At 33.0% G+C, this 68,134-nt stretch overlaps 3 protein-coding genes and 2 long non-coding RNA genes across 6 annotated transcripts; 2 read left to right on the top strand and 3 right to left on the bottom strand.

Annotated features, from left to right (window-relative positions):
* The first annotated feature begins 6,602 nt into the window (after positions 1-6,602).
* On the top strand, positions 6,603-14,675 carry LOC143063640 (uncharacterized). Its single transcript, XR_012975068.1, has 5 exons — positions 6,603-6,851; positions 8,617-8,760; positions 11,569-11,723; positions 13,777-13,931; positions 14,506-14,675. It is a non-coding gene; the product is annotated as an uncharacterized LOC143063640 (long non-coding RNA).
* A 5,170-nt stretch (positions 14,676-19,845) lies between these two features.
* Positions 19,846-25,024, top strand: LOC143063627 (uncharacterized). The gene is made up of 4 exons (XM_076235861.1): positions 19,846-20,076; positions 21,484-21,776; positions 22,598-22,746; positions 24,851-25,024. The coding sequence occupies exons 1-4, from the start codon at positions 19,892-19,894 to the stop codon at positions 24,992-24,994; spliced, it is 771 nt and encodes a 256-aa protein (XP_076091976.1). The 5' UTR covers positions 19,846-19,891; the 3' UTR covers positions 24,995-25,024.
* Positions 25,025-29,340: 4,316 nt separating this feature from the next.
* On the bottom strand, positions 29,341-34,666 carry LOC143063628 (uncharacterized). Its single transcript, XR_012975065.1, has 3 exons — positions 34,441-34,666; positions 33,453-33,509; positions 29,341-29,776 (listed from the first exon to the last, which is right to left on the bottom strand). It is a non-coding gene; the product is annotated as an uncharacterized LOC143063628 (long non-coding RNA).
* Positions 34,667-45,487: 10,821 nt separating this feature from the next.
* Positions 45,488-50,506, bottom strand: LOC143063579 (uncharacterized). Of its 2 annotated transcripts, none has more exons than XM_076235801.1 (2): positions 48,850-50,506; positions 45,488-45,967 (listed from the first exon to the last, which is right to left on the bottom strand). In XM_076235801.1, the coding sequence occupies exon 1, from the start codon at positions 50,291-50,293 to the stop codon at positions 48,854-48,856; it is 1,440 nt and encodes a 479-aa protein (XP_076091916.1). In that variant the 5' UTR covers positions 50,294-50,506; the 3' UTR covers positions 45,488-45,967; positions 48,850-48,853. The 2 variants fall into 2 exon arrangements, with proteins under 2 accessions (XP_076091916.1, XP_076091920.1); XM_076235805.1 differs by having other exon boundaries at positions 50,104-50,506.
* A 1,227-nt stretch (positions 50,507-51,733) lies between these two features.
* Positions 51,734-66,830, bottom strand: LOC143063596 (GDP-fucose transporter 1-like). The gene is made up of 6 exons (XM_076235817.1): positions 66,580-66,830; positions 57,952-58,012; positions 56,358-56,498; positions 55,085-55,201; positions 53,929-54,037; positions 51,734-52,725 (listed from the first exon to the last, which is right to left on the bottom strand). The coding sequence occupies exons 1-6, from the start codon at positions 66,672-66,674 to the stop codon at positions 52,196-52,198; spliced, it is 1,053 nt and encodes a 350-aa protein (XP_076091932.1). The 5' UTR covers positions 66,675-66,830; the 3' UTR covers positions 51,734-52,195.
* Between the last annotated feature and the right edge of the window lie 1,304 nt (positions 66,831-68,134).

The raw sequence follows: 68,134 nt of genomic DNA, 5'->3' as shown, positions 1-68,134 counted from the left end.
TTGTATCTTTTGTAGAGTATAGTGGAAAGTTTTGCTCCTTGTCTTACCCCTTGTCTCTGAATAAATTGATCTGACAAAGTATTATCCCATTTCACTTTAACTGCAACATTTTTGTACATATTTCTAAGTAAAATCCAAATGTTGCCAGTTATGCCGTCATGGTACAGTTTATTGAAGAGAATCTCATGGTCTAATTTGTCAAATGCTTTCTGAGCATCTAATGTCAGGAGAACAAGTTGTACAAGTATTTCTTTGTAAAAATCTGCACTTTGGGTTACAATGAAGGCTGCATTGAGCGACGATAAATTTTCAGTAAATCCACGCTGAAGTTTACTTTGTTGTGGTAGAAGCTTGGGTTCTATTCTGTCCTTAAGTATACTTTCGATCAATGTGGAGAAGCAGTTAGTCACTGTTATGCCTCTGTAGTTTTCAGGATATATCTTATCTTTTCCACTCTTCAGTACAGGCGTAACGACCCCTTCTTTCACTTTTGAAGGTACATCCTTTTCTTTGAATATAAGGTTAATAATGTTAATGATATATTGTAGAAGTTCAGTTGGCATATTCGTAAGGTGTTCAGCTGAGATTCCATCTGCACCTGGACTCTTTCCAGTTTTAAGCTTTTGGATAGATAATGTAACTTCCTCTTCGTTAGCTTGTTTTATCTCTTCATTCCTATTGGTTTCTATTTGTTCAATAATCTCATTTTGCATAGTGGCGAGAATAAGCCTCTCGGTGTTGTATTTTGATTCGTTGTCAGTTTTGTGGCTTCTGTACAGATCTTCAAAGTAGTTTTTCCAACCTTCAAGTATATCTTCAGGTTCTGCCTGTTCTTTTGCATTGAAAATCATAACGTCTGTATTCACTTTCTTGACACCCCTTTGATTTTGTATTAGCTGATGAAATAGCTTGTTGTCGTTTTGGGAAGCCATCATAATCTGCTCTATGTAGGTGTTTTTCCTAGATGCATTAGCCCTTTGTTGTGCACTTCTTAATAGACGTTTGGCTTTTATCATTTCCTGCTTTTTCTCATGGTTTTATCCATCCAATTTCCATTCATAAAATACATTTTTAGAGTGTTTTGAAGCCTGACTTATTTCTTCATTCCAAATACCATTTCCGATTGCTTTTGAGGTTACTTGTTTCCTGTAATTTGGTATGGAATCTTTTCCTGCCATATGCAATATGTTTGTTAATTTTTCTATTTCTTCAGCTGATGAACTAAGATTTTGAATGTTAATTTCATCGAGGTTTTTTAGAATAGAGGCCTGATAACTGTTCTTGTCACACCTTTTCCAGTTTGGCCTTTTAATCACTTTTGTTGTTTTTCTCTTTGTTCTTACTACTTCTGCTTGTATAGTTGCATATACGATTGTATGGTCTGAGACATTAAGCGGTTCCATATCTAAGATTTCCACTTTATAATCTAGCATTCCGAAGCTGCTCTTGTGCAGAAAATAGTCTATCTGTGATTTGTACAGACCATTATGATGGTAGAAAGTGTTTTTGTTTGGAAAATTTTCTACTAATAGTAATTGGTTCTCATCTTTAAATTTTCTGAAGGTTGAATCTCTTGCTCCATTATTCCTAACAAGAGAAGCATTCATATCTCCACATATTAAAATATCATAGTCTTTCTGGTATTTGTCTATTATTTCTTCAAGTTGACATAAGTTTTCTTTATATTGTTCATCACTATTTTTGTTCTCTGACGGCATATAGTTATTGATTATACATAAGGGTCTCTCTTTAGTATTAAAAAGTAAAACTGTTGTCCTTTCATTTCCATCTGGCATAAATTTAATAGCATGATCCAGATCATTTCTCCAAAACACTGCGACTCCACCATAACCTCTATTTTTGATAAAAATTTCTGTGTGTGCTCTGTCGTCGACAGACTTTGCCTCTACGTTATGAAAAGATGAGAAATCATTTAATTTATCCTTTTCGAAAGTATATAGCCAGTGCTCCTGTATGCATAAAATGTCACATCTTTTTAACACTTGATTCACGTAAAGCTGATTTGAGATTGCATTTTGTACGTTAAGTGTTCCTATAACGATCTCCTTTTCGTCCCTTTGTTTGTGGAGGCTCGGCCGTGTTCTAAAAAATGCTCCTTGTTATTTTGACTGTTTCCTGCATTTGATTTATTGTTTTCAGGAGATTCCTTGGTCTCTACATGTTTACTTTGAGTTGTGTTTTTGTCTATCCTAGCTGAGGGTGTTTGCCTGGTTTCGCTGTGTACTTCACTAGTTGGTGCTCTCAGTTTGCTATTTTTGTTAGCCTTTTCTCTAGGAACCTTCTGGTTGATCTCATTAGACAACCTATTGTGGTCAACACTTTTATTTTGTTGATTGCTCTTGTATGGTTGAAGTACTTTGTCATTAGTGCTATTTCTTGCTATTTGAGTGGGTGCCCTAGTTGGTTTACATGATGGTTACCCTTTGCTAGGGATGCAGGATTTTGTACCTGTTGTCTGGTATAGTAGGCATATTGTTGTTCGTTGTTCTTCTCATGCATTAGTCGGTTTATATTTTGTTGGGGTAACACAGGTGTGATGGTCTGATGTGTTGTTATAGGAGCCGCTGGTCTGATGAATCCAGGCTGTACGTATGGAGGAGGCCTTATGATTTGGTTATACAATGTTTGTGGTAGTATGTTGGAATATCCTGGTGTCCTCAGATTTTGATAATAGCCATGCATATTTTGCATAGTAGGTGGTATATTTGCATAGTTCAGTGTTTGTTGTACTGGAGGTGCCCAGAGGGCATTTGTATAGTTCGGTGTTTGTTGAACTGGAGGATGTTGTCCATATCCTTGAGAAAGTGTATTAATTTTTGTTTTAAGTTCATTTATCTCTATAAGGTGTTTCATTATTACGTTTTACTACTATTACGTAACCTATCGATTTTAAGGGTTTAATGACAACATACGTCTCCATTTAAAATTAATAGGGGACGGAACAAGATATGCGTACATTTTAGAGAGGAATTTCATAAATCATTTTGTTTTAGATTTTAATCTTCCCAATGATTTACCAAATTTGGATGCATGCTCTATGATGATTAAGGCAACAGTATTGTATCGCTGTTCAATAGTCATAAATCGATTAAGCGAAAACAAATCCGGGTTCCAAACAAAAACAGAGAGAAACACATCATCTTTACGAGAAAAAAAACCACGGAACAACAGAAACGATGGACTGCAACTAAAAACAAACGCCAACATAAAATAGGACTATTTGATAACAACTGCCATATTCCTGACTTGGTACAGGACCTGATCAGAAAAAAAATGGTCAGTGGAACCTGGTTTTATGGCTAGCCAACCCTCTAGATATGAATCAGTTACCTCAAGACTGTAAATGAAATGATCTAGCTAACTGCTGTTTGATAATCACATGGTATCTTTAATACGTATCAATTTTCATCTCTGCCCCAGGCGACAGTTTTTTTGGGAAAATTCCCAAAATGGGTATTATTTGCATCGTAAAGAGAAAGTCGAGCGCACCTTTTCATGTTCGGGCGTGTTTGAGTTGACTATACTGTCTTGAAAACGTATAAAGCCAATATAATTGATACATTATCTCGCTTCAGATTCTAATATTTTTATATATTAGGGCTGTTGATTAAAGAACACTGCCAATTCACATTTGTAAAAAATGTATGGGTCAAGTGAAATACCTTTCTAATGAGTCATTAAATCACAGTAGGTGTGTACGAAAATAACAGATTTTTACTAAAAGTAACTGACGACGGACATTTCAACTGGAAATGAATAACTAAAAAAAAATCATATTTTGTGTGGTTCTTTTTAGGTTTATTAGTCTTCAACTTCTGAAAACTTTTCGTCTGCCCCGCAAAATTTAATTGGTAATTTTTTAGTGTTTTTGCACTTTCAAAAACTGATCAAACAATAGTTTTATGTTGACTGAATGCAGAAAATACATAAATAAAGGCAACAGTAGTATACCGCTGTTCAAACTCATAAATCCATGGACAAAAAAACAAAATCGGGGTAACAAACTAAAACTGAGGAAAACGTATTAAATATAAGAGGAGAACAACGACACAACACTACAATGTAACACACACAGAAACGGACCATAAAATGATGCTTAATAGGTAGTAGATACATTTGTCTTTTAAATACAACTGGCATACAAGGATCGTAATGGTGCTATGTGGATAAATTTATCGGTTTTCAAGGGCTGACTGGCAGCGCGTCATCCCTACAATGCACCTTATCGCTATTTGTCCGCCATTGCTGGATATCACACCGATTCCCGTAAAATGTTGACGTCATAAAACAAAATATCTGACGCCACAATGGAAAAGTGATTGTTGTTGACGTCAAAAGTTCAAGCGGCCGGGTCAGCCGGGATAAGCGATAAGGTGTATGGCTTCTATTTTTACGATTGTGAAATTGACTGGCGTATGAGGCGATCATTTTGATGAAGTAATATCCTGAATGATTGAAGGAGGAAGGCGGAGAGAACCAAATACACTACCGTTCCAAAAGTGAAGATAATGTAACGACGTCATGTCGAATGCGGGTTGGAAGTGACAACTTCTAAAGCCGTTTTCTCTGTAAATAAGTTGGAGTTATCTCTCTTTTTGCACAATATGAAAGTTTTGAGGAAGGTCATTGACCTGATACGTCACCGGAAGTTTGGAATCGTCTGCTTTGTTTACATTTCGTATAGTTTTGAGAATGGCCCCAAAACGCAAGGAATTGTCATTGTTTGAGAAAAATGCCATTGCAGCATTACATAAGGCTGGTATAAAAGGACCTGACATCGCACGACGAACAAGACATCCACTTCCAACAATTTATGGGATTTTAAACCGTTTCAAAGGTCGGGGGAGTTTAGAAAACAAAGAGAGAACGGGAAGGCCAAATCTGCTAACACTGCGGGATACTCGCAAACTTTGCACCACTGTCAAGTCGGACAGAAAACGTCCACTGCATGAGATTACTGCTGTTTTTAATGAATCTAGGGAAGAACCAGTCACTAAGCGTACTGTTCAGAGAAAATTGTATGAGGAAGGGTTCAAAAAACGTGTTGTAAAAAAATCCATCCGAATTCGTGCTGCAAATGTCAAAAAAAAGGCTGGCATGGTGTAAATTGGCCCGGCACAAAACTGTGGAAGATTATTGGAGAAGGGTCATATATAATGAATGTAAGGTGGAAATCGGAATGGATAATCGTGTTTAGTCTGGAGACGGCCTGGTGAGGAGTGGACTCCTCCTTGTTTAAATCCTGGTCGTGGGTCACGACTGAGTTTGATGATCTGGGGTTGCATTACCTATGAAGGTGTTTGCACTATTACTGTTGTATCTGGTAATATAAATGCTTTAAAGTATATTGAGATTGTTGACAATTTTGTTTGGCCTGTTATTGCTCGTCATTTCCCTGCTGACAATTACAATACCAAGATGACAATGCCCCGATTCATAGGGCCAAAATTTTGAAGGATTACATGGAACAAGACCAACTTCATGGTATGGAATGGCCAGCACAAAGTATAGACCTTAATATTATTGAAAATATGTGGCGTAAAATTAAAATTGAACTGCAAAAACAGGCACATAACATCACTACAAAGGTTCAAATGGAGACAGCAATTCGTGACATATGGACAAATATATCCTTAGAATTCATAAGAAAACTTTATAATTCAATTCCAAGACATTTGAGGCTAGTAAAAAGGGCAAAAGGAAACATCACAAAGTACTAGGTGAGTTCAGATCATTTTATTAAAAAAATTACAAAGGTTGAACTGTGACAAATAATTGACAACTGTATGTGGCACCTTCGAAAGATAAACTGACAATTCTAGTCAATGAAGATTGAAATCGAGCGCCCATGTCTCGTTCATGAGTTGAACTCACAACGCAAATTCAGTGTTGAAAGGCTAGTGAAAAGGTACTTCAACTACTTACACCAATCAGCCACCTAGTCCCCTCATTTGTAATAGAAAAGTCAAGTATATAAATCAATCTTCAAGGTTATTATGATAATCTGGATTAAGTTAAAATGTATAGGTGAGACCAAGATACAGCGTTTTTTTTATTTTTCTCCAAATCTGATGTTGAAAATCAGAATAAACAAACAAGTTGCCAAGAAGAGTAGAACATTTTACGTCCATATGGTTTCATTTTCGAGAGTTTTTCAAAATTAGCCCTAAAATTGTAACAAATATGACTATGGTCAATGGAAATCAGGTTTCTTGATAATGTCAGTTTCAGATACATTTTCGGCTGAATCAGAGTATTTATTTTGAAATTTGTAACTTCTGATCATATATATGTTTCCATCGGAAATTCTTCATTATAATACTGAGAGGGATCATTATTTAATAATAGTAAATGAGAAAAGTAATCTTATTCAATGATAATAGAACCCACTAACGTAACATATAAAAACGTTACACATATAACGTTGTAACAAATGACCGTTAAATTTGATAGCTTATTATAAATAAATTCGTCATAGATACAGACCGCCTGTAATACGTGTTTATCATTTAAACATCTTACTTAGACATACAAACGATATGTTAAATCACATAACGATACATTTATTCTGAAATCTCTATATAGAGGTCACGACTGATAAGAACATCGAACAAAGATACTTAACAGATCAATCCTTACTTAAACATGTCAACAACTTTGGTCATTTTTACTTTTTGTATTTCATTTGGACATGCATCGTGGTGGCACCCACATCCGCACATGGCTTGGAACTATGTGATCAGCGAACGTCACATCAACACTACTATCTATGGAAATATGTTTGTTGTTGATTTGTATGTGGATAAAAGAATTATTGAAAATTTCCACAGGTATTTTCTATTGATAATATCCACATCATCGGTACGTCATAAATATGATCTCCTCATATGTTTCATATTACTAGTCATCACAGGTATGTCATTCTGGTGATCTCCTCAGGTATACCACATTGATGACCTATTCATATTAATCACACTAGTCTTATGATCTCACATGGGTATGTTATTGGTGATATTACCAGGTTTGTCATATTCCTGATATCAACAGGTTTGTCAAACTGATAATCTCCTCACGTATGTCAAATTGATGATCGTCATCGGTATATCACACTGATACTCTCCTCATGTATGCCGAATTGATGATCTTCATATGTATGTCATATTAGTGATCTCCTCATATATGTCAAATTGATGATCTTCATCGGTATATCAAACGGATAATCTCCTCATGTATGTCAAATTGATGATCTTCATCAATATATATCAAACGGATAATCTCCTCATATATGTCAAATTGATGATCTTCATCGGTATATCAAACGGATAATCTCCTCATGTATGTCAAATTGATTATCTTCATCGGTATATCAAACGGATAATCTCCTCATGTATGTCAAATTGATGATCTTCATCGGTATATCAAACGGATAATCTCCTCATGTATGCCAAACTGATGATCTTCATCGGTATATCAAACGGATAATCTCCTCCTGTATGTCAAATTGATGATCTTCATCGGTATATCAAACGGATAATCTCCTCATATATGTCAAATTGATGATCTTCATCGGTATATCAAACGGATAATCTCCTCATGTATGCCGAATTGATGATCTTCATCGGTATATCAAACGGATAATCTCCTCATGTATGCCAAATTGATGATCTTCATCGGTATATCAAACGTATAATCTCCTCATGTAAGTCAAATTGATGATCTTCTCATGTATGTCATTTTGGTGATATCCTCAGGTATCTCATTTTACTGATTTTCTCTGTTCTGTTATATTGATGATCTCCGTATGTCTATCATATTGATGATCTCATCAAATGTCATATCATACTGTAAATCTCTTTATATGTCCTTACGCGCTTCATATGTTAATTTAAAATATTTTCGGCATGTTTGTACTTTATTGATTAATCATTACTGAGTAGATAATAGATTTAGAACCATAAATATTATGGCTGCTGCACATTAAGGGTATACGATACAGTTTTGATCCCGTATTTAAATTTTGATAAAAATTTGCATATAGGCTATTTTTTACCTGATTAAATCAAATATGTAATAAAAACTATACCTTTATGTGCTACTTTTTGAGTAAGCTGAGGTTCAAATTTCAGATATTTCCTCAAAATACGGATTTGTGGACATATTTTTCCTTTCGATAGAAATACATAACTTTTTAGTTTTAAAAGATAAACACGATCTGTTTTTGTTAAATTATTTGTAATTTATGTGTTATATAAATATTGCATAAATTTGTACATTTTTTTTTACAAATAACTCAAATTTATCAAATGATAATGAATGTAGGGAAAAAAACGTAATTTTTTGCTGTATATTAATCAAATTTTGCACTATTTACCTTTTTTGATGGAAATTGGTACACATAATCTTCGTACGTAATCAATTCAAATGTCATTTTAAAGAAGTGGGGTCCATGAACTCGTTTTCAAGTTAAATCAGTTTGAATGATAAAAATCAGCCAAAAACTGCATCCTTTCCTGATACGTCACCGTTTGGCGTCGCGAAAACCGTTTACAACTTTCATATTAATTCATTTCATGGATTTTTGTTCTCCAAAACCAGGGACGGGAAGAAGGTGATATGTCACTTTTCTGCTGGTACGATAGAAAGATGGAGAAAAGATGCAGGCCAGTTCCCACACGAAGGACTTGGAGCTCCTGTTAAAGGCTACCCAAGCGAGACATGGGTTGACATCATGAATATTAAGTGAGTATATATTATCAGTGTATCTCTTTTTACAAACATGTGGAATGCGACATATGGATTGCAGTCATTGTTGCGACGATGGCGGTGTTAACTAATTGTATATTGCTTTATGTGTGTTGCATTGTCGTTTGTTTTTTGTTCACATTTGTGTTTGTGTTGTTTTGTTGTCGAAATGTACTATATTGTATTGATTTTATGTGTAATTCTCTGTTCTTGCATTTATTTGTATTGTATTCTTGTCATATAATGGTGTCATATAGTGTTTTATTTAACATTGCCAAATAAGTGCGAGGTTTTGCTAGCCACAAAACCAGGTGCAACCCACCATTTTTGTCTTAAAATGTCCTGTACTAAGTCAGGCAAATGGCCATTGTTGAATATAATTGTTGTGTGTGTAACATTTTACTGTTGTGTTTCTGTTGTGTCGTAGGTTTCTTCTTATATTTGATGTGTTTCCCTAAGTGTTAGTTTGTAACCCGGATTTGTTTCGTTTTTTTTTTCTCAATCGATTTATGATTTTAGAACAGTGGTATACTACTGTTGCCTTTATTTATTTTCAGAGAGTCATAAACTTCCTACTTGGTTTACAAATCCTTTGTGTAACTTTCCATTGTTAAGCGCATCCAAAAAAAAAATACACTGTATTGGTCCTGTGGATTTCTGAATTCTGATATATAACATGATACTTAATGTTGTGTATGGCATGATTTTAAATCGTACATACTTTTATGACAGGGTTCGTCTTACCTTGACCTCATTTACGTTTTTCATTGGTCATTTTAAGTTTGTACAGTTTTGTGTGTTTCTTGGTTACGATAAGCCATTCGTCAACTTTTGATTCTGGAATGATTTATTATGTAAATATACAAGTGAGACGATTTGATATGGTGACAATTAGACCCCGTGTACACTTACAAAAAAGATCGATCTTTACTAAGATCTATCTTCAATCGGACCTAAAAAGTCTTCCTCTAGAGATGTTTTTAAAAAGATCGATGAATAAAGAAAAGTCCCCATTGAATAAATTGTTTTGTTTTATTTTTTTTATTTTTCGCATGTAAAGTTGTCTGGTAATATATCGATCGAGCCACTCAAGCTTGATAGAGGAAAACATGTCATCATTGTCGGAGAACACACTATTCGACAGACATTTGCTAGATAGTGAAGTAATGAATATGTTTTTAATTTGATAGATGATTTTGTGCTTTTTTGTAAAATTGTTTCTTTTAATATTGTAACACGGTGATGACCGCTGTACCCATATTTTAACTTTTATTTATTATGTCTGTTTAGTTCACGCTTCGTTGTAAATATTACGGAATTTGATGAGACTGTCGTACAAAGTGAGAGGTTTAGCGCTATAAAACCAGGTTCAATCCACCATTTTCTACATTTGAAAATGCCTGTACAAAGACAAGAATATGGCAGTTGTTGTCCATTCGTTTTTTATGTGTTTTGTCATTTGATTTTGACATGTAATTAGGGACTTTCCAATTTAATTTTCCTCGGAGTTCAGTATTTTTTTTATTTTACTTTTTGATACCTTTTCAAAACTGTAATCAGCGCAAATTGTTTTGCCTGGTACAACTCTCCACCAGAGATCACATGACGTTGAAATTAACAAATTTAAGTCCCCGTATGGCCTTCAACATGACAAAGGTTAAACAATTTAAATGAGAAAAAGCAATAAACGAAAGACATATGTGATTAACATTAACAAACGAGAACCACTGAAATAGAAGCTCCTGACTTCGAACGGGAACATTGTTGAAAACAAACCTTTACAAACGAGATGATTTCAGCTTCCTTATTGTGAACTTTCCATTTCTATGTAAGAGCATTCCAGCAGCGCTTGCATACGAATTATATATCTCACAATTCCCACGCTTGTATTTCCTATCATGATGTCCTTGATAGAGGGTTGCTGCTCACAAGGAAGCTATTAAAGCAAGATTTCCAAATGGTGAAGTTAAAATCATCCCTTCGTAAAATTTACGGACTCTACACGAGTTGGTTGACCGTTATGGAATAACTGTTTCACAGATGATATCAGATATGTTGCTTACGTCGTAACTACAATCCCCTTCCCTTGTCATGAATGTGACCTACCGAATTAAAGTATTTACTGCGTTTGTTATAACATGAGCAACACGACGGGTGCCACATGTGGAGCTGAATCTGCTTACCTTACGGAGCACCTGAGATCACCCCAAGTGGGGTTCGTGTTGCTCAGTCTTTAGTTTTTTATGTTTCGTGTGTACTTTTATTTTTCTGTTTGTCTTTTTAATTTTTAGCCATGGCATTGTCAGTTATTTTTCGATTTATGAGTTTGACTATTCCTCTGGTATCTTTCGCACCTCTTGTGGTGTAGCAGTATAACATAACAATAAATAAAAAATCAGTTGAAAAGGGTTTTATTAATCAGATCTATACAAAGTTCCAACATACTAACAAAATCACAAGACACAAAGATCTCCGAGTGATAATAAATACACAAAACTCATTCTGAGGACTAAAATATCAATCAGTAATGATCTACTAGTAGTTATGCAAACTAACACATATTGACGTCGTTACATTTTTGACGTCAACCTCGCGACTAAAAACGCAAAAATTATTTTCTTCTAGTTTGACTGATCTGGACAAGACGCCCCGTAAAAATATGGCAAATTAACAAAGTACAATAAAAATTTATTTTATTTTTAAAAAGACGTCTCCTGGTGTACTAGGGTACTCAATGGGGTTAAAATATCAATATCTACTGATGTGATCGTAGATAAATTGTACTATCTTTCTGTTTGTTTACAGAGTTAGACGTATAATGAGAGCTCGAATTGAACTTGCAATTTCCCGCCATTGTGATGGTATAGATCCGGATAATTTATTTGGATGGGAAGGGAACGTAGCAGGACTTCATTTGACACCAGAAAATCAATTGGACTATAACAGATATTTAGCGAACGGTAATACATATAGAATAATACATGGCAAAAATCCGTATCGCATGCTGTATCACCACGAGAAACCAATATCAGTCCCGAGGGCCGAAGGTCCCGAGAGCTGATATTGATCGAGTGGTGATACAGCATGCGATACGGATTTTGCCATGTATTATTCTGTTTATCATATATTTTAATAGAATCAGATTAATGGAATATCCATTTTTTGTCTTAAATCGTCTGAAACTATAAGCTAGCAAAGACTCATTGGTGGACATCAGCTGTTGCCTGCTCTATGGTTGTTGTCTCTTTGACACATTCCCCATTACCATTCTCAATTGTTATTCTATTATGATTTTCTTGTATTTTTCCAGCTGACTTTTTTTTATAGACATCCTTATTTGCTTAATATCTACATCGTAATGCCCCCTATAATCTTATTACATTCTCAATATATGTAAAAGACCATGTATTAAAATGCATCCACTAACGATACTGTCCTATTATTTCAACTAAAATTAACATTTATCAAATAATTATAAAATGTAGAAATGTTTAAAGTTTTATTGTGTATTTGGCGATGATATCATTCATGATCATTTTACAAATTTGCATTTGTGATTAATCCATCATGTAATGAAAACAAACTTCACGAAAATTATGACCAAATAAACAATAAAAGTTCATATAGTTCTTCATCTTATTGTGTTTATATATATATATATATACAACTCGTCTAAACATCAACCCAACAATGTTAGATCTGTAAATTTGCTTTCGCAAATTTTTGATTCTTCCCTCGCCGGGATTCGAACCCATGCTACTGTGATATCGTGACACCAAATCGCCTGCACTGCAGCCGTCCCGCTAGACCACACGACCACCTGGGCTCTTAAAAATAGAGCTTTCGCTGGCCGTGTGTTACCTTTCCACGTCAGTTTTAATCTAGCGGCGTACTGCAGTACATGATATATAAGGCATGAAGATGTTATTGTTACAGATCAGCTAAATTATCTATAGTAAAGGATCCTACAAATTAATGTAAGATACAGTCACAGAAAATAATTATATTTATAAGTACGTCTGAGACAGTGACAACCCTACAACAGATGTATCATATATATATATAAATCGCTCGTAAAGTTACTGGGTAATAATTTTACGAAAAAATATCGATTTTAGTTGAAATGATAGGACACGTTTTTAGGGGGAACTCATTTTTTTCCTATGCCAGGATACAGCAACTGAACGTCATAGGTCAAACGTTGACGTCATTCGAATTGTGAACTCATGCCAGGTATGCGATACGGGGTATGCGATACAGGGTAGGTGATACAGACTGGAAAAAAGAACTTTTATTAGATGTACAAAATTGCTGTATTTTGTACTAAACATATGATAAATGCATATACGTTGACATTTATCCTTGTCAACTTTGTAATTACGTTACAATATACTAGTCAACTAAATTCTATACGTTATTTACACTTCAGAATTTCCCCCACAATAACCCAACGTTGACTCATAAATTAAATTTCATAAAATATATATGAACTGTTGATATCACATGAACGAAGGTGTTACAAATATGCCTGTATCATGAAAGACAGTGGTTGTGTTTCAATTGAAATGGTTTCAATGTTGTTCTCATCTTCGATTGTGACATCACTTTGTGAGACTTTTCACATAACGTGTATTTACCATGAGAAACAGACGAATACCTCTAAAACAGCAGGGTGACCGTATCCTTCGGAACACATGAGAACACGAACAAATTTTGATGGGATTCGTGTTGCTTATTCTTTTAGTTTTATATGTCGTGTTTGGTTGCCTTGTTTGTCTTTTTGTTGTCTTCGTGGTTTGCAATAACGAGCGGGGTTCGAACTCACTACCTCAGTGTTGACTGGATAGTGATTACAGTAGTAACCACTCGGCCACCGATAGCCAGTTTGATAAAGAAGAAGTCATTACATTTGAACAGGATTCCCTGTCCAGGAAGAAGTTTAATTTTGTGTTATATATATGTATTCCTTCTTATAAATTCTATTTCTTAAGACTTTGGAAAATAAATTTGCAGTGGCACATGAAAACGGGTTAGCTATAGGGCTGTCAGATGATAGAGAACAACTTAGTGACCTGGTAGGCGACTTTGACTTCGCAATAATCAACTTGTCCTGTGTGGATTTTAGCCTCGAGTGTCATAAGTACAAACCTTTTTTTGATGCTAGAAAGGTGTGTGGAAAATATAATACATGTATAATTGCTCGTTAAGATTGATAGCTTTACATCTCAAACCAATAACGGAAAATGCACAATATAATAAAACCGTTTGAAGTATATCATCGATATGCATAGCTTTAAAAAGTAAAAAAAATTATATAAAAAAAAATCTTTTCTTTAATGCATTCTTTCACTTGACTTGTCATTTTACTTTTCCTTGAAAAGATTATATCGGTTTTTATTAAGTTCGTAATAAAGCTTCCTTTTACCATGTTTAGATCTGTATAGAATGTGTAAAAATGAAATACCACAGAAATTGCCTGACATTTTACAAAATATATTTGAATAGGGACTTCAATTGTCATACTTTCCTTTTCGATAAAAATTTAACGACCTTGACTTCGTACCAACGAAAACCTTCATAGCAAGATTATTGTAAGCAGTATACACAATAAAAGATGAGGGGTAAAAGTCAATAAGACAACAAATCTCATAACATAATAAATCGTAAATAATTATTGTATCATTTATCAAATTGTCATTAGGAACCGTTTTTCTTTCATATATTCAATTTATTTGTTTTTAGCCGGTTTTTAACATCCACAGTGTAAGTTCTATCGCAGAGGGTCACCAAAAGCAAGATGAGATATGTTCATCGTCAAAACGACCTCATGACATGAATACCATAATCAAGCATGACGCTACAAACTGGAAACTTGCTTGTTGATTTTTTTTTATTAAAGAACATCCTCGTAGCATGTTTGTTTTTATTGAAATCGTCTGATCATTAGACCATATTTGTCATGTAATTCGAAACATGTCATCATGATACACTTTTTCCTGGTTTTAATTTTGATAAATCTCTTAGTGTATTGCACTCACTATAATGCATATGATCCAATAACGCTCAAAATATCGGTGTTCAACATCCAAAGTGTGAATTCTATCGCAGTCACCAGAAACATAAAGAAATATGATTATAGTCGAAACGACCTCATAATTTCATGCCTTTGTTTGATTTTACACGAAGCAAATCTATTAATTCAACGGTTGTAAATGGGGTCATATCCGTATGTCACTTTACAAATCTGCCATTTACTACCGCATGATTGGAGGCTGGTATGTACGGCATACCAAACATTATGAAAATATACTTTTGATCATAGTGTTTGCATCAATAATCCAACATTTCTCTCGCAAATGTGTCAATATTGAATTCTTTTCTAGATGACCAATTTTTCTATGTATAGACAAGAGATTTTAATTTTAATTTCAATTTCAAAAATTCATCTTTATAATGCTGATGATTATCAAGATGAATTTATGCATTTTCACACATTTGTACATCTTTTGACTCATTGAGATTCTAAAAAAAAATACTTGATTTGTCTTGCTGAGTGTGTCCTGTCTCTTTTGTTGTCATCATTTTATTTTATCTTTCTACACCATCTCTGTGTACGACCCTCAAATTCGGCGCTAATATCCTTTCCATTTCAAAATTTCACACCATCATGATATCATTCACTTTTAATTGTGGTTGCCTTCGGTATCATTTTCTACCATTTCTTAAATCTGTGATATTTGTGGATATTCATTATCTGGCAACCAAAGAAAGTGTGATTCTCTTAGCCATAGAGAACAGTGTTTTATCTTTGCGACATTCATTCCATAAGATGACAGATCAGTTGGGTCGCGTTTCGTATTTACTTGGTTCCAATTACATTGGACACTATCGGTCCCATATACTAATTGAATGTTGAATACCATTTCTAAGCATGAATCGCTTATAATTACATATGAACGTCTGAGAAACAATGAAGTTGTGCAAAAACAACATTTCCAAAATTCAGTCGCTTGCAAGTCATTCAACTGATATAACTAGTTGTTCATTTTATTCTGATCAGTAACTTCATTTTATCGTCCCTACCGATTTCATGTTTGCAAAATGGCCGTTCCAAATAGTAAGACTCAAGACATAATGTCTGTTAGGATGGTCACTGAACTGACTGTAGATAATATTCCTTGTTTCGTTATCAGTTGAAACCTGAGGGTCAGTGTGAAAGCCAAATGTGTAACCAACGATATACCCGAACACTCCTTGTATGCATGTACAGACAACATTGTTCAAATAAACAGTTTCCGACTTTATCTAAACAAAAATGTCACAGTTCATTGCATTTCCACATGTTAGCATATGCTCGTATATCTTATAATGGTATGAAACGCGCGTCTGGTGTACTAAATTATAATCCTGGTACCTTTGATAACTATTTACACCACTGGGTCGATGCCACTGCTGGTGGACGTTTCGTCCCCCCCCCCCCCGAGGGTATCACCAGCCCAGTAGTCAACACTTCGGTGTTGACATGAATATCAATAATGTGGTCATTTTTATAAATTTCCTATTTACAAAACTTTGAATTTTTCGAAAAACTAAGGATTTTCTTATCCCAGGCATAGATTACCTTAGTCGTATTTGGCACAACTTTTTGAAATTTTGGATCCTAAATGCTCTTCAACTTTGTACTAGTTTGGCTTTCTAAATATTTTGATATGAGCGTCACTGATGAGTCTTATGTAGACGAAACGCGCGTCTGGCGTACTAAATTATAATCCTGGTACCTTTGATAACTATGATACTTATACCCGAACGGGATTCGTCTATGTGTTATAATTTTTTACCAACATGAGCATATGTGCAAAAACGAGAATAAATTACAAACAAAATGAAAACACAAAAAATTATCATTAAGATAGGATCTACAAAATATTAAACAGAAACAAAAAAAAATCAAATTCTTAATACATTCATATTTTGCTTCAATTTTGAATTTCGTCTATAGGTCAGAGGACATTAAACTTGCATTTCTTGTATGTAGATGTTTGGCGTTTTGTTTTGATTATTTTTAAAAGAATTCCTGTTGACACATAGAATTGATTCAATCCAAGAATTCAGCCAAAAAATAACCAGGAGAAATTACCAGCAAAAGTACTGTAACAGATAATCTAGAAAGGCAGCATCCTCTCTTTGCTATATTAATACAAATGTTGCTGTGTTACCTCGATTTTGTTTTTTCTCTATCGATCTATGACTTTGAACACCGGTATACTACTATTGACTTTTTTACAATACCAGTATCAGCCTGAATTTTGTTATTGCTTATACATATTTCATCCTATTAAAACAGTGGTCCTGGCAATACAAATTACTATCTAAACATTTTTCTATTTTCAACTGTCCTATACCATCTATGATCGTTTTCAAAGTATTTGTGGTGTTGTCACAAACCTAATGTTGTATATACACGGTCTGATCAACGTTGGAGACGATTCAATGGTGTAATATTCTACAAAATCTTCAAACAACTGTAATTCTAGAACTGTTTGATCTAGCAGTATATCTATCATGGATAGTTGTCATATAAATATCTAGATTGTATCCAACATTTCATCAAGAATAGATTTTTGCTTTTAAAACGAGTCACGTTTTCTTTGAAATCAGTTGATTAAAAAGGAATAGATCTCATTATTGCCTCATGGTTTGGTACTTCTCTTCATTTTCATGGCTGGTTTGTCAGTCACTCCCTCTTCGTGTGTTTCCTTGAATAGCTTTTGTATGAGCTTTACCATTATCTTTTTTGTAAAGGTTTGCATATATGTGAAATAATGTATGCAATGTATGCCCATATTGATGCCATACTTTGGAAAGTCTAATTTACCTGGAAAAGAAGGAACACAAAATTCAGGTAAAAACTTACTTATTTAACTGCATTTGCTTGTGAAACTTTTGCAAGAAGCCGCTTACTGGTTCAGAGCGCATGGGCTTGCCGATAGGCATTTTTAAACTTTTCATGTTGCCCATCTACTTAACATTTTGATGTTGTTATTACAGTCGGTGTCTTAGTCATGCTACTTTGGATCCTGCTCGTTTTCGGATACTTCACATCTTACATAAGTGTCAGAAAAGGTGGTTGATAAAGGCAACAGTAGTGTAATAATGTCCCAAAGTAATAAATCGGTTAAGCGAAAACAAATCCGGGTCACAAACAAACACTGAGGGGAAAGGCAACTATAAGAGGAAAACAACGGAAAAACAGAAACACAGAACTTCTGCAAAAACAATTAAATAAAACGCCAACATATAAAGAAACGGGCTATTTGATAACAACTGACATATTCCTAATTTGGTACATAAAGGCAGCAGTAGTATACCGCTGTTCAAAACTCATAAATCCATGGACAAATAACAAAATAGGGGTAACAAACTAAAACTGAGGGAAACGCATTAAATATAAGAGAACAACGGCACAACATTAAAATGTAACACACAACACAGAAACAGACTAAGTATTAGACAAAATCCTTTGAGAATAACAAATATGACATTTCAAGCAAATATATTGGGTCAAACCTGTTTTTTAAGGCTTGTCAAACCTCCAACTTATATGACAATGATAAACAGTACCACTGAAATGACAGCTTTACAGGACAGGAATACAATATAAAAAAAAAACGTATAAAAAGTCAGGACAGAGAAATGAATAGATAAATAATAAAGTAATAGTACATTGTAACATTAAACATTTTATCAACCTTCACAAGAATAGCAGACTAAATGTGTGCAGTACCATGTCCCTGCATCTCTTTCCTTAAGTCACAAGTCATAGTTTAAAACTTGACCATTAGGTTGGGCACCTCTTAAAATCAATGCATCCCATAAATATATAACCAATTTGACGTCTATCTGTTACTTGGTTGCGTTGCAGTCCATTCCCTTATGTAACAAACATTATTATAACTATAGTTATCATTCCTGACAAGTGGAATTCAGCAGTTGATCCAGGTATATAAAAGAAGTATTGTCAATCATGTCAAATGCATTTGTTTGAAGTATTCAGGGTGATACACGTATGTTCATAAACAGAGCAAAGATCTGATTTTCAGTAACAATTTTATAATTTTTCCTCATTATAATGAGTAATGTTTTTTTAACTCTCCACCTTCCCAACGCCATAAATGCGTGTTAATTAACTTAACTGTTCTTCCAGATTCCACAGTATATGGTGAGTTTTTTTTACCCAAAACAAAAGTGTTCCCATTGCTGCTCTTTCCAAGCTATTAGTATCTTACATTCTCTTTGGGCTAAATTAAAACTTTTTATTTGAATGAACATTAGGCTCATCTGTGGGATACTTGGGATACTTGCATGCGTCTTCTTTTATTGTGAGGATCGCTTTTAAATTGTACTGGATAAAAGTCTGGATTATGTGTTTCTATTTCATAACCACTGTCTGATATTGACCTATCGCATACATTTCAATTATACTTTTCCTCACCTTTGTTTTCCTTTACAGTCTTTACACACTACAGGGCATCACTGATGTATTGTGGTCTAATATATTAGTAATAAACTCATGTAAAGTAATGTCTTTGTGTGATAGCTTTACACAACATTTCTATAGCCCATTCCAAATATATCTTATAATTTGGCGCGATTCCTTCTTCCTAGTTTTATCTTTAGCATGATCGTGTCTATATCGTTTTATATTCTTGAATCTCTAGATGCACATTTTATTTTTTACCCTTTGTATGATTATTGAGAATTTATTTTGATTTCTTGTATCTCTATATTCTTTAATCATCATGTAACATATCGAAATGTTTTTAGTTAATAACTTTTTACTTGCATGACGTACAAGAATTATTGATTATCCACACCCACTCAGATTTCATACCTTCCTTCAAAAGACTATTAAAGGTACATCCGTGTTCATAAAGTTAACCACATATCAAATCTGTTTTGTTTCAATCAAATTTAACTTGATTAACATTATTAAATGTTTGCTAGAACAACCTGGAAAAGATAGCCCCACTAGAAAGAGACTATAGGTTACAGAACAGATAACCCTGTTCTTATAAAGCCGTCAGACGGAAGATAAGAACCATAAGCGAAGTCCCACCACGTAGAAGTCATGCTTATTGCACTTTTAATGTTGGTTTGCTCAAGTTCAGTGTATGCAGCCATATGGAGACCCAGTGCTACCACTACATTTCAATGGCAGCTCGATAGTGGCCACATAAACACACATGTCGATGCAAATGTTTATGATGTGGATCTGTTTGATGTGTCTACCAGCACAATACATTCGCTTCAAAGGTACAGAGTTTTATTCTTCCCAGATGTTTGTTTTGAATGTTGAACTTATATTATTTTTAGATATTAGCAGTAATGTTGGCATATATAAGAACAACATATGAAAAGAACCACATAATGCATGTCAATAATTCCTAAGATTTATAATCAAATTGACTAAAATATTGAAGAAATATAAAATGCAGAATAAAAACATTTAAAGGAAAAAATATGTTTCATGGTATATATACTACTGTACAAGTGCCGATACGCTAAAGATAAATTTTGCAGTTCTTTAAAATTGGGATAAGTTCAGAATGCATATTAGAAAATTCTGAGGAGAGAAAAAAATGTTCTTACATTTTTGGAACACCAAAAAGAGTCGGGATTGGACTCTATTAAACTAACTACATTTTATAGATTAAAACTAACTTCAGTCGAGAAGCCTATTTAATGCATTGGATTTCATGCCCCACAAGGGCTCCGAATTGGAAATGAAATATTTTTAATGTTAAATGTTGATGTTAAATTGTGTAAATGACTTGAAATCATTTTGAATCCAATTAGTATAAAATGTCTAAATAAAATTTGAATTTTATTACAATTTCCCTTTTTCCATATACTATTACTGAGAAACAAATTAATGAGGTACTTATAAATCACTTTATGAATGCGTATACAATTGCAATTACGACCAGTTGAGAATACTCCACAGCTATTAAGAATAAATTGAAAGGGCAATAAAACAAACAGTCGAAGAAGACAGACAGACAGACAACAAACACTGCAATAAGAACAAATAACCGACCACAAGAACAAACAAACGGACACATGAACAAATAATTGGCGACAAGAATAAACAATATTGCAACAAGAACGAACATTGTCACAAGAACAATCAGAATTTCCATAATAACAAACAACGTTTTCGGAAGAACAAACAACATTTTTAAAAAGAACACAAACAACTTTGTCACAAGATCAATCAGCATTTCCACAAGAACAATCATGCAACGTTTCCATAAGAACAATCATGCAACATTTCCTCAAGAACAAACAATATTTCCACAAGAAAAAACTTCATTTCAATAAAATAAAAAAAAAGAAATTTCCGCAAGAACAAATAAAATTGTCACAAGAACACAGACAACATTGTCGCGAAAACAAACACTATTGCCGCAAGAACAAACAACATTTCCACAGTACCAAAACAATATGGCCACAAGAACAAACGACATTGTCTAAAGAACAAACAGTTTTCACAAAAACAAACATCATTTCCACGAATACAAACAACTGGCCACACAAACTAAAGATTGAGTAACACGAACCTTATCAAGAACCTTGGGTAGAAGCAGGGGATCGGTAAATGTGTGTTATTTAAAATACGAAAGGGTTTTTTCTTAAATGATACTTGTTTTCTTTGCTTAGTTCTGGGAAGAAAGTAATCTGCTATTTTTCTGCCGGGTCATATGAAGGTTGGCGAAGTGATCACAGTGCTTTCCCAAGTGATGTAATAGGCCACAAACTTGATGGTTGGAATGAGAAATGGCTTGACATTAGAGATGGCAGAGTTAAGAGTATTATGTCAGCTAGATTAAAGAAGGCTCAAGATAAAGGATGTGACGGAGTAGAACCTGACAATGTCGATGGATATACCAATGACAATGGATTTCACCTTACTGCACATGATCAGCTGACTTTCAACAAATGGCTAGCAACAGGTTTGTGTGTAATATTATACGTACAGTCTAGTTAATAATTGAATGGTCAGATTCTAATATAATACTCTCGAAAATGTTCAAAATAAAGTGTCAAGAAATTGTCGACTTGATTTTCACAAGATTTTTTCCAATTCCCCGATCGTCCATTGTTGACTTGTGTAAAATGCATTAAAAGAACACAACACTGCTATTTCTATTATGTTGCAATACCCTATCAAAGTTTTCCCGTTTGCGCCACTTTGTTGTCGATGTCTCTAACCGCCATATCAACAAGTTTCGACTTTTTTATATAATAATACTCATCACAGATACTATAATTATGAACGCAATAGTCGTGTAGATATTAAGCAAATGACGAAAAGAAAAACATCTAATTTTTATAACTTCCCAAAGTGGGAGCTACTCCTTCACACATTTTTTTTCTTGCTCGCGAACGATGGTTATTTCATCATTATACATGTATAAATAGAAAAATGAACTGAACAAACATTAGAATTCAATAGTTCTTGAAATGGTAAAGTATCATCCTTATCATTTGACTAACTTATATCAAAATTAAATCCATAAGGACATTTCAATAAAAATGTCTCGTTTATAAATTGTAGTATATACCAATAAGTAAGTAGGTAAGTAAGAAGATTATTTATTATAGTGACTTGTGTGATTACAGTAGTGTATCAATTAACATAGTTTAACATAATATATACATATACACCCGACCCAATGGATCTATAAGTCACCTAAATATTAAATATCAAATGTGAACAAGTTACAATGAAATGTCTCATTTTAATCTTTGTTTTTCACTATTCGTTGTCTAGAAGCACACAATCATGGACTGTCAGTTGGCTTGAAGAATGATGTGGACCAGATCCAGGAGTTACAATCACATTTTGATTGGGCTTTGAACGAAGAGTGTGTTGACTACAATGAATGCAAAAAATACCAACCATTTATCGACGCACACAAGGTATTCACATCTGTGTGCTTTATCTTAGTCATTAGATGTTAAATGAGGGACGAAAGATACCAGAGGGAAAGTCAAACTCATAGATAAAAAATAAACTGACAACGCTATGGCTAAAAATAAAAAGCCAAACAGACAAATAATGTTACAGAAGACACAACATATAAAACTAAAGAATAAGCAACACGAACCCCACCAAAATCTTGAGGTGATCTCATGTGCTCCTGAAGGGTAAGCAGATTCTGCTCCACATTGGCACCCGTCATGATTGTTATCTAGTTTTATAGATGAATTACAACTGTAAAAAAGGGGCAAGAATTTAGTTATTAGAAATTGTTACCAAGTTTTGACTGTACAATCCTGTAAACCCTTACGACACTTACCAAAGAGGAAATCCTGGATAATCATAGGTCTGTCCTGTGTTCCTTTGGAATTTTCAACCAAAGATGAAGGACTGGATCTCCCATCACTGTGTTGGATACCTAAACTACACAAGTTTCCTTACAAATAACGGTATATTGGTGGGTCTTCCAAATCTCCACGAAACCTTTTTCTTGATTATTAACATCCATTTTATCAGTAATCAAAGCCGGGCACCAAAGTTATTGTGAAACTGCATATTCTAGAGGTTGCGTGAATCAGATGTGGATACTTAAAAATTCCAAAGATCTTTTAGAGTACATACAAATGTAATCTAAGACTCTTTCGTCTTGCGATAGTATTTTAAAAAACGTTTGACTTTTCTACGCTTAACGCAAATATTCCTCATTCCAAACTAAAAGACAAACTGAAAGAGTTGGTATTGCTTTGTTTCATAAAAAAGAATAGCCAACGTAGATACACGTATCGTATCTTAAGATATGATAAATCCTACTATGTAAAGAATTACTTTGATTCAAACAAAAATTCTCTGACACCGACATTATCAAGATGCTTTATTTCTTGTTCGACAACATAATTTGTGACGTTTGGATGACGTGTTTTTCAACAGACTGTCGGCATTCCAATAGGAACCAATTGTGCCCTCTTCTTGTCGACTTGTTACTTTATTATAATGAGGCAGACTTCATACAGGAACTTCTTTGGAAGAATAATAAGAAGTTAGTAATATCCTTTAACTTTACTTAACGCTATATAGATGATGTTCTCTCGCTAAATAGTTCAAAATTCGGTGACTATGTTGAACGAATCTATCCCATCGAATTAGAGATAAAAGATACAACAGATACAGTTAAGTCTGCCTCATATTTTGACTTACATCTAGAAATTGACAATGAGCATCAGCTGAAAACTCTCCATTTCATTATAAGAACATTCCAGTAACGCCTGTATACGGAGTATATATCTCCCAATTGATACGATATTCCCGAGCTTGTATTTCCTATCATGATTTTCTTGACAGAGGGTTGCTGCTCACAAGGAAGCTATTAAACCAAGAGTTCCAAATGGTGAAGTAAAAATAACCCCTTCGTAAATTTTACGGACGCCATCATGAGTTGGTCGACCGTTATTGAAAAAACGTTTCACAGATGATATCGGATATGTTCCTTATGTTGTAACTACACTCCCCTTCCCTTTTCACGAACGTGACCTACCGAATTATACTTTTTACCATATTTTTAATAACATGAGCAACACGACGGGTGCCACATGTAGAGCAGGATCTGCTTACCCTTCCGGAGCACCTGAGATCGCCCCTTGTTTTTGGTGGGGTTCTTGTTGCTTAGTCTTTAGTTTTCTATGTTGTGTCTTGTGTACTATTATTTGTCTGTTTGTCTTTTTCTTTTAAAGGCATGAGGTTGTCAGTTTGTTTTCGATCTATGAGTTTGACTGTCCCTTTGGTATCTTTCGTCCCTCTTTTAGTAGTTCCTTTCTGTTTAATCTGTCGGAGGAGTTTTTTCTTGCATATCCGACAGTTAAAAATACAAATTAATTATATTCCTACAAACAAGGATAAAAAAGAAATACATGTAATTAAAAGAAATCGAAATGTTAACTGAAAAATAATTTTTTAAACGCCATTAATTCTGGATTTCTTATAAGATACGCATTTGAAAGCATCTATCAATATATGGTCAATATTTTGTATATATAATTCTACTTTAAGGCTGTATTTCACGTTGAATATGTAGACAGTCATAGTTCTGGTTCAAGCAAGAAGAGTTCTGTCTGCCACTCAAGTCGTCGTCCACAACAATTTATCACACTTATAAAGGATTGGGATCTTACAGATTGGAGATTGACATGCTAAGGATATTACATGTTTCACACTTGTCATAAAGGTTGTCCCTATTCAATATATATCCCCATCTAACAGAAAGGGTTATAGGGGCGAAGGAACTGTTATTTTATTGGAACACACATTAATCGACTACATGTAACTGCAATATTCATTCCAAGTTTAACTTATCAACCAGTTAAAACGTTGGTGAAATATTCGGTAATAATGTCTGCATCCGGTCTCATGTGTGTTTCCGGGAGTTATCTATTTAATAATAATAATAATTCTGCCCTCTCAGGAGGAATGTTTCTTCTTTTGAAAACCCCACTGACTGCTTCAAGCCTTGTGTATATGTTTTTTGCAAATGTGCAATTCAATTTGATATTTCACAAGCCAAATCAGAATTATAGGTTTATGCCGTTTTACAAAGTTTGAGTAAAAGGTGCAAGCTCTTGAATACCGTATAAGTCTGGACATATATATCCCATATGCAGGCGAAGTTGGTATATTGCTACTATGGTGGAGAAATTGATAGTTTTGTTTGTAATTGATAGGGAACATATTTGTCTGATTAAATTTTGGGGCCTTTATATACCAAACAGGCAATATGTCATATATTTTAGTGTATTCTTCTGTACAGGTAAACTGATCGAAATTCGCGGTTCAAATTTTCTTTTATCGCCAAACCCAAAAATTTAACGTTAAGGTCAAATACAGGGATTCTTCAACGATGAAATTTTCTTATTTTTTTCTAGGTTTTACTAGAAATATTACAAGGCATAACAATATCAGTGATCCATGTAAATTAGGTCACGGTCAGATGAACCCGGTCAAACAGAGATTAATTAACATCTTACATCATCATTTCATACACCAGATATAGTTAACCTATTATTTATTGTATCTAAGGAACATAATTAATTAAGAAAACTGAATTGTAAAAACTGACCATGAAACTATAAGGTCAAGGTCATATGAAACTGCAAAATATAAATGTACACTTTGCTCCTAGTTCATACACCAAATTAAGTTGGACTATTGCTCATGGTATCTGGAGAGAAAAATACAGACTTGAACAAGAATTTACGACAAAAGGGATGATTTTTCTTTCTTTATTGTTATTTTTTCCTTTTTGGGTGGTGATGTTCCTTTGACACCGCCTCACGGTGTTGTCTGTAGTGACTAAAGATTTTAATTAGCGTATTCTATATTATTTGTATTACTAGTAAATTATTAACTCAGTAATTTCATCACCACAAATTACTTAAAATCTTTACTAATTTCTTTCATAGATACAAAGAATTGGTCTGCAAGTTTGGTTGTAAATGTAGGAAACTTATTTCAAACGGAATAGCACATTCTTAATTTTTTAAGCTTTTTTCAACTTATTTCTATAGTTTGTTCTTACGTTGTACTGTTACAAGAAAGGGGAGGAATTACCGCTAACAAACATGTTAAACCCCGCCACATTCTTTATATATATCAGTATTGTTAAAACTTGTGACACTTGAAGAAGGCCATTTGTTGAGCCGAAATATTTGTCAACACGATTTAATAACAACATTTTCGTATAATGACATCTTATATCAGTACCGTTGTGCAAATGTTTAGACTGATATATTGTTTTCCTTATCTGCATAGTATCGCCTATTCTAGACGATCCGGTACGTAGTAAATTTGCTGGTTGGTCCTTTTTATAGACTTTTATATAGCACAAACAACATTTTCCAAAAGACCAAAAAAGTGAAAAAGTATATTTAAACAAAACGCATTTGACTAACAGGTCGAACAACTGATGTTCTTTAACTCTGCTGACTGCCATTGGCGATTGCCAAATAAAATTGATCACAAGATGTAACAAAATGGATCTTAATATAAATTTAATACTAAACAGAAAAAAATTTAACTTGTCGCCACGATGTTATGCCACAAACATACGGTGTCAATATTTTTTTAGTACATCAGATCCGGATTTCGACAATAAAAGTCTCTTCAGTGATGTTAGGGATCGAAACGGTATTTGGAAGGCCATATAAAAAGTACCCTCATTTTTAGATAAACTCTTGAATTTTAAGAGTCAATATAGGATGAACGGATCATAAAAACCGGAGGGAAAATATGATACAAGCCCAAACGAAAAAAATATAAACGAGTCTAAATTGAAAACTACGTTCAAACCTATGATTGCGTTGGATAAAAACCGCAATTTTTATACGTGTGCATGTGAAACAAATTTCGTTGTAGAATGGTATAAAAACAGCACAAACAACATTTTCCAAAAGACCCAAAAAAGTGAAAAAGTATATTTAAACAAAACGCATTTGACTAACAGGTCGAACAACTGATGTTCTTTAACTCTGCTGACTGCCATTGGCGATTGCTAAATAAAATTGATCACAAGATGTAACAAAATGGATCTTAATATAAATTTAATACTTGACAGAAAAAAATTTAACTTGTCGCCACGATGTTATGCCACAAACATACGGTGTCAATATTTTTTAGTACACCAGATCCGGATTTCGACAATAAATGTCTCTTCAGTGATGTTAGGGATCGAAAAGGTATTTGGAAGGCCATATAAAAAGTACCCTCAATTTTAGATAAACTCTTGAATTTTAAGAGTCAATATAGGATGAACGGATCATATGCACCGGAGGGAAAATATGATACAAGCCCAAACGAAAAAAATATAAACAAGTCTAAATTGAAAAATACATTCAAACCTATGATTATGTTGGATAAAAACCGCAATTTTTATACGTGTGCATGTAAAACAAATTTCGTTGTAGAAGGGTCTAAAAACAGCACAAACAACATTTTCCAAAAGACCAAAAAAGTGAAAATTTAACTTGTGGCCACGATGTTATGCCACAAACATACGGTGTCAATATTTTTTTAGTACACCAGATCCGGATTTCGACAATAAATCGTCTAAACATCAACCCAACAATGTTAGATCTGTAAATTTGCTTTCGCAAATTTTTATTCTTCCCTCGCCGGGATTCGAACCCATGCTACTGAGATATCGTGACACCAAATCGCCTGCACTGTAGCCGTCACGCTAGACCACACGGCCAACTGGACTTCATAAAAAATGAAGCTTTCGGTGGCCGGGTGTTACCTTTCCACGTCAGTTTTAATCTAGCGTCGTACTACAGTACATGATATATAAGGCATGGAGATGTTATTTTTACAGATCAGCTAAATTATCTATAGTAAAGGATCCTACAAATTAATGTAAGATGCAGCCACAGAAAATAATTATATATATATAAATATATAATATGCAACTCGTCTAAACATCAACCCAACAATGTTAGATCTGTAAATTTGCTTTCGCAAACTTTTTGTTCTTCCCTCGCCGGGATTCGAACCCATGCTACTGAGATATCGTGACACCAAATCGCCTACACTGCAGCCGTCCCGCTAGACCACACGACCACCTGGGCTTCATAAAAATGAAGTTTTCGGTGGCCGGGTGTTACCTTTCCACGTCAGTTTTAATCTAGCGTCGTACTACATTACATGATATATAAGGCATGGAGATGTTATTTTTACAGATCAGCTAAATTATCTATAGTAAAGGATCCTACAAATTAATGTAAGATATGTATCACCATCACTGCTGGTGATCCGATGGATAAATCTGTTGTAGAGTTGTCACTGGCTCAGACGTACTTATATATATATGTCCCTGCAGTACAGTGGTTGTCGTTGATTCATGTCTGTAATATGTCATATTTGTTTTTCTTAAATTGCTATTTTATAAATTAGACCGTTAGTTTTCCTCAATTAAATTGTTCAATATTATTCCTGCCTTTAATAGCCGACCGTATGGGTTTTTTCATTGGTGAAGGCCGCATGGTTACTGAGTATTTTGACCATATAAGTATTGTTCGGTAAAGATTTATCCACAGGAACATGCACACAGCTGATTCTCTGCACCAGAATCTACTTAAGGAGGTTCGCTGCTCAGTTTCAAAACAACAAGGATTTCAAATGACTGTTATAAATAGATGGAGCCTGAATATACGGACAATAAACTAACCGAAATCTCTGAGCTTTTACACATTGTCTGAATCTTGGTGCATCTCTTATCTTGCTTTCGCACAAGAAAAATAAACAATCATATCTTTTTGTTTCAAGTAATTGAATGTGATTTCCTCAAATGTATTAGCTGAGGGTGGTAGTACCTTGCCTGTCTCTTTTTAATGTATTCACAATATTTCAAATAATGTCACATATTAATGAACTGTGAATTTGTTAGAACTTTTGTTTGTTCATTGTTGTAATTTTTCAAGGGGATGTGGCAAGGTTGAATTGTTTTCCTCTATGTAAATGACAAAAATGAAAAAGATATCTTAACCAATACGATGCATGTATACAATATATTAAATTAACAATAACAATAACACTACAAAAATATCACTAGAAATTCAATTTTACAGGCGATAGTCTTTTCACAGCGTCCTTTGTATTGTTGGCCCATCTGACAACAGAGAGACCTTCACCTTGATCTGTCTTTTTCTTTGGTGTAGCCGGTTGGTTTAATTTTATTTTCATGTTTATGTTGGAGTCAGTGATGTTTATTACAATGCAGTTCTTTCCAGATCCAAACGAATGTGAGTTCCTGAATATATATAACTGAACTCTGATATCATTGTCGTGTTCTGCTGCGATATCTAGTATATCAGTTCGTAGGTTCATTAAATACCTCTCTGCTTTATGCCCTAGCTCCTCGGCGGAATACATATTTAGTATATTGTGAATTTCCTCGTCGGGTGATAATTCCTCACTTGTATTACGGTTCTGAAATTCAAGACAGGTAGAATTAAAGTATTGATTCAAATATTCGAGTAAGGAACATATAAAATTACGAATGCAAACTTCACGGAATAAAAGACCTATCCCACCGTCTATGATACATTCTGACTCATAAACCGTCTTGCGTATAAAAATAACATCATGCAGAAATGCAACTTATATGTTACCCTACTAATTTTGAGTTTTTGCTTTTATCAAGAAGCAAAGTAGGGGCAAATATTTTAACAGAAGCATTTGGTAATCCATACAACATGAACAAATAGTATCTACTCCATGACTGATAGTCTTGAACATAAAAACCGTATATATCTAATTAACGATCATTCTAATTTTCAGTGTTTGGTACTGCCACTGTGGTACATAGTTTAACATAGGTAAAAAAAGCATAGAAGACTTTTTTGTTCGAAACACTAAAATGTTTAATAAAATTGAGAATGGAAATGGGGAATGTGTCAAAGAGACAACAACCCGACCATAGAGAAGACAACAGCAGAAGGTCACCAACAGGTCTTCAATGCAGCGAGAAATTCCCGCACCCGGAGGCATCCTTCAGCTGGCCCCTAAACAAATATATATATACTAGTTCAGTGATAATGAACGCCATACTGAACTTCAAATTGTACACAAGAAACTAAAATTAAAAATAATACAAGACTAACAAAGGCCAGAGGCTCCTGACTTGGGACAAGCGCAAAAATGCGGCGGGGTTAAACATGTTTATGAGATCTCAACCCTCCCCATATACCTCTAGCCAATGTAGAAAAGTAAACGCATAACAATACGCACATTAAAATTCAGTTCAAGAGAAGTCCGAGTCTGATGTCAGAAGATGTAACCAAAGAAAATAAACAAAATGACAATAATACATACTTTCCACATTGATATGTGTCCATACTTGTACTGATTTATTGAACATTTGTTCTTCAAATGTAATATTTTATAGAGGCCTTTTAAAATTTTTAGTTTAATAGACACATATTAATGAGGGCCCTCATGGGGTTTTTGATTATGTGATTACTTGGCCGTTTTTTTAATGATTATTTGATTATTAAGCCAAATATTTCATGATTATTTGATTACCTAGGACTGTATTTTTAGTTTATGATTATTTGATTACTAAAGATAAGCAAATATTTAATGATTATGTGATTATATTGGCAAAAAAATGGTGATTATGTGATTACTAGGACCCCCCCCATGAGGGGCCTCATTAATTATCGATTGAAAACTGTATTTAAACCCCACCCCATGTGTCGTTGGGATACATTTTTGTCAACGTATAATGCCACATCTCCTTTTCTTCAAACAATATTCTAAGGAAATCAAGAGACCAACATAAGGTCGACAAAAAAGACTAGTACATGTATTTAATTCAGACGTCCACCTCTAAATCACACTGACCTTTAGGAAGTTTGAAATTGTCTCTTTATTTATTATATCATTACGAAAAAAATTACAGCAATTTCAAATTATTTAGAAAATAACTTGCAATGTATGAAGAAAAAAATGTGTGTCCTATTAGAATCGAAATAATTCATGGGGGCTTGAACATATCGTGATTTTACCACGGGTTGTCCCTTTATGCCGACATTTTACCCCCCGCTATCGTCAGGGTAAAATATTTGTCATAAACGGCCAACCCGCGGTAAAATCACGATATATTCAAGCCCCCATGAATTATTTCTTAATCATACACCTCCTTTAAGATATATTTAAAATACTTTGAAGTTCAACTTTTTTAATGTTTGCATCTCTCGGTGCATAATTGCGATTGTGATGTAGGCCCCCACCCCCCACCCTCCTCTCGAGATATCCGTGGTAGATTTAAATGTGTACAAACATTTAAAAAATATCCGAATGCCGTGTTCGTATACTTCGCCTTAACAAGAAAAACAAGAATGTGTCCAAAGTACACGGATGCCCCACTCGCACTATCATTTTCCATGTTCAATGGACCATGAAATTGGATAAAAAATATAATTAGGCATTAAAATTAGAAAGATAATATCATAGGGAACATGTGTACTAAGTTTCAAGTTGATTGAACTTCAACTTCATCAAAAACTACCTTGACCAAAAACTTTAACCTGAAACGGGACAGACGGACGGACGAACGGACAGACAGACAGACAGACGGACGAACGGACGCACAGACCAGAAAACATAATGCCCCTCTACTATCGTAGGTGGGGCATAAAAATTAACGAAAAGTGTAATATCGCTAGAAAGAAGAAATCACAATAAAACGGAGAATATTATCAGATTATTACATGGCATTTTTCATATCGCATGTATTATCAGCCCTAGGTTCAATATCAGCCCAAGAGCCGCAAGGCTCGAGGGCTGATATTGACCGAGGGCTGATAATACATACGATATGAAAAATGACATGTTATGATCTTTTTATCATATGCTTCAACAGTAAAGAAAAATAACAGATTCATATAATGATCCTTTTAGAAAAGAAGTTCAAAGAGTGAAAAGTTCAGGGACGTCGGACCCAAATTTTGGTACATTCGATATGAGTCTTTCTAAAATATGCCTCAACAGAGAAAAAAAACCATTTTAACATTTAAAAATAAATATTTTTTTTTTTTTTTTTTATATTATTTTACACAATATATTTTCCAGTATCCAAATAATTGTTTTGTACACTACTTGGTAATGTTTTTCACTGAAAACGTAGTATTGAGGTGTATTTTCCGGAATTTGCCGAGTATCACCGGAATGCCATGTGATAACGTTACGGAAAGGCATGTGATAACAATCGAAGCATGTGATAAACTTTTCATATCAGCCCGCTACGCACTAATTGGAAAAAATATGAAATATGCGTTAATTTAATGCTATTATCATACGGTAAAATTCATATGTTATTTAGTCTAAGTATATGATAATTAGACATTATAACACATTACGAATAACAATAGGCGATGATTGATAAACGGATTAATGTCACTGTAATAATACATGTACTGGACTGTGATAAACGGATTGTCTCTTTTCGATATGACATGTCACAAACAATATTACGGATTAAAACGAAATATAAACATGTTAGGGTAAACATAAGCCCTTTGAAGTTTCGCACACTTTAAGAAATAAATAGTGACTTACAATTAAAATTCATAAATAAAAACGTTTTAGAAAAATATTCAAAACACCATGTCAATTGCATTGTATATCAAAATGTCAGAAAACATAAAGCATAAATAACCGAATATACGTTTGAAATACACAAAACCGAAAGTTCAAACTCAGATTGGAATAATTTGTAATAAACCATTTTTATATGACAATACACTGTTATCTTTGTCTATCTAAAAGGTCATATGGAAACACATGAACTTGGTGATCACCAGGTGCGGTTCCAGGATTTCGATAAAGGGGGAGGGGGTCCGCCTAGTTAGCCAACGTTTGGACTGATACTTGGAAAAAGTATATGCACTTATCATACATTTAGCTCCATAAAGGACCCTGCCCATCCGGTAATTCTGATCACATATTTCGTAAAATTAAAACACACTTTAAAACAGTATTTGAATAATCATTCCATTCCTCCCTGCATGAGGACTTGAAAATGAAACTTTTAGTGTTTTTAATTATTCTATCAATTATTATAAGGACCATTTCAAACAAATCATAAATACATTTGACTGACCTTCCTCCAAGTTTGTAGAGAATGCACCATGCTAACACTCTGTACTGCTACTTCAGTCTAAAATGCAAACATGTGTAGATGCATTTATGTAAGATAGGTATGATTTTCAAGTCAATTTGTAACCTATTCATTCTCTTTTTCGTGGTACTAATAGTTGCAAGCTCACAACCCATTGTTAAGACCGACAAAATATGATCAATTTTACAAATCGTAAGGATAACACAATTCTATCGATTTGGCTTTTATAACATCAATACCCCCGCCTTTATAACATCAATACCCCCGCCCTAGCAGTTTTAATAAAATATGGAAAAACAAAAAGTTATTAAGAAAACTAAAGAGACATATCTAACATCAGAAAGTCTTCTAAGTTTACATCAGAGACGATATGTCTTTGAAGCAGGAAATTATTTCCAACTAAAATAAAATAATTATCATTACTTTTGTAAGATTCTTATTGTTATAAAATAGTCTATATATTTGTATTTCACAAATGTATTATCTCCATCTTTGATTGAAAAGAAGATTTTTTTTTAATTATCTACTAAATTGCTAACAAGTAGCATGGTATATAAACCCCCTCAAGATTTATATTATATTAGTTGTATTTTGCAAAACTTTTAAGAATATTTGGTCTTCAATGCTCTTCAACTTCGTACTTTATTTGGCCTTTTTAAAAAAAAAATATTCGAGCGTCAATGATGTGTCTTTTGTAGACGAAACGTCTGGCGCATATATAAAATTAAATGCTGGTATCTAGCGAGTTTATATACATACACATGTATAAGACATTATTTTAGACAACAACAAACGATAATCACAAGTATTCATACTAAGATATGTGTTTACATCACATCAACTCTACATCACGTATATAACACGAAGGTATCACGTATCAATAAAGTATCTTATTTCCTGACTGCGTCAAATTGTCTTATATATGTTTACTGATAATGTTAATATATATATATATATATAAAACACCTACCGTTACAAGTTGGCCAACAGTCCATAAATGACCGGCTAAATTCTGCATTACAAAGAATTGTATTCCAGGATATCCTTAATTAATTATGCGATGAAATAACCGTATAGACTGACCCGACGCTACACTCGTATAGATACTTGTTTATGTTTACATGTAGGTACACGTATAGACTTGATTATGCATTGACCATTGACCATTGATGATTACGTAAAGTGACCTAATCACCGGTCAATGACCTTAAAGATTAGATGCCCTTGGGGTTTATTATTTATAACTGTAATGACCACAGATAACACAATAATATAAACGCTGGTTTCTCAGCGGGTGTCGCTGTTATTTATGCATGTATATTTAATATTTCAATGGTATTACCTCCTTGGTATTATGTATAAGTCGTTGATGAAAACATTTAGTAATCATTGATGTTACATCATATGCTATGGATTAAACGATCAATTGACATATAATTACATGTACATCTGCGGATGTAAAAAGCCTAGTCTTTTCTTATACTGTTCCCGGAATCTAGCGATTTATTTTACCGTAGCAAAGTAACATCTATGCCAAAAAATGTTAACAATTTAAAAACTAGTAGTATTTGTATTAAACATAGGTGTAAAACTGTATGTGCTTCTGTTAAGTTTCATTCTTACATCTGATGATGTAGCTTCAAGAGGCTTTCCCATGCCGACATCCCCAGATGAGGATCTAGGATTTTGTAAAAGAGGAGGATTCCAAACTAGACAAAATTATTATTAAGACATGTTAAAAAGCTTACGTATTTACTATATATGCAGCTCACTAAGCGCGGGGGAGGGATATAGAAAGAGGCCGTTTTCACACTGGTTTACTTAATTTATATCATGCACAGAAACGTGGTTAACCTTGCAGCTTCTGACATGTTGAAGTAGGTTTCATTGAATGTGTATTGTAAGTAAAGATGGTAAATACAACTAGATTTGTAATTGCTAGCAATAACGGATGGCACCCTCGTCCCCCCATTGCCATGATAACGGCAGCCATTTTGAAATTTCCAAAGTCAAAGAGCATATCTACACATGCAAATTGTAATTTTTGTAAAGTTTCATTTGTTGAAGCATTTTGAAATTTTGGACATTTTTGCTGTTTCCATGGTAACGGCGGCCAATTTGAAAATTTCAACTTCAAAATGCAACTCTGCCCATGCCAGTTACCATTTCTGTCAAGTTTCATCCAGTTTGCAGCATTTTGGTTTTTTTTTAATTTTGGGCATTTTTGCTGTTTCCATGGTTACAGTAGATAATTCCAAAATTCTAAAAGCAGACATCTCATTGCCATACGTCATGATATATATCAATACAGTTTCAGTTATTTCTATGCAATATTCTTAAAAAGAAAGCAGCTTTTATGTTTTCTCCATAGGCTCAATGTTCAACATTTGCCCTGTTTCCATGACAATGGCGGCCATTTTGGAATTTCTATATATTGTCTTGACATAGAGGCATACCAAGGAACATTTCCATAAAGTTTCATCAAGCTAGGTTTTATAATGAAAGATTTAGAATTTTGAATTTTTTTCACTTTTTTGCAGTTTCCATGGAAATGGCGGCCATTTAAAAAAATTCTAGGGTCAGATGCACAACTTCACATGGGGGTCCTCATTATGGTATAGTTGCAACAACATTGGATCACTCAATTCTGAGAAACACAATGGACAAAATGTGTGGAAGAATAATAAAAATAAGAAAAAAAGAAACGTAGAATAACAATACGTCACCCCAACTCCGTTGAGGGTGCCATAATTAGATGGTAAAAGAAGAGAGAAGAATAAAACAAAGAACAAGACGAGATAGACGTATTGAGACTCGGCTTTTTTTAGAACTAAACCGTTATTGTTGTTATACATACACATTGTCCTGCCAAACCTGTTCTCGCTAGACCGGAATAAGTTTTACGTTTTTATTTGGGTGGGTTCGGGAATTTTATTTTGAGACCAAGTCTGGTGTGATCTAAGCTGTACGAATAGAAACTGTAAATGAGAGTGTTTGCTCATTATGTAAATGATCAGATTGAATTAAGATAGATATGAATATGTCCCTGATCAAGCATATACAAAACGTATTTCTTCTACATTTTTGTACTTAACCTATTAAAATAGGTCTTTGCAATTGTATTTCAACACTTGCAGTACTTTTTAAAAGATACTAGAACACTCCCGTGATATCACGTGTCCGTGACTGAATTAAAGTATATAACTATGCGCAAGCCTTATTTTAGTATTAGTATTGTCATCTGATAAAGTCGTGCCGATTATAAGATACACAGTTTTTCTCTGCTTTCAAGTCTTTCTGTTTGAACCCGTCGAACTTAAACAATCATTTTAATTATTTGGAAAACAAAAGGTCCTGGAATGGAGTATTTTTTAATCAACAGCATTGTCCTATATAAGTTATAAATAAAGTTGAATTCTTTGCTTCGCTGTTTTTCATGCCCACTAACAAATTGAAACCTGTACCTATACGCCTTATTTTTAGTCCAGATTTTTAGTATTCGTATTGTTATCTTAGAAAGCCTTACTGATTAAAATACTACAATAGGTAACAATTTGACAATTTAGTAGTGTCAACCCTGTGGTTATGACCCGTGTATATAGCATATTAATCCTGAATACAACGTTTGGTGGTGCGCCTGTCAGATGCGGAACGTACAGATAAGGTAATAGGTAACAGGTGAATATACTATTGGTATCGGTAGCGGACTCGACCCGGAACTTCTTAATTATTGCCAATATTAATGACGTGGAAAACAAAAGGGCCTGGAGTGGTGTAATTTTTAATCTACACCTTTGTACTATATTAGTTATATATAAAGTTGAATTCTGTGATTCGTCGTTTTTACCTGATGACGGCTGACAAATTGGACCTCGTAATTTTAGTATTATAGATATAAACTTAGGACTGCTTAATCCTGATTTTGCTATTTTTCGCACAAAATCTTTTTCACACAACTGATGATAAGGTAAATTTTTAAGGTAAAGTGAACGAATATAATTCGTTATTTAAAACTCGTTTTATGCGTGGAAATAGTTTTAAGCACTGGACCTGAGACTTTTGTTATGTATATTAAATTCTATGGACTTACTGCCGATGTTGTTTTCCTTAATATGAGAGTACTATGACCATATAGGACTTGCTTGTTTAAAATTCGATTTATTTTTAATTTTCTTATTTCCATTGTTTTACTCTATTTCCATAATTTGCATACATTTCAATTGACTCTATTTATCTTATTACTTATCCTCAGCGAGGAGGTTATATTAGTATTAATATAACCTCCTTGTCCTCAGTGATTTTCATGACAATAGTTAACAAGTTCATGTCATAACATGCAGTATAGGTTCTAATTAACCTTTATATCTATTGTTATTTTTATTTGGCAAAGTGTATTGTTCATACATTTAGATCTTATCCGAGCGTGTTGTTAGGTCTTGTCGGACTGCTTTTAAAATAACAAAAATTTAAGACATTCATTCTTGATTCCATATAGTCGGAACGCTCCAGGGAAAGGCGTACAATTTTCACAATTTTGGCTTTAGAATAACAAAGGGTTACAGAACCCTGAAGGGATTTTCTATCTTTAAGATTCCTACAATTCCACGACAAATCGTGACAATAAGATGATTTACAGTGTAGTAGTTGAACTGAGTTATCATACATTATAAACAACATAAAGTTAAATGATGTCTTTAGAAACCAATATGAAAATTACAATTTAAACAAAATGTTCATAACCAGGATTATTAAATAAGGAATAACTGCTTTGATGACCAAAGGGGGACAATTTCATCAATGATAACATCAACCACGTTCGCCCATTGAAATTATTTCTGTTTTTATTTTATAGTATTAAGCCCATTTTCCCGTTATTATTAAAAAGGAACTGTTTGGACAGGTTTGTTCGTCCTGCATGTTCTATTCTTCTGTAATATAGGAATGTATATATAGGAATGTCCTATATTACAGAAGAATAGAACATGCGTTGGACAATTGGCGAAATAATGTCGCTTGTCTTCTACTTCCTTATAACTTTACAGAATCCACTGTCTTCCTAATCCCAATGTATTGCCTCTTTCTATATATATCCGAGGTTTTAACTTTGTAAATACTTTGTCATTTAATCAAACGAGCCAAAGTTCAAGAAGACATTATGAAATATTCTTGAACTTTTATCATATGCTTTATTTTCTCATGTATAAGTGATTTTACCTTATATCATTATATAGATTATCGAACAATATGTTGTTATGTTATCTTTCTTTTCAACTATCCTTTACTTAATATATAATTTTCTTTTTTAAAAGTATTCACATTCTTACATAAGTACTGCAAATCACGAAATTAAATGAATACCGGTTATTATAAAGCACATGAAATGGTGAAAAAAATTTGTATACAGTGGATTTCCTAAGGACTAGTGTATGAATCAATCTTAAAATTTCACTCTGAATCGATTTTTTTTAAATAATGGTACAAGTAATAAGAAGTAAGGAAGCATTTCTTTTATCAAAATGACATAAGAACCATGATATATGATGAACTAAATACTACATCAAATTAAACACCTTCACAAAGTTTGTACACCTATAAGTAACCCTTTTTCGGTAATTGTAACTTCATTAACGTCCAGTGACAAATATAATTTTAAAAACAAACTTCAAATCTTTAAAAACAAATCTGGTTATATAAAAAGAATGTTAGCTCTCAATAGGGAAGGATAGTCTTTCTGGAATTTGACCTAATTTTGTTTTGGAGCATGATGAATGCGGGATATTTAATTACAATTAATTTCAGATTACACAGTGACAAAACTTCTAGTTCTATTATTTTATATGCAGTTTATGTTTACATTGGAATATGGATTGTACTGCAAAAAACAAGAAGACCCATGTATTCATGATATAATGTACCATGGACTGTTAACACATTTTATGACTATGTATATTGATAGTATCACCATTTTTGATAGCTATACAAACACTTTCATACAGTGAAGAAGTCAAGTTGTAATACGAATTGATAAACTTATTAAACGGGAGTTCCAGTGATTTATCACGGGATGTAAGATATAACTCAATAATAGTAAAGCAGTTACTTATGAATAGAATGTAATTATGTATTCCATGCCTGGTAATAACGTTCCTATAGAAAATTTTAACAAGTTATTTAAATGCACTTTAAATATATGATCACCGTATCAATTTAATTTAAAATATACAACAAGATCTAATATTTCATCTTAAACCACTTTGTTTACATTGGTATCTTATAAAATATTAAAATGATCATCCTTTCAAAATTAAAAGAGTATGAAATTAAAACGAGATAAACATTGAAAATTGATAAAGAAAGTAGAATACTCATGACTTATCGGGACGACTTGAAGTTAATATAATAGAAGTAGAAGAAAAAACACGCACAACGTATTTCATAGGAAACTGTTCTTGGAACTATAAACGTCTATAGACCTGCAACAATAGTTGTGTTGGGGGTCAAACAAAGTTAGAGTGAATGCTGTAGTTTTGATTGTGTCAGAGTACATACACTTTTTACAACATTTATATTCATTATAAGTGGTATGGATTATCTGATCGGATTGTATTAGAGGACAAACACATTTTACAACATTCATATTCATATAATGAGTGCCATGGATTATCAGTTTGGAATTGACCAAATGGTGACACAAACAACGTTCGTACGAGATGACAAACTTAAACAGTACCATAAAGAGTTTGAGAGTACTATGACAACTAATCAGTTATTCGGGACTAAAGTTCAGACAGATGAAAGTTACACACATTTTCAGGTACATTTTGACAGAGGACATCTACCACCAGGATCTCTGATCTTTCAAACAGTTTTAGCGGAATTTTTACACCGGAAATCTTTGGGAAATGATGAAAACAAAACACAATCGACTATGGACATTTGAAAGTTTAAATATGAGATGTTTTTTTCGTAAATAATATATATACTTGTGTGTGTAGGATATTGTCATATCTTGTTTATGTCTTGTATTTTATGTGACATGAATTGTTCGTAAATTTTGTAGATTAGCATCATGACATGTACATGCCTTCTTAGAAGTATTTCATCAAGCTTAAGTCATGATTCCAAACTTTTTATATATGACTTATTTTTTTCATTTAGATTGGTGAAGAGTAACTATTTATTGTTATACAGTTAGTCATGCAGACGTACGGTCCTACATCCTATCGACATGTTTGTATTTTTATGAATCTTTGCACAAGGTCATGCTTATCTCAGATTGGTTCTGAAGTCTTTACACTAAATACATTGGTTAAACTGAATGCTAATATAGTCTTGAAGCAAATGATGTGTTTATAAGAAGCTAGTTTTCATTAGCTTTGAGTGCTTTGCATAGTTAGTTGTTTTTGTGCTTCATGCTCATTGTTTAATGCTGAACGATGACCTATACGGTGACATGTACACCATTTTATAACCCCGGTGAATTTATCTCATTGGCAATCATACCATATTTTCTCATTTTTGAACATGCTCTTGACTTCTTTTAAGTCTTTCTGCATTTGAAACTTAAGATTTTCAGATACTACAATAAAACCCGAGTTCATGATTCCATTAACACAAGAAGTCTCTAAGCAGCAGTTGATATTGCAATGAGCAATTTCCAAATGTTGTATACTATGATTTTCTATCTGTAATTCCTAGTTTTGTTGGGAAAAAAAATGAAAAACAATCATGCTCTTACGTAATAGCACATGTTTCAGGCGTGGATCCAGTCATTTGTAAAAAGGGTTGTCCCCATACAAAAGCATTAGTTTTTTTTTTTTTTAACAAAAAGGGTGTTATTAGTCTGAGACAATAAAGTGAAAACATTGATTCTTTGTATAATTTAAAAATATTCAGTTATGACTTCTCTACCCTTTATGTTACACTACATTGAAACCTTAATAAAGAAAAGTTTTCCTATTCCATTGAATGACCTTGGTGTAACTTTATCTGATTGCTATAATTATAATTTCTTTTTCGGTAATCTAACTACTATGATTGAAAAAATACACAATTTGAGAAAATTGATGTTTGTTTTGTTGATAAAGTATAAACACAGTGTCTGTAACACGAAAGGGTAAAGATTATTTTAATGTATCAGTGTTAAAAAATATTAATAAATAATGCATTGAATAAAGAATTGGTTGTAGTTGATTATACAATAGCAATTACAATTCTGGACAATGGGAGATAACTACAATTCTTAAGGATGAATTTAACAATGACATCATTAATATTTTAGAACAGATATTATTTTGCACCTTACAAAAGTTATGTAACTTTCTTGACAGTTGTAGCATGATTTTGTGACTTGAATATTTGAGCATATACTACATTGATAAATTTCTAAAAATGTTCATGGATAGGATGTATAGAATATTATGACCATTGCACTATATTTTGTGTATTAAAAAGATAGTGATAAGCCTTGGAAAATTTAGATATCAAATCAGTAACATAGGGTTTTGATTGCAATCCATGCATTCTTTACCCAAAAAGTGATTGGTGTTTCAATAGTAGCTAATTGTGCAAACTGTACTTCTAAAAATGTCTAATTAGTACAATGGCTAACCATTTTTTGTAGGATAAGTATCTATACCCTAGTTGATAGTTTGAAGCAACAATAAAGTTTCTTTGGTTTTCTGTATACTTTGTTTTGGCATTGCACAAGATCTTGTATCTCTGTATACTTTGTTTTGGCATTGCACAAGATCTTGTATCTCCTTGATGTTTATGATTTTGCTGTTTTAAATCTTCTTTGAAGTACAGTAACTGATATTTAGTGCAGAAATCTTCTTTGAAGTACAGTAACTGATATTTAGTGCAGAAATCTTCTTTGAAGTACAGTAACTCTGGTCATGTGATTACTGAGCTTTCTGTATTCAATGAGAACTAATACAAAAGCATGCACACATGACCAGAGTTATTTAAATGAGTAAAGTCACATGGTACAATGAAACAGGTTAAGAGCACATGTCTAATGTTTTTGTTTTGAATGGAAGGCTGTTACACTACTCATACGTACTCCATTGAGTATTTTATATTAAAATAAATTGAAGTAACATAGAGACCTAATGAGTAACTTTCTTGATTATAGGTTTAAAATTATGATATTCATAGTCAGAGTTCGTATATATCATACATTAACATACATGAAGAAAAAAATATTTATCTTTAAAAATTCATTTTTAAGAATTATTTTTTGAAGATTTATAGAAGTCAAACGGACTTTTTTTTATAGTATGTATCATTTATCCTTTTGAAGTTCACAGTTTCTGCCAGTCTGCCTATGTATTATACGTTTGGATATGATAATGACATTTTGAGCAATTTTGTCCATATCAGATTTTCTTTTATCTATTTATGGTTTTCAATAAATAAGACAGCTCACTCATCCTAATCTCTTTTTCCAATTATTAGCAATGGCAGCGTTTTTTATGAGAAAACAGACAGATAGGAAAGACAAATTCTAAGTGATAACAAAAGCTCACCAGATGAACTTATAAGGGAGGATCATAAAAGGCACATGTACTTGTCCTAAGTCAGGAATATTGTCAGTAGTTGTTGTATGTTGATGTTATATGTCATTTGGAACATTGGATTTGGAATGAATTTGGATGGCAGATATTTATTAACTATTATGGACTCTTGACAAGTAAATTTTTGAGGTATTATATTGACCACTGTCTATTGTTGAAAACTCACTGTATGTTGTCCTCTAGAAGTCTTTTCATATTTTTTTTGTCATGGGTTGGGTTGATGTATACATCTTTCACAAGGCACATTCTAAAGTATACCCAATAAGTGGAATGCATTGCAGTAAATGTTATCTTAGACACAGACATTATACTTTATGGCCTAAATATCTGTCATTACCACATTATAAAGGAAAATATTTCAAGATACCAGAACAGAAGTCAACAACAGAACTTTTGGAAACAAAGTATAACACTATATGAAATCAGGAAGTGAAAGAAAGACTTTGTGTAACAAAATATTTATCTTTATTCAAGCAAATGAGTGCATATATTACAAAAATATTTAGTGTTTTATCTAATTATCTCAAACATAAATACCACAGATTAGGAATGTTATAGCTAACTACAAATATATTATACAACCAATCAAACTATGTTCCTATGTAAAACGTCTGTAAAATAACACAGCCATTCTATTACAAAGTACTACAGATTCATTATCATGATTATTACAAGAGGAATTCATTTTTATGCATTGTTTAGGTATATGCAAAAATTCAACAGTTCAACAATTCAACACGATAGGCTTGTACATTTTATGCAGAATGCTGTTAAAACCACGAAATCGAGTATCCCTAACAACACAATTTTCATAATTCCAGAAAAATTGTTCTCACCAAACTTGCATATAAGGACAAGCACATACTATCATTTTAAACTGTTCTGTTCTTAATCTATAAGAGGAGTTGATTACACAAAATATTCATCTGTAAAAATGTAATTTAAATTCATGGATAATGACAATTTAATGAGATTCATTGCACTTCGTAAATTTATTGTTGATGGTTAGTCAATATAGAGGAGAAATCATTTTACATGAATTTCACTAAAAGTGTGGGTACAGAAAATTACTTCTCTTTGTTCTTGAAATTCAGCCAATGTTTGACGATGGCCATGAAGAACTAATAGTATAACATGACAATTCTCATATGTATGATTAATGCCCAAAAGTTATGAAAGTACTCAAAACATGTATGGATTAAATATTGTATGTGGAAAACCTGCTCTCATCACAAATTGGATTCATTTTTAAAATTTCATCAAATTTATTAAAGAATTATAAAAAAATGTTCCCATAATTTGTATTTTTGCAAGAACATTACACAAGTGCTTGAGATTTCCAGAAAACATTCAGAAAGCCAACTGAAATTATGATTGTCATTGAGATTTCACTTTAGTTTTGTATAAACTACATGTAAATGGCAGTAGAAAAAGATGTGGTTAAGATCCTCAATGTTAGATCTTATTGAGGTCAGATGTTGGTTTAATGTTGCATCTTAAAAGATATGATTTAATAATGAAGCAAGGAGTCAAATTAGCAAGACACGTTTGTTTCTTAAAAATAAATGTAATAGGGACTGAATTATTTAAGGAAGGAAAAGACAACAAAAATTGTCCAAAACGGATTTCTTTGATTTTTTTTACTTATGTATCTTCATCTGACTAACTAGGTTTTTAACAATAACAGCAACATAAAAGAAAACAAGCAAAAAGTCTGATGATTTTTTGATACTTAAGGTAGATCATAAGTAAATGTTTTTTGAGACAGAATTTTCTTATAATTTGCCAAAATGAAGATTTTACTATGCTTTTTTTCAAAAATATAATAAAAAGTAAGGTCACTGTGCTATTTTTCAAACTACGAGTCGTTGAAAATTGCCTAAATTTGGTTAGTTTGTTCATGAAAAAACACATAAGAGTGCATAAAAAAAATTCTATGAGATAGAATTTGAAATAAATTCTGAGAAGAAAGGTTTTATAATATGTTTTAAGAAAATTAAAAGAAAACATGGTGTCACCGAACTTGTTTTCTTGTCACAAGTAAAAATAAAAAATTTCCCTATTAGCCCAATATAAATTTTGTACTAAAAGAGTTATCTCCCCTTAAATGGCTCATTTGAAAAAAAATGATTTTAAATTCCACAAAAGGTTGATATTTGTTGAAATATTATGAATAATACAATAAATTAACAAGTTTTCTTTATATAAATAAACAGTCTAACCATAAAATTCAAAAATTTGAACTCAAATTCAAATTTTATGAATAAATTATACTTACCTGACATATGTACTTAAGGATTTCAATCTCGTTGGTATTAGACTCGACCGGAAGTTCAAAACGCGCGGGAACCTGATGTTATGCTACATCCGGTTCACCATGAACTATCAGTTTTCTCACGGCGACTTGAAAGACCCCGTTAAGAAAACTTAAAAACTTCCTAGGGAGGAAGGGTGGGTAGTACATATGTCAGGTAAGTATAATTTATTCATAAAATTTGAATTTGAGTTCAAATTTTTGAATTTTATATCATAAATTAAGGTACTTACCTGACATATGTACTTAAGGATTTCTTTTGATTACAAAGCAATAATTTGTAGTAGGAAGTTTTGACCAAAAGTTTTCTTACAGTACTTCTTCCCATAAACCCTGAACTATACAATATAATATATATACATATACAACTTAATATACATGGTAATACATACCCTTACTATGTAGTTCCAAAAAGTTTATATATTTCAACATTGTTGAAAATCATCTGATTATACAGATTGGCCGTTAAAAACCTGTGTTTTAAAAACCTCAGGCAAACTGTCATCTATGTGCATTTAAAAATCCACCACCATTCCCACATAACGAAAAAAAACATATATACACACTCCCTCCGCGACTCGCCGAGGAAGAACTCATTCTTCATCCTACAAATTTAAAAAATTTACATTAACATCTTTTAAATAAAACTTAGTAAAAGTTGTGGATTTTGCCCAATCAGCACTATCCAACACATTTTTCATACTGGCTCCTTTAAAAAGTGCCCATGATGGTCCAACTGACCTGGTAGAATGACCTCTTACTTTGCCTATTTGCTTTTTATTCTGTTTGTAAGCCATCTTGATAGTTTTCACTATCCAATGTGATATAGTTTGAGCTGTTACTGGTTTGTGAGGCTTGTTAGTTGATAAAAACAATTTAAATTCTTGTTTTTCCCCATTTTGTCTCAGTTTATCTGTTCTTTTCAGATACATGTAAAGAGTTCTTTTAGGATCTAGTAATTTACTCTCTGGAAAAGCAGGTATGAAAATTTTTGAATTGTCATGATTAGCTCTATCTTGTTTAGCTAAACCATGTCTCAAGAAAGTAACTCCTTTTTCTTGAATATTTACAGAGCCTTCGCCCAATTTTAAAGATTGTAAGTCACTACACCTTCGAAAACTTGTAATAGCTATTAAAAACGCTGTTTTCCAAGTAAGATGTTTAAGGCTAGCAAATTTCATTGGAGCAAAAGGAGGTTTCTTAAACATGTCCAGAACAAGTGGTAAATCCCACTCTGGCAGTAATTTACGCTCAGGAGGTCTACTGTTAAACACCCCTTTTAAAAGCCTGATAATGTAAGGATGTTGTCCCACTGGTGTTTTATCAACAGGAGCTAACACAGAAGACAACATTGACCTGTAACCCGCAATTGTTCTATATTTTAACCCCTTATCAAATAAGGATGCTAAAAAATTTGCACACTCCTCTAAAGTTGCAACATATGGATCAATTTTCCGTTGATCACACCAGCTACTGAATTGTCTAAATTTACATTTGTAGTCTTTGTGTGTACCAGCTCTCCATGACGCGGACAATAATTTTCTAGTGTTTTCTGAAAAGCCTTTTGTTTCAAATTGTTTGTCGATATTCGCCATGCAGTCAGGCTGAATATCTCTGGATTTGGATGAAATATTCTTAATCTTCCCTGACCTTGTTCTAATAGATTTTCCCATTGAGGTAATAGAAGGGGTTGTGCTATCAGTAACTGTATTAACTGTGGATACCACCATTGTTTTGGCCAAAAGGGAGCTATCAGAATCATTTCGCATTGATAATCTATCATGTGTTGCAACACTTTCGGAATTAAAGATAGAGGTGGGTAAGCATAAGCAAACATCCTGTCCCATCCGATTGATAGAGCATCCTGTGTCAGTGCTGTTGGATCTTGATCCCAAGCACAGAACACTGGACACTTGCGATTCTGAGCCGAGGCAAAAAGGTCTATTGTTGGTGACCCCCATTCCAGAAAAATTTTGTTCAATATTGCCTTGTTCAGAGACCATTCTGTTGGTTTCACTTTGATCCTGCTTAGTTGATCTGCTAGAATATTTTTTACCCCCGCAATGTGGGCTGCTTTGATTACAATTTTGTTTGTCAAAACCATATTCCAGAGATTCCACGTCTGACTGCAAAGCTGAATCGATTTTGTCCCCCCTTGTTTGTTTATGTACTGTACTACTGTTGTATTGTCTGAACGAATTAGTACATGTTTGTTTGTTAAGATAGGAAGGAAATGTTTGACTGTTAGGAATACTGCTTCCAACTCCAGATTGTTTATGTGATTGAGTAATTCCAATTGATTTGTCGACCACAGGCCCTGTACTGTTCGTGTCCCTAAATGTCCCCCCCAACCTGTCATTGAGGCATCTGTTGTGATTGTTACACTTGTTGACTCCTGAAATAGAGACCGCCCTTTCATTGTATTTGCTCGACACAACCACCATGCTAGATGAGCTTTCAGCTCTTGTGTACATGGGATTTGATATTCTAGACTCATTTTGGAGGGTCTCCAAACTTGTAACAAGTGCATTTGAATTGGTCTCATGAACAGACGACTGTTGGGAATCAATTCTAGGCATGATGCTATTAAGCCCAGAACTTTCAAATAATGTCTTGCTGATATCTGACCTTTCATTAACTGAATTATTGTTATTTTCAAATTTTTGATTCTCTCTGGAGTTGGATACACTAGTCCTAGATCTAGTCTGAATAATCCTCCTATATATGTTATTGTTTGTGTTGGCATTAAATCTGACTTTTCTGTGTTTATTATAAAACCTAGAGAAGTAAGGAGAGTGATGGTTGTATCTCGATTTTTTACAAGTACGGATTTTTGTTGATCGACTATAAGCCAGTCGTCTAGGTATACTGCTAATCTTATCCCTTGTTTTCTCAGGTGTGCTGCCACCACTGAGACTATCTTTGTAAATACCCGAGGTGAGCTTGTTGGACCGAAACATAGTACTTTGAACTGATACACTGTTTCGTCTATTGCAAACCTTAGGTATTTTCGATGTTTTGGAAAGATTGGTACATGTAAATAAGCATCTTGTAAATCGAGAGAACAAGCCCAGTCTCCTTTCTTGACTAGATTTAAGACCTTGGTCATTGTATCCATTTTGAAGTGTTGTTTCTTGAGATACTGGTTCAGTGGTCGTAAATTTATAACGGGTCTCAACTTCCCGTTTTTCTTTTCTACTAAGAAAAGTGTGCTGTAGAAACCTGTCTGAATATGTGTTTTTTGCACAATTTCTACAGCATCTTTTTCTAATAAATTTTTTACTTCTTGTTTTAAAAGTTCCAAATTTGTGACATTTACAAAAGTCTTTTTGACTCCTAAAAAGGGAGGTTTTTGTAAAAATTCTAGTTTGTAACCATTTTGAATTATAGCCAAAACCCATTTGTCGTTTGTAATTTCTTCCCATTTTGGAAAAAAATGAACAAGACGACCACCTACTGGTATCTCCGGAAACAACACTATTCTCACCTTGTCATTTTCTATAGGACTTCCCTCCTCTAGCCGGAAAGGGAGTCTTCTTGTAACCAGTGTCTGGTTTGGAGAATTTTCCATCATCTGTCTTTTTGATGAACTTTCTATTTCCTGTGTTGGAATACACTTTTGGGATACGAAAATTCTCTGAAGTCTTGTCTTTGTTCTGGTCTGACTTCTCTATTTTAGACTTCTTAGCTTTACTAGAATCATCTGTCAAAGGTGTTTTTCTTTTCCTATCTTTTGGGAATATATCGGGTAACAAATCATCAAGAGTTTTATCTTTGTCTTTTCTCGCTTTTAAAGCAGAAACTAAATTGTCACCAAAAACACCTTCTCCAGTAAGAGGCAGGTCTGAAATGTCTCTCGAATCATGGAGAAGAAACATGGATGTATCTGTCATACACATTTGACGTCTGATAATATGGTGAAAAGCACCTGCTCTACCAGCTTGATCCAACTCTTTCGTGGACATGGCAAAAATGTCCCTTACTTGTTGAATTGCTTTGTCAATGTTTGGTGTTTCGTCTGTTAATAATTCTAATAAATTACCAAGACTCTGTTGCATGTACATGCAAATGACAATACCCATAAAACTTGCCTGCTGCCCTCTGTATGCTATTCTTTCAAGCATTTTGTAAGGTTGTGAATGTAAATTCTTTCCTTTAGAAAAAGAGGCTTTACTGCCATGTCTTTTAACTAAACAATTTCCAATGAAATCATCTAAAGTTGGTACCTGTAGGAATTTTTCTGTTTCCTCATCAACAGGAAAAAGCTCTTTAGTTTCCTCAGCAAAGGCTGATACTAAATTTGGTTTGAGTGCACGCCAGTGACCCATTAGAACCTCTTTTTGAGAATCATCCATGGTAATGCCAATTTTTTTCTCAGTTTTCTTGGCAATGGCATCCTCCCAAAAAATATCAAACAAACATTTTTTTGCTTTGCTTGACAAATGTTCATCATTAGAGCCTTCATTGTCAGACTCTGTGCCAGAACCCAAAACTTCGTTTTGACCTGGTTGTAATGACATTACATCATCACGTTCATCAGCAGATTCACTATCAGAATCTCTAGACCTACGTGTCTGTCTTTGTGACTGACTTGTAGAAGAACCTGACTGTCTTTGTGACAGACTAGGAGTAGAACTGGACTGTCTTTGTGACAGTGTATTTCCACTTTCAGACGTATTTTTGTCCCCATTTGCGGTACTTGTCTGTCCCTTAATAAAATCAAACATACTGTCCAACTTACTATTAAGGTTTCCAAATTTTGCGTTCCATTTTTCTTCTAGTTGCGTATACTTGGACCTGGACTTCCTCTTCTTCGTAACTACTGACGAAGTTGTAGGTGCACGTGGCTTCTGCCCTTCACCATCACGAGAGGAATCCTCCACCGTATCTTCTAACGGAGAAATATCTCCGTGTCCACTTACCTCTGCCATCTCAAAACGGCAGAATAATGAGTAACTAAAAAACACGACTGTCTTTCAAGTCGCCGAGAAAGAAAACTGATAGTTCATGGTGAACCGGATGTAGCATAACATCAGGTTCCCGCGCGTTTTGAACTTCCGGTCGAGTCTAATACCAACGAGATTGAAATCCTTAAGTACATATGTCAGGTAAGTACCTTAATTTATGATATAAAATTGCAAATCTGTTTCCAAGTTTGCTGATTTGGGGAAATAACTAGACTGATTTTGTACTGTGATTGTACAATCCAAGATGGCGGTATACCATGAATCTACCTTAAGTTAACCATACATTTTCCATACAACACTACAAAAAGGTACAAAAATACATAATCAATGAAAGCACTATATTATTCCTTAGGGATGTCTATAAGCATAACCCGATTATAAAAATCATTATGGTAACAATGCGAATGTGACTGATATGTTAAGTTATAATGATTACCCCGGATCATCTAAATAAGAGATTCAGGTGTTGACTGTGAAGTATTAGTGAAATACATCCTCCTATGTTATTTGATCAGAAATGTATTTGCATAATACATGAATATTTCAATCATTAATCATTAGACAGGCAAAATTATATGTTTTTTTTGTTATTTGGATAAATCAGAGGTTGATAACAGATCCGTGATAGTTTCTGTTTAATCTATTCACATCTTTTAAGATAATTTAGAAGTTGACTAAGGTACAGATGGCTGTCGATTGTTATGACTGTGTATTGCCCTTTAGTTGTCTCTTGCTTATTTGTGTCATTGGGTTGCTGCCTCATTGCACATTTAGAACATTTTTAAGTAGTGATTATTCCTGACAATGTCAGACATTGAAGGGAAACAACATGGAGGATGAGATCCTTGAAAAAAATCCTTCTTATATTTTACAAATAACCATTCATCATGTTCATCATTTCTTAAACTAGTTAACAAACAACACATACAAAATATGTCTCATTATATAAATACCAAACATATAAAACCCTCTGTATAAAATCTATAAGTCATGTAACAAAGATTTTTTTCTTAACACAGTAATAGTTGGATTTCTAGAACACCAATAATAATAACAAAGACATTTGGAACACATTTTGAGTCTCTATGGTCCAAATTAAACAACTAAGAAACAGCTTTGTAAAAGCAACTTTGCTTGTTACTAAATCCTAGATATTTAATTTATTTTTTTATTAAATCAACTCAGACTATAGCTGCAGTTATAGATAAGTCAAAGTCTTTCTATGAGAAATAATACATTTGATTCCAATCGTTATTTTTCCATCAAAGTATTAGGTTTTAAGTGATGTCGTTTTTCTGTTGGTTGGGCACAAAATCTAAATCAGTATGTTGACCAACAGGATGAATATTCTATTAGAGAGAAATTCTTAATGACTGCTTAGAATACATAAATGTATAAAACAGATAAAATTAACATATTTATTTCGGCACGGTTGAATTATGTACATAAGAATAAAGACATTGTGTTTGAAAATGTCAAACAGACACAATGACTGTCGGTTTAAAGATGTAGGGTACGTGTAACCAGTTAGCCCATAAAAATTTAAATGATGTCTGAAATCAGTGTATAGTAAAAGAGTTTTTCTAGTAATGGAATTGATATGAATCAAATGTATTGTTCTGACTAAATGGGCTAGTTTTGCATTAAATCAAGTATAGTAAATTAAAGACATAATATAAATTGAAAAAGTATTATCTAACATAAAAGGGAGCCCACATACATTGCAACTTTGAAATTCATCAACAATACAACAAATTAACATAATGCATAGCCTCACCAGCCTTGGTTTTGTAAGTTTAATGAAATCCCACATTGAGTATCAAACTGATCATAGATATTTAGTACAGTTTATATTATGACATAGAATCAGGGCTGATCTTTATCTACGTTTACTTTCTCTGCTAAAACCATGACTGCTTCCTTACGTTGTTGGTCCATTTCTCTTCGTCTGACTTCTGTATAACCTCCAGATCCAGCTAGCACCACAGCATTGCTGGTCCACCACAGAGTCGATTTAATATCACCATAATAAGAACATGCCATAACAGTCTGGGCACAAGCTTTAGCCGTGCCGGAAATATTATGTGTTAATGGAGAAGTAACTTTAATCTGTAGGCCAGTAACATAGCCAATGGCAAAACCAAACACTCCACCTAAAGTCATGTAAAACCAAAATGACAGATTTCCAAGTTTGGGGAAAAATATGACCTCGGGTGCCTCTCCGAACAATGCCATCAGCGGTAAGAAGAGAAATGATGCATTGATGTTATTGTATAATGTTAGTCTCCATATATTATTGTCAACCAATGGCAGTACTTTCTTTGTATATATAGAATTCATTGCTACACTAGCACTGGCTAAAACTCCAAAGACTACTCCCATAACTGACAACGATCCTACAAACAAATAATAGATAATAGAGATGGATGTTCAACATTAATTAGTGGAAAATTGAACAATGTTCAGTTGTTGTTATTAGTTTTTGGTAGGCGGCTTACTTTAATGTAGTTATTGGGCCTTAAATTCATATAACATAAATATAAGTATGTACGTTTAGTCCTTAATTTATTTTTAGTATTAAATTTTGGAGAGTAATTATAGACAATAGACAATATTTTATTGGCACAAACGTTTTTACAATAAATGGTAATGACAATGGATAAACAATTTGCAATACATGGTAGTAAAATACAAACAAATATATATATATGTGAATTATATGAAACTGTGACAAACATGGTGGACGGAGTTACAATAAAGTATTCATATGGAGAGAAAAAAAAAACACATAACAAAATGTAATAGGAAAATGAAAAGAGGCAAATGATAGTTCCTAATGAAATGAAAATTCTTAACTGATAGGAATCATAATATTGTTTCATCACAAGACATGTGCTAGTTAAATGCTACAAATGATAAGAGTAAATAAAGAATCCTTCAGTAAGGATTGAAATTTTGTACAATGTTCAGGAATAAAACATGATAATTTAAAATGAATTAACACCCTGCTTTCTACCTGAAAAGAGGCGAACCAATATCAAAGGGACATTCAAACTTACAACACCATGGCTTAGAATGAATGACCAACATACAAACAACAATGCTAAACCTACAGGCTCAGCCGGACTTTTTAAATTTGCTCAATCACAAGATAACAGTAGACAGGAAAACATGTCATCTTACCCCCACACATTAACTTTACTCTGAGCCAACCAGTGAGTACTCTTACTTCTTTCTTTATTCTGTGTGCTTAGCAGAGTTGGATAATTGGCGGATTACTGTAAATTCTGAAATATTTGCAGAAATTGCAATGGTATTGCCTAAAAACATCCAACTCTTATGCTAAAATTTTAATAGCATTCATCTTATGCAGCATTTTTCACTGAAATGGCAATAATTAATCTGGCAGCTGTGTCCATTCTTCAATAATCTCCTAGGTTGGGAAGAGGGGTTCCCAACCCAGAAGAATAAGAGGGGGTCCAGCTATAAGTTGCCATTCAAATGCATTAAGCGTCCCCCTCCTGGAACCCTCCCCCTGGAACCCTCCCCCTGGATCCACCACTGACTAGTTATAATTTCAATATTACATAAATATTTACCTGCTACTTTTTCTTGATCGACGCCCATGAAGAATCCACATATAATTATACCACAGCATCCCATCGCCTTCCACGAGGTTGTTTGTTTCAGAATAAAGTAAGAAAGTACCTGTAGGTAAACAGAGTAAAAGATTTACAACAGTTGTTTGGATTTTCAAGGGCAATAACCCAATTTGGAATACAGTTGATTTGTGTTAATCAAAGCCACTTTAATTTTTTGGGGCATATATGCATATCTTGTACTTTTATTCACTTTTCATTTGATATCACCCTAGACAGAAAAATACATACAATCTTGTCTTTTTATGCATAATTCATGTTTACCGATTTTAATCAAATTCTCATATTTTATTTATAACAATGTAAAACATTTATCCAAACTATTAAAAGTCTGAAATAAATAATAAACAGGGCACAACCATGAAAATATGTAGCTTCGTTTCGTGTGTATTTCAGTCCAGATGCCATCTAATAATCTAATTAATTATCGAGTTGACCTCTAAAGTCATGGGATGACCATATAAGCGATGTAAATATAAATATAGATATAAATAGATTAAGCAAACTCATGCTGTTGGATTATTCTAGGTCTATTTAATTTCATATTAAAGATGAAAAATAAATGTTTATTATCATTTTTACCTGCATAAGAATTACTTTTTGTGGATTGAATCAGTCAATCAAATGATTTATCTTTGTTTCAATTTCAATGTTGACATTTTTTTCCTTTTCCTTTAAATAACTTTACACATTCAATTCATGTGTTATCCATTTCAAGCTAAGGGGTTAAATTGAAGTTCACTTGCAAGTGAATAATTCATTATCATTGTTTTTTTAGCTTATTTTGACAAAATTGAACCATACTGGCTGCTAAAAGCTAATTATTATTTCACTATTATTTGCATTTCATTATTGATTGAGCAAAAAATAAAAGATATTATATTTTTTATACATCTCGTAACTAATGCCCTTTAAAGAATCAAACCTAATAAAAATTTGACAATTTTGATTAGTTGACTGGAAATGATAGAATGGTCATCAACTGTTTCCTATATTTTCAACAAAGCATATAGATATGCACTGTACAGTGTGTTTGTACCAGTATCTCTTGATATGACATAAAAAAATGAATATATGCTTATAATCCTGTACCTACCACATTGAATACTGTTGTTAATGATCTGCCAACATAGTAAAATGCCACACCAACAAACTTCAAACACAAGTTGTTAAATGATATCATGGATACAAATACAATGGATAGTGGTAGAGTCTACAAAAAACAAAAACAAATTCTGTAAATCTAAGTAATGCCTACAGTTACTGTTCAAATATAATACTTGAAAAGTATATGAGATTTGGTGAAAACAATCGAGTAACCAAAAGAACTGTGTAAAAACCCTAATTCTAATGCAACAATGATCATGATGATTGTTACATCAATTTTGATTGGATAACGTCACTAATTTTCATGGCATCAATTGGCAGGCCCAGGCGATATATTACAGATTTTAATACATGTTTTAATGTTGTTTTCTGTCGGTTTCATTAGAATGGAGATAACAATATTGTATTTTAAGCTCCGACGGCATCAAGTGGTGATTTGACGGTCACAAATACCTGTTTACACATGTTACAGTCTCTGTTACGTGTCGGCAGTAAACTCAAATTTGATGCCGTCAGAGCTTAAAAATACAATACAGTTATCTCTCCTAAGTATATAGTAAAAGGCATTCTTTCTTGTCTTTCTTGAGAGGAGCACATTTTAAATCAAAGTGCTTGTAAGTACTGAATGTTAAAGATTGCATTAATTTATCAGTTGGAAGTAAAATGTACTATATATATTATATAACACCTCTTTTAACTGCATTGATTGTTTTATGTTAAGCGCGTAGAGTAATTTTAATTGGATAATGCTCTATATAAATAATGTAAATAATAATAATAATAAAACTCAACATTGCCTTGTCAATAAAGCATTGGTTGTAGTTAATTCAACAAAAATTCTGGACAATAGGAGATAACCCCGATTTTTAAAGATGACTTTAACAATGACTTAATTTATATTCTTTGAACAGATATTAGATTCCTGTACCTTGCAAAAGTTATGTAATTTTCTTGACAAGTGTTAACATTGTTTTGTGACTTGAATATCTAAGCTTATATTACATTGTTTTGTGACTTGAATATCTGAGCTTATATTACATTGTTTTGTGACTTGAATATCTAAGCTTATATTTCATTGATAAATTTCTTGAAATGTTCATGAATAGGATGTATAGAATGTTATGATCAATGCACTCTATTTTGTGTACCAAAAAGGTAGTGATAAGTCTTTGAAGATTAAGCTATCAAGTCAGCCCCATAAGGTTTTGCTTGCATTTCATGCAATTTTTACCTAACAATCTTTTATTTTTTTGATTACTTACTGCTCTGCATATCTTCAGATCAAAATCTACCTGTGGAAAGGTGACATGACTTGGGAAGAGCTTGGATATATAACTCAGGCCAAGACATATCCCGACTGTTACAACACACTGGTACCATGTGATAAATAATGGAGCATTCAACTGAAAGTAAACAATACAATTATAATCCAACAACATTTTCATTTTAAGTTAAAATAAAGTCAGGAAACACAATTGACCTTGACCCTAATAATTTTGAACCATTTAATCATTCTTGACTATATTTCAAAATACTCTTACAGTCATTTGTATTAATGCTAAAGCAAGCAATTTCAAGATACTCAATCCATTTGATTTCCAATATTTAATGTGTTTATAAAGATATGTTTTCTTGTATTCAAAGCAACAGTCTGTGTTTATTTTCCCAATACCGGTATTATTGTGTATTTTTATAAAATTCATAATGTACACTCAGGTTTTAACATATTAGTCCAGTCAAACTAAGTTCTAACCTCAAACTAATTGCAACAGAAAATGTTTAAGATCTAATCTATAGCATTAAACCCTAAATATTCACAGAAAAAAGTCCCATAAAATCTAACTTGACAATGCTTGAGGGAAACTGAAAATCAGCATTTTCAATTTCCTATGGAAATTGACATTGGAAGGGGATATAACTCCACAAAATTGAGTCTTTTTTGTTAGTTTTTGGTTAAATCTCTTAAACTTTATGTAAAGTATGATACTTTGATGGGGTTATAAGTTTATATTTGCCTATATTATATAATCTTCTGCTCATGTACAAAACCCAAGTGTTATGGGTATTTTTATTTTTTTTTGTGCATTTTTCAATACAGAAATTGCAAATGGCTTTGTGACCATTTTGAAAAAATAATGTGAAAATTTGGTATTGTTTATATCTGTATATATATTATATTTGTTCAGCATCTACCTTGTTTAAAGAAACTTTAAACCACAAAAAGAAGAATATATGCTTAATTATTTTTATTAAATTTGAGATTCTTTACCTTGACATGTTGAAAAAATCAATAAACGGTCAACTAATGAATTACAAAATCTAGATTGTAGTTTGATAAAAGATATGAAAACACTGTTAGAGTTGTGTGTACTCTAAAGACAGCTAAAATATCAAGTATCAACACATTCTGTTGTATAGAAGCGGAAAAGTTATAATTTTGTATCAATTTTTATTGTTATATCTGTCTTTATGCAGAGTTATCTCCCTTTTAAATGCAAATCTCCATAGGAATTTTAAATCTTGATTTTTTTAGTCTTTCTTAAGTAAGATTTTATGGGACCTTTTTCTGTGTATATTAAGGGTATAATGCTAAAGATTAAACTTAAAAATCTTCTGTTGCAATTACTTTAAAGTTAGGGTCAAATTAATGCTAGATTAACTGGACTATATGACAGCATTCTGTGATTAATTTAAGTATTTATTATAGCAAAAGGTGCAGATAGTGCTATTCTTAGCTAGGACGTCATCTTATATACAAGAAGAAACAATTTTCAAAGTTGCTGATTGTAAGCAGATTTTTTTTATTGTACAGTATATCTTAGTTGAGTTATAAAGTTGTCATGAAAAAGTTCTTACCTTAAGATCCTCACTGCTCAATAGGTACTTGTTCAGAAACACCATAGATATAGACACACACCTAAATAATATACAGATACTTGTTAAGAAATACCATACATGTACATATAGATTGACACCTAAATAATATACAGATACTTGTTAAGAAACACCATACATGTACATATAGACTGACACCTAAATAATATACAGATACTTGTTAAGAAAGACCATAGATATAGACACACACCTAAATAATATACAGATACTTGTTAAGAAATACCATACATGTACATATAGACTGACACCTAAATAATATACAGATACTTGTTAAGAAAGACCCTAGATATAGACACACACCTAAATAATATACAGATACTTGTTAAGAAATACCCTAGATATAGACACACACCTAAATAATATACAGATACTTGTTAAGAAACACCATACATGTACATATAGACTGACACCTAAATAATATACAGATACTTGTTAAGAAAGACCATAGATATAGACACACCCCTAAATAATATACAGATACTTGTTAAGAAATACCATACATGTACATATAGACTGACACCTAAATAATATACAGATACTTGTTAAGAAAGACCATAGATATAGACACACCCCTAAATAATATACAGATACTTGTTAAGAAATACCATACATGTACATATAGACTGACACCTAAATAATATACAGATACTTGTTAAGAAAGACCCTAGATATAGACACACACCTAAATAATATACAGATACTTGTTAAGAAACACCATACATGTACATATAGACTGACACCTAAATAATATACAGATACTTGTTAAGCATTGTTAAGAAAGACCATACATGTACATATAGATTGACACCTAAATAATATACAGATACTTGTTAAGAAACACCATACATGTACATATAGACTGACACCTAAATAATATACAGATACTTGTTAAGAAATACCCTAGATATAGACATACACCTAAATAATATACAGATACTAATGTTAAGAAATACCCTAGATATAGACACACACCTAAATAATATACAGATACTTGTTAAGAAATACCATAGATATAGACACACACCTAAATAACACACAGATAATTGTCAAGAAACACCATAGATATAGACACACACCTAAATAATACACAGATACTTGTTAAGTAGACAGACACCAAAATATTATACAGATACTTATTGAGAAACACCATAGATATAGACACATACCTAAATAATACACAGATACTTGTTAAAAAACACCATAGATAAAACACCAAGATGGTCGTCCACTCGTCCCCCTCATACGTAGGGGAATCAAGATTACATACTTACGGAACATCAATCATATATATGCTGCCCTACCGCACAGGGATGGAATCGACTACTTTAAAATGTAATCGATTAAAATACAATTACTTTGCTAATAAAATGTAATCAATTACATTACAATTACACCCTATTTCATATGTAATCAATTACATTAGATTACTTTTCCTTAAAGTAATCATAATTACTTTAGATTACTTGTGATTACATTCATTTACATTGTATATTGCAATATTAAAGTTTTTTTTATAACTTTTTATCCTCACAAAAAAGCTAATTTGGGTGATTTTTTTAAAAGGCTTCATTTATCCATTTTATTTAAAAGAATTTATAGACAAGTACAGTGTAACATGTGTAATTTGATAAAATAGCTATAGACAAGTGCCCTTTCTCTATCATGTCTATGTCAAAGATATAACTTTATTTTTTTCTAAAAATTTTAACCAATAGCTAATTAAAAAAAAACCTGAACAAATAAGGAAAAATTAATTAAGTATAGTTTTATTGTCTGTTGGGACATAATTAACACATCCATTAATGTTTTTACAGGTGATAATCACTACTTTCATTTTTTTTTACAAACAATAGGTGAGCATGGTATTAAAATTTTATTGTCTTTTATTAACCAACTTAGTACATTATTGTCAAAAATGACTGGTTATTAAAAATAACATATTTTCTGTAATGGCCCTGTTTTTCTATAATGGCCTTGTTTTTTCTGTAATGGCCCTGTTTTTCTGTAATGGCCCTGTTTTTCTGTAATGGCCCTGTTATTTCTGTAATGGCCCTGTATTAATGCCCAGCTTGTCTGTATTAAGCCCATGGTTAGGGTTTTTAATAAAGTTTTAATAAAATTAAGCTGTAAAGAGTATAATACCTTTTTGTTTTTTATTTAATTTAGTAACCAGTAACAAACATTAAAAGAACCATATAAAGGGATCACTGTTCATCCTGTTTTTCAACACATAACTTCTTTCAACATAATATCTTGGATATTTGGTATCTTTAAAGCTTGATCATGGTGAAGTACAAACTATTTTTTTTCAAACTAAACTGTCATTAAAGAGTAAGAGAGTACATCAAGTTGGCAGCAACACATACACCTTTTTCAGTTGGTTAATAAATGTATTAAGAAATGGGTATTTTTATAATGGCCCTGTTATATGTCCTTGGTCAGTAATAATGGCCTCAGATGTCTGTAATGGCCCTCGGTGTTGCCTCGGGCCATTACAGACTTCCTCGACCATTATTACAGACCTTGGACATATAACAGGGCCATTATAAAAATACCCATTCATTAATACTATAATAATAACAATATCAATTAATCAAAGTGCTGCATAGCACCTCTGGAAAGTTTGCAACTGTATATGTGTATTATTTCAAATAGGTCATGTAGGTTATAGACGTGTATTATTTCAAATATGTATTTAATCACAGTTTTCATTTTTCAAACTAAACCATTGTCTTGCCAGCAATTTCCAAAATTCACTTTTTATGCCCCATTTACATTGTGTGTGTATGAGCATTATATTTTCTGGTCTGTGAGTCCGTTCGTCCGTCCGTCCTTCCATTGGTCTGTCTGTCCCATTCAGGTTAAAGTTTTTGGTCGGGAATAGTTTTTGATGAAGTTGAAGTCCAATCAATTTGAAACTTAGTACACACTACAAAACACCTGTGATATCTTGGGTCCGTGACTGAATTAAAGTATATAACTATGTGTAAGCCTTATTTTAGTATTGGGATTGTCATCTGATAAAGTCATGCTGATTATAAGATGCACAGTTTTCTCTGCTTTCAAAATCTTTCTGTTTGAATCCGTCAACCTGGAACTTATCAATTATTGGTAATATTAATTATTTGGAAAACAAAAGGTCCTGGAATGGAGTATTTTTTAATCAACAGCATTGTGCTATATTGGATATGTAATTATTATATAAAATTGAATTCTTTGATTTGTCCGTTTTTACCCCATGACTGCTGACAAATTGGACCTCGTTATTTTAGTATTACAGATGTTCCCTATGATATAATCTTTCTAATTTAAATGCCAAATTAGAGTTTTTACTCCATTTTCACGGTCCACTGAACATAGAAAATGATTTCAGATGGGGCGTGTGTGTATACTATGAACACATTCTTGTTTTATATATCTATACTTCTAAATCTAAAGACCGTTTTTATGTTCACCTGATAAATGTATAACCGAAGAAAGCTACAAGTCAAACTTATATATAAGGGTATATATACTTGATAGGGTATACTGAAAATTTCACCCCTTTACATCTAGAATGGTAAAAGTGACGCCAACAAAATTCAAGCTTAACTTGTGTTTTGTGGTTGTAAGCAGTGTGTATAAGTTTCATAAAATTTGGTTCAGGCAAACTAAAGTAATTATAAGAGAACAGAAATCAATTTTTGAATCATATATGGACGTACATACAAATTAGGGACGTATGCGTACATACTTACAGAAAACAAAGGATAAACTCAATATGATTGGGGAATAACAATAGAAGTATGACCTCAGGAATAAAAAGTTTATATACACTAGATTCATACAATGTTGATCTGAGGGGCTTATAACCCTGCAACACATTTTAGTTGCTGCTGTGTAATTACCATTGACAAAATGATTGAGGCAATGACATATGAGATTTTTGTTTTAAGCCATTTATTTGATAGACTAGTAATTATTGTAGAACTGTAGTTAGGACGACACATTGTTGATTATAGGTCAATCTTAAATAATCATACTGCCCTAGGAATAAAGTGCGAGGATAAAAAGTTCTGGATCAGCCACTGCATTGTTAAGCACTAAGAAAGTCATTTTGCTAGTACATGGACAAACGTTATTAAATAATCTTAATAATTTCTACAACACTTGTCTTTAGCTTGATCTCGGTCTTGATACACTGAACTATATTCTCAGAAGAAGATGATGACTCGGTTGCTTTTAAATTATACGGATGCTATGATACTAATTGTCATTAAAACGTTTTTCTGTTGTAAGTTTGATACACTTGCGCATGCTGAACGGGTGAAGGTCCTTATATCCACATTGGAATGTGAAACAGTTAGTATTTAAATAACGGAATTAAAAGTTTTCAAATTTTTTTTGCATCAAAACTTTCAGATCGATGTCAGTTTGACAAAAACAATGCACTTTTCTATTAAAGCTGGTATTTACCTTTACTCATTCTTGGCGTGAGACATAAGCCAGTTAATTATTGATTATTTTATATTCTATCACCTGTGTATTGCTAAAAGAAATCAAACCATTATCATTTGTCAATTATCCGTTAACTTGGTCAAATATCAACTTGTTCTCGCATACCGGACTCTTTCGATACACTCGGGCTTTTACTTATTCAATAATAAACAGTTGTAAATATCGTATAGAGTAAAAAATAGTGCGGGAAAATGTTCATTCATAAAATATATACCCGTCACATAATAGCCGAAAGGAATCTGTGACGTACCCATCCTAATTTCATAAGTGGGAAATACAGATACAGATACAGATATTCATGAATGCAACGCTGTCTCGCGTAGATTACTTTTGATTTTCTCTTCAGCCAATGGCCGATCCGCAAAGTAGTGTTTGTGATACTTATTTTTAAAATAAAGTTAAATTCATCTGAATTGTTGGTAAACATTCATTCCTTTTTTATTCAAGCTGTAATCTTTTCAAAAGACTTAGCGTAGCAACTCAAAATATCCAAGAATCAGAATTCGAACACTAGTACTACATTATCTTGGAGCAGAACATTGCGATAGTCTGTCTCACCTGTAGTTGAGGCTGACGCCTATGGAAAGTAGCTATAGCAAGCTATAGCAAACTTTCCAAAAACCAATTGTTCAAAGAACAATTGAAGGTCTTTCCATCATTAACAATATATTTTGATATAAAAACATTGAAATTCAGTTTGAATGTCAATTCTTATGGCTTTATGATGTATAAATATGAATTTCAAGCAAAGTTCAAAATCTAGAACGTCGAATTTGCCTATGACCTTGACCTCAATTTCAAGGTCATAAACTAAGGACATCAACTCAAGAAACCCTAGGTCCATAATATGTAAGGATAATGAGTTATTTCACTTAACGCATTATTCTAAATATTAAAGGGGAGAAAACTCCCATTTACAGTCAATGTAACCTCGCAATTATAAATTTAAGTGTTACGACATGTCGCTACTAACAATTTAGTAAAAATAATTTGTCGATATCTTTTACGGTTATTGAAAATAAGTGAAAATAAGCCAAAATCAATTTTTAAAAAAATGACCTTGACCTTTGACCTTGACCTAATTTTCATTTTTTTGGACTAAGGACCTCAAATCTAAAGACCCTAGGTCTCTACCACTTATGGTTTACCAGTTAGAAATGCATATTACTTATTTCAAACATAAAAGGGGGAAAAACTCTCATATGGAATCTATATACGGCTTCGGTCAAAATAAAACAGAACATCCTGAGGATATAACGAGCAATTTGATAAAATAAATTTGTAGGTTTTTTATACAGTTGCGAAGCCTTAGAGATCACAAGAAAAACAGTGTTTGGGGAGATAACTCTTATATGGGAAAGTATTCAGTTAAGCGGCAGTTTCAAAAGTGTATTAACTGTTCGATATCACATTCCAAATATCTAAGCAACATCTTGTGAAACAAAAAAACAGCGAAGGAAAAAAATTAGGCGTAAGAAAAAAAAAAAAAAAAAAATCAGAAGAAGAAAACCAATAGGTCTTTCCACGGAAAAGTGGAAAGACCTAATAAAGTTAAAAGTGGTTGATTGTCATTATTTGTTTGATTTTTTATAATACTTGATCTAATTAATAATTAATAGAATTATTGTCAGGAGAAAACACAAAACAGCTTTGTAACTTAGGAAAGTATATATATATATATATATATATATACATTTCTCTTTAAATTAAGAAACAGTTTATTGTAATAAAAGATATTTTGTATTGTTGGAATTTCTGACTGTTGTTTTATTGTTTACTATGCATGTTGTTTGCAATATTATGCCATATGTATCATACTGTACATGTACTTGTTTATACTGATGAGTCGTAACATGCGTAAGGCTCAAAGTTAATAAAGAATAAAAATAAGAAAGCACATATCATACAAAATTTATGGAAAAAAAAATTTATTCAATTTGTCAATAAATGAAATCTGGTTTCAACTTTCATTTTGAATTAAGAGTGCTCAATAATTTATGTCGACCATCAAAGTAAAATTGGAACTAAATGTTTTCTGCATTTGAATTTCAATTTAGTTATGTAAAAATATTGGATAAATTTAAATGAAATTGGAGTTAAATGTAATATCAGAAGTTTTCAATCAAGGAAAATAATTTGCTTTCAAGGCATATTCTTGTAACACAACGAAATATTGGAGGGGCAATTTTCATTAGTAAACTGTTAACAAAATAAAACACTTGGTTATACAAATTTGTTATATAAATGATACAATTTATCACAATAAACAAAGTCCCATCATTGTGAATACTAGTTTCATGATTTTTCATTCAAGCTTTACACTTTTTTGTTTTCATCTTGTCTATCAAAAACTATTTCCATATATATATATATATATATATATATATATATATATATATATAAAAGATTTGTAACCAGCAAGTAATCATATGAATGTAATCTTAAAGTAATCTAAAAGTAATCATGATTACCATGATTACACCTGTTTTAGCAATGTAATCGATTACATTACGATAACTTGTAATCAGAAATGGCATGATTACTGATTACATAGGATTACACTGCAAAATGTAAACGATTACAGCTGATTACAATTACCCCATGCCATGATGCCTGCTACCGAATGACAATTATGAAAGTCCTGGTAACTTGTAATAGAGCAGGGATACAGACATGCCTTCTATCTGGTAATTTGTAAATGACCTCATAAAGTCAAGTGAAATGGACGATCTTTTCCAGTAAAAGACATGATTCCAGAAACAACATACATGTATGGTATGGAATGGTTATGGTACAAAATGAAAATGAGTATGATTCTTACAGACTCAAATGCAATGAATTATTTAGTTGAAAATTACTCTGACAACCAATGGCTGTTATGCCAAACAAGCAGGGGCCTGTGTCCCACGGTCTCAGCTTGTCTGGCAAAACTGTCATTTGACGTCAGAGAAATTTCGTTCTAGGGATTGCTATACCTATTTAGATTTGGAGTATAAAAGGGGAAAATAAACTGAATGAATTGTAAAAGCAAGGCCTTAAATGTGTGAATACAAAGTGAACTATATACTTGGACTTTTCTGTCAAATGCTGTGTGATGCTTTCAGTGTGTGTGTTGTGGTGTCTTGTGCTTATGCCTTTTTGCTTACAGCCTCACCACTTGATAGCAGCTTGCTGTGAAAAGGAAGCCGAATGCGTAAGTCTTCCCTGTTAGTTATGGCCTCTTATACAGTAAGACCTATGTGGCCCAGATATTGGATCCTTCTCGAGGTGATCATGGTGATAGATGGTACATGTAACTGGGCACCTTGGGTCCTCAGGCTAAACCACAAGGTTTCGGAGGAGTTTAGGCCCCCCAGATGCATGGCATGCTACAATGTAGGCCTACCAGCGTGTGGACATGCCCTGATGCCTGTAAACCTAATCCCCACCTTTGGGTTAAATAGTTCTATTGCCTGTGGATGGCTTTGGAGAGTATAAGGCTGTGGGAGAAAATCCAGGTAGACGGAACTTGTCAACAGTGGGAACTGTAATCGTCTACGGGAAGGAAGCCCAGAGAGAAAACCCAGCCCACCAGAGTGGAGGTTTGACATGTTGCTAGTCCAAATAATTATGACGTCTCGCAAGGCTATTTAATTTTTTCTGGGACGCCTTCCTCTGTGAAAAAAAATAATATAGCCATGCCAGACGTCTTAATTATTTGGACTAGCGTGTTGCTAACTACAACTCTACCCTGTAAAAAAGAAAATTGTTACAGAAACTGATAAATCGGCCTTATATGTCAGCCGGGATGAAGAGGATTAGTTAGTTTGGACCAACATAATCCGAACTAAAATGGTTACATTAGACATAGAGCTAGACTACTGTCCTAGGCTGACTAGCAATAGCATACCCGTGGCCAGGGGGTTCAGATGACCTCTTCTTGAAAACAAATAAGCACTGTTAAAGTCAACATTTTGTTCGAATTGTGACTGTTAAAGTCGAGTTCGTGAGTCCAAATACCCCCCCCCTTTTCCCCTCCCTTGAAAATTCCTGGCTACGGGCCTGACTAGAGAGTAGAGTAAAATCTAGACCAGTGCAATAATAAAAACATACCAATATGTAGCGACAACAGCAGCTATCGTAATGTATTGTGTTAATCTTGACTCCATTTTATGGCTTTTGTAAAAGCCAAGTGGTCCTCTTCTCATGAATTTTTGCAAGTTCGGGTTGACTAGTTTGGACTGTTGGCACGTCAATAGGTCCGGGTCACTTTAATGTTTGCATCTCTTTGTAAGCTTTGTACTGAATTCCGGATTTCCGGATTTAGTGAATGGAAATTATCGCTAGATCTTGTGTATTTAAGCAATTATTAGATAGCGCGTTTAATTGATATACTGAACAAGGATTCGAACATTTGGATTGTAAATAAAAGTTTAGAAAATCTATTTTAAACACATTTATCTAACCCGCATTTTTAGAATATTTCCGATTTGTGCAGAGTTTTAAAGTCTTACTGACGGTCTCACTAATTAGCGACAACAAGCGTCAATAAGCGACAAGAAGCGACAACAAGAATTATTTTAGCGACAACAAGCGACAAGAAACTATTTAGCTGTTATTTAGCGACAAAAAAACATTTTTTTTAATTAAAATTAATTATTGCAATAAATATTAAAAGAATATGCAAAAGAAAATAATTTTAGCGACAAGAAAGTTAAAATTGATAGAAAAAAATGAAACATTATTTACATAATATTTTATCATCTATTATGAATAACAGCCAGTATTACGTTTAATTATTGTATTATGAGATTACTTTTCCTTGTGTTTTAGAACATATTATTTATCTTATAATTTGTATTTTAAAACTCTTTTCGTGCAATATGTATTAAGCTCGCAAAATGAATTACTTGTGCATCATTGTCCTGAAAATATTGACACAAATTGTGAAATACAAAGAACTGAAACCAAACAGGAGGAAAAGAAAATTGAAATGTGAATGTTTTCATCTTTTTATTTGTTTATTGCCTCATTAAACGATATTTATCATGTTTAGGCATATTGATTGAAGATGAAAGGAAATTAATGACAATCTTGAGTTTTCAACAGGTGTTCACTATTTACAATGATTGTATAGTCTGGCGCGTGTAATTGTATAGTCTGACGTGTGTACAAAGTTGAAGGTGTTAATTGGATGTTATTGTAGCAATAAAACAGGGGACACGCGACTCGTTAATCTCATTTGATGTTCCACATTGTGTGTACTGTTATTACCTTAAGGTGAAGCCACATCTAATGTTGTTCCTATCAAGAACAATGAATTATACTGTTAGAAAGGAAATAATATTTCATGTTTTTGTTTCAATAAATCCTTCAAAGGAAAGTTGACCTTTTTTTTGGGTTTTTTTTCCGCAAAAGTACGTGATCTGTATATGGACCCCAAGGTAGAACCACGTCCTCGTCGTGGGGTCTGGAAACACGCTTAAATAATAAAGATGGCAAAGCGTGGCTGAGAGTTTTACAAATAAAGCATCGAATTGACATAACAAGAGTACACTTAGAGCATAGTATTAAGCAAATGAATCAAAATATTATATTCCATTATGCCTGCTCCATATATATCTCCATTCGTTTATTCATACTTTGACTTTGATGAAAACAGATTCAT

This window comes from Mytilus galloprovincialis, chromosome 1 (genome assembly GCF_965363235.1).
Source record: "Mytilus galloprovincialis chromosome 1, xbMytGall1.hap1.1, whole genome shotgun sequence".
Lineage (NCBI taxonomy): Eukaryota > Metazoa > Mollusca > Bivalvia > Mytilida > Mytilidae > Mytilus > Mytilus galloprovincialis.
This window is presented reverse-complemented; position numbering and strand designations above follow the sequence as displayed.

Bases quoted from the DNA above. Each gene is read 5' to 3' on its own strand.
- LOC143063627 (XM_076235861.1), top strand. From the start codon at position 19,892: ATGCTTATTGCACTTTTAATGTTGGTTTGCTCAAGTTCAGTGTATGCA. The intron at 21,777-22,597 runs GTTTGTGTGTAA...TTCGTTGTCTAG, and splicing joins CAACAAATGGCTAGCAACAG to AAGCACACAATCATGGACTG. The intron at 22,747-24,850 runs GTATTCACATCT...TTCTACTTTAAG, and splicing joins CATTTATCGACGCACACAAG to GCTGTATTTCACGTTGAATA.
- LOC143063579 (XM_076235801.1), bottom strand. From the start codon at position 50,293: ATGGCAGAGGTAAGTGGACACGGAGATATTTCTCCGTTAGAAGATACG.
- LOC143063596 (XM_076235817.1), bottom strand. From the start codon at position 66,674: ATGAGAAGAGGACCACTTGGCTTTTACAAAAGCCATAAAATGGAGTCA. The intron at 58,013-66,579 runs GTATGTTTTTAT...TATATTATTTAG, and splicing joins GCTGTTGTCGCTACATATTG to GTGTGTGTCTATATCTATGG. The intron at 52,726-53,928 runs GTAAATATTTAT...ATTTGTTTGTAG, and splicing joins CGATCAAGAAAAAGTAGCAG to GATCGTTGTCAGTTATGGGA.